Genomic DNA, 69,416 nt, shown 5'->3' on the forward strand with positions numbered 1-69,416 from the left:
ATGTGTCCAGTGATTGTAGGCAGTGTTGCATCCCTGTCTAATACCAATAATGTCTGGCAGTGTTATGTGTGCTCTCAGCTTTGGGTCTGATCTCGGCAGGTATTCACGCAGCCTGTGGACATGCCGGCTGTGTGCTTTATTTTGGCTTGTTCTCTGCTGTGGTAAACTTCTTGAAACCTCAGATAAAAAGTACAGAAGTCAGTGATATTCAATATCAGCTCTGATGAATTGATGGTTCTTGTTCTGGATGAGAGGGACACTAAAAATATATCGAATTTGCCAGAAAGAGCTCTGGTGTCGTGTAAAGCTATTGGTTTACATTTTTATTATTTAAAATGTTTTTCTGTGTGTTGTGGAATTTTTTCATACTTTCATGGGTCATTTCCGTGAATTTGGAAGCATGTAAATTAACCCATTGTCTAACGAGCACTGATCCCTCCTCTGTGCTGCACCTGTACCCACTGACCTCTTGGTTAGACAGACAGTTAGAGTAGCCAGAACACATACTTTGATGGTTTATATTTCTTACCAAAGCCTGCACTGCAATTATGCAGAACCTGACACGCTTCCATGGCTCCAGACCCTCGTGTCGTACCATGGCTGCATGTACTGAGGGCGCATCAGCAGTGCCTGTACTGCTGGTCTCACAGCTTGAATGGAGAGATATGCGGCTGCATAGAGAGCCTGAGCTGCACTGAAGCACCTGAATCCACCTTTTCTCACGCTGCCGTTCACCAGCAGGACGAGAACACTGGCTGGATGGGGGCCAGGGTGCTTTGGGTGGAGCTGAGGTCCGTCCAGCACAGTCCTAGGCACAGATGATGCTCTGTGTGGCCTGGGGCCAGGGCTGCATAACAGTGATTTATGAAGTGGTCTGGAAAACCTGGAAATAAGCGTTTATTTACCTTCGTTACTTTTGCTATGGTAAAGTGAAAATTTTTATTATTTATTAGATGTATTTATTTCTGTACAAGAATTGAGGGGAGCACACAAGCCTGATTCCTCTGTAGTAGTAAGTCTGTTATTCCTTTAGACTTGAGTGAGTTAGTCAGATGAAAATACTGTCCTGTCAGGCAGAAGAGGCTTGTATTGTGTTTCACAGAATAGCGGGATGGAGTAAAATGAGTGACAAGTTATTAGATAAAATGGAGAGAACTGACATTCCATGTTTTTTTAATGTGTTATAGAACTGTTACATTAGTAGATGTTTGAGGGAAAATGTCTTTTTTTATTCAAACAAAACATTGCCGACTGACAGAGGAAAAACTGCAATTTCAACCAGTAACGTTACATTCCATCACCAACTGAGGCTAGACCCAGTGATTACGCCAGTCAGTTCCTGTACACTGATTGTATTCACACAGACACTCAGCTTCCCCTTAGTACAACAGATCTGTTGAGCTGTATCATTTTTGTGGCCTTATATTAATGGTGGTTGTGTTCTTCTTTCATCGTTTTGCAAATCAAACTGTGGGGTATGGAGTGTAATCAAATTCCTTATGCGCCATTTTGCCGGGTCATTTGATTGTCGCAAAATATATTGCTGCTTTTAATTAACATACATGTTTCCCTGTTTACATGTTTGTGTTTGTTCCTTAGCGAGAGACTAGTCTGCACGGTCTTCATATACAACTTGTGGGCTCCTGTATTTTAAGAGTGTGCTTGATTTTCTGGTTGTAGATTCGATGTTTTGGGTCCAATTTTGATGGATAGAAATTGTTTGTGGAAAAACTGATTATGTAAAAAAAAACACTGCTGATGATGAAATCCTCAGTAACATACTGAAGAAAAATAGTTAATAAAATGTGAATCCTTGGGGTCAGCTTGATCCTGTGACAGTTTAAAAAGTACTGTGCTGGAAAATAAACCTGTTTTCTGTTTGACCTGTCATTCCGGCTCCATGTGGCTTCTGTGGGGGCAGGGAGGTGTTGGTTTGTGGGCAGCTGAAGACCAGATGGGGAGGATCTCTGTCCGTGTGACGTCTAGATGCTGTGAAGTTCACTTCATTCCTCTGATTCTGCCAGAACCTGTTCTCCTCTCTTGAAACACGAGCTTCCCGTTTTGGTGAGAGAATCAGGGAAAGGACAGCCCTCACTGTGCCAGTTACAGTCTAATGGTGGAGACTCCCTGCTTCCCCTGGAGGTAGTGATGCCCCGGGTTGCCAGCCTTTACTGCCAGCCTACCAGCTTCCCACATGGCACACTCCAGTGATGGATAGACAGACCACCGTCACAGCAATTGTAATTTCCCGGAAATCAAGCTGGTGACAATGTGCTGTTTTGTAGACTTTGTGTCTCAAAATGTAATGTACTGTGCACCTGCGTTGACCATTTGCTGAACCAAAACTGCCATAGTGGCGTAACTAACGCGACCCTATGTTAAAGATACAGGGTTAGCAACGGTAACATGCGCAATCTGAGCTCAAGCTGCAGTACCCCGTCCTCCACTGGTGAACATGGCTGAATCACAGGCAAGCAATCACCGAAGCCGGAGTTGTCATGGCCACCATCCACAGTGAATGACAGGATGGGACTCGATGCTATGATGGTTCTGAGTCACATCCACGAATGACCTCACTGTTACTCAGCAGGGGAAAGTAGCAGATTAAGGAGGGGCAGGGTGTCTTTATGGTGCCTGTATGACACATCATCTCTGCACATTCTCTCACACTTAGTTCTGCTGTTCTCACGTTCCTCATAATGCCGCGTTTCCCAGGTCACTCTGGCACACATCATTCGTTATTAACTGGTCTTGTTGTCAAAATGTACAATTGAGCCAGTCGTGCATCCACAGATTCCCCCATGTGTGTCAAAGGGAATCTATAGTATGTTAGGGTGGGAGAGAGCAGCACTAGCAAGCTGGGAGGGGCGTCATCTTCAGGACGCCCTTACTTAGCGCATAATAACAGCGCAAGAGGGGGCTGTGCTGTATGAACTATTTGTCGGGATTGTTGGATGTAAGAAGGTGATATTTAAGCCACACCTTATTAATTACCGTCTATAGAGATGTCATCTCCACAATATGAACGCCTACAGTCACTGGGAGAGCCCATAGAACAATTATGAAGATTAATACAAAGAAAAAAAAAATCTCTGCATTAGTAAAGAAAAACGAATAAAATTCAGCATAACTATAGCAAGAATACTTTGTGTTTTCAATATGATATGGAAACTTGTGGATTCAAAGGGTATATTTTCTATTGGTCAGGTAGCTGTTTCAGCCCCGTCTGAAAAGATCATGTGGCAAAGAAAAGGGACACAGACTAAAGCGGAGAAGGCGAGCATTAGCCTCTGTTTTTAATCAGATTTTAATATGCGGGATTAAAGTCTTTTTGTCCCAATATACTAAAATGCAAAGTAACTGTTCTTACTTTGTATCTGTTTCTTAAAGATGCAAATTATTATCTACATGCAAATAATGGAAAAATTGGTTTTCATGTTCATGAGTTCATGAATGAATACATTTGCATTTTTCTTCTTAAACACTGATACAACTTAAGATTGATGGGTGTAGAGCCAGTTGTAAAATTATTTAACATGATTTTGGTCGCAGATCCATTGAGGATCCCATGATGCCTTATCCTGTTTTCCCCAAACCGTTAAGCAACAGTCGTCACCCTCTAAAACTTCATCAACCAAGCGGATACAGGCAGTATTTCAATTAAATGTATTTAAAATACATATTTAATTATTTAAGTATTTTGCAATTTGTATTTTGCTGAAGAGACAGCAATCAGGTGTAAGTTGTAATAAAATACTTTGAGAGATTGTATTTTATGTATTTAAAATGTCATTACGGACTTATAAATATAGTCTGCCACTGACCAAATCACTGCCAGGATATCAGTGAAAGGGGTGAAATATTTAAGTCAGTTCTCCAGCGTGGGGGATATCTCTGATCCCGCTGTCCTTCTGGGTTTTACCATTGATAAATTCTGTTTGGTGGCTTCCAATACGAATTTAAAAAGAAATCCAATATGACATTTATTGATTCCATATGTTTCCATTTAGCATTCTATTCTATACAATAATATGTCCCTGGGTTGGAAGGACCGGTTCACTCGGTGTAGTATGCTGAACTGTTTCATCCTGTATGTTTTTATCATTGTCTTTTGAGGGGATGGGAGGGTCTTATTGAAAATCACATGAAAGAGCTCATGTTTATTTGAATGAGTGTGGTCTATTTTCATCATTGTTCGGTAGGTAACGGCCTCTTTTGGCCTCACATCTGTTCTTCGTCACCTAGATGTGTCAGACTAAGGCACTAGGCAAGAGAGACAAGGTGGGATCACCTCCCAACAAACGAGACCCTGCCTGCATTAGACTGTAATGGGTTTCAGATTGAGGAAGGTCTCTGAGTGGTGGATGGTGGTGCAGTGTTTAGCACTGTTGCCTCACACCTTTGGGACCAGGGTTTGAGTCTCTGCTGTGTGTTTGCATGTCCTCTCTGTGCGGTAATGAGGTTCCGGTCCTGCTCTGGTCCCCCCCCCCCCCAAGCAATGGTCAACGAATTCAGCATTGAATGGTGTGTGAGACACCCTGCAATTGGTTGGGGCCCCATCCTGGGTTCGCTCTTGACGTCCTGCGACCCCCTAACCCTTAATAGGACCATCTGTTTCAGTAAATGGGCAGATAGAAGGGCTCTGTAATTAATGCCCTCTACTGTCTGAAGTGAGAGTTACATGATAATATTTTTAAATGAATTATGTTACATTTATTTTGCTTCTACACCACATAATATACTATGTACTCCACATTCTCGCCACGAGGGTGTATTAAAAAATTGTCACAATGGTTCCTGCATGTTGGATTTTACTTTTATTCATTAAAGGAAATAGGAAGAAGTATACGGGATGTCAAAAAGAGTTGAATAACCCAACAGTCTTGTGTTTCTAAGGTGCGAAAAAATATTCCGTTATATTGAATATTCTATGCATTGACGGTCGATAAATTTGATTACCAAAGTGATTTCCCCGCATTAGTTTATTCAGCCGGAGTTTTTCAGTTCACATTTTCTGCAGTAGGTGGTGCTGTTGCTCAGGCACAGCGATCAAAGCCCAACCAAGAAACCTGTTGATAGAGACCTGAGCGGGGTACTGAAGCTGAAATGCTGTCAGGACCGGCTCTAGATATAGGCAGTTGTTGTCCGCCCCCGCCCCCCGCATTACCTGTATCGAGCAGGAAATTAAATGACCATCAGTTTTTATTTTTTGATGGGGGGGGCTCCCAAGTTAAGCTTGCCCTTGGTCCCTGAAATGGTAGTGCTGGCCCTTTTTATAATAATATAAACTCAATTATTGTACCTAATTGCAATTGCAATTATTGCTTTTTACTAGAATATAGCCTTTAACTATAGGTCTAGTTCATAACGTTTTAAGACTCTTAACTTTCCTACGCGCAGGCTACGCAAAAGCAGGGTTCAGTAAATATTTCCTTTGTGAAACAGCCTCAGTTTTATGCTTTTCCACCGATTCGATCAAAGCACAAACTGGAGTTCGCCTCTCCAATCAGTGCCTCTAGTTGGCTTGAGTTACAGGAACAGCCAGTTTCTTAAAACCGGTTCTGCGAACAATCGCACGATCCGTGGTAGTACATTGTCAAGATGCAGAGTGAGAAGCGGATGACTCTTTGTCTTTCTCCTGCCAAACCTGTATTTCTGCTTACCTAAAAACGACACTATAGTGCCGTTTTGTGTGACTGTATCTAACATCTGGTTGTTCAAATACATAGATATATTTATAGTGCTTTGAGCTCATTTGTGTAAACACTACGACGTCGAGTGTCCGTCAGTGATTTTTATATACCTCGAAAAAATGTATGTTAAACTCTGTGGCGGTTCCTGTACGAGCCTTTGGCAAAGAGCAGTATTATGGTAAATGACGAACACGCCTGTTTTTAACCGCGATCCCATTTTTCGCTCCGGCAAAGCGGAAGGGCGCGTTTCCGCGGCGCGCTGCTTCAATCTCAGCTTCTGCGTTTAGTGCCGTATTCAGTTATTCAGTCGATGTGCTTAAGGCTGTCGGCCAGCATAATTTGCCAAGTGTTACATTTGAATGGGTAAATAAGTGTTTTCCTGGAACCAGCAAACAACGAAAAGGCAGCTGGCATGTATCCACGACCTTTTTGGCTAATTCGCAATTTATACGAAAGTGTACGCCCTAACATTTCCATCAACTGAGCATATTTCCAGAAAAAAAACCTAGGGACTATGTAAACATTAAACACAGACAAATTTTACTTTAAAGTGAAAGTGAAGATATGTTCTTACGATACAAATTTAAATTAGGCCTCCAAACATAAGATTCAGTCTGATTAGCTCTGTAATGTGAATTTAAAAGATGTTCAGGAAAGAAATGAAAGTAATCAGTTTCTTTAAGCAATGAACACCGAATTCAGCATTAAAGTACGTTCATTTCAGTGCTAAACTGCCTTTCTCGTAAATTTAATATTGTGGTTTCCGACTTGAAGTCCATGTTCAAAAATTAAAGGTTTAAAGTATTTAATACATGCAACAGCTAATCAAAGAAGGATGGAACTGACAGCATCAGTCAATTAAACAGCCCTTAGGATTGTGTTTGTATGTGTATTTATGTGTGTATGTCTGTGAATGCGTACGAGAAACATAATACTTTGTGTATGTAACCCAGTAATTTCCAAATGACTCTGTTACGGTATCTGCCAACAACATAAGCGTTTCCCGTCGGCTGTCCGGTGCCCGTAGGTTCAGATTGTCTCTGCACTTCAGTTCGGTGCAGCATGTTTCGTGCATCTCTTGTGACCCGAAGCAGACAAAGTCTAAAGCAGTATGACGATATTCACCGGGAGTCTCGCCGCCAGATGCAGATGCAAAACTGGGGACGAGAGAAGCGGACTGAAAACTGGCTGATGCGCCTACACTGTGCAGAGCCTGTAGTGGCGCTCTGTGGGCCTCCTTGTAGTTTCCGAATTCTGCATATCTGAATTCTTTTTCTATATTGACTGCGGAAACAGAATACAGAATGAATGTTAAAACACTACTGTTATTAAAATCTGCTTTATTGGTCGTCACATTTTTCAATGACGCACAGGACGGAACGGCGAGTCCTTCTTGACTGATGAGCCCTTGTGCGCCGTTCAGCCGTCAGTTCACTACTTGTACAATGTCCCCATTGTGACAGCTGGGTCCTGCTGCATCAAAGAAAGGGTGATTAACCAGTTGACAGCGCCGAGGCACAATACAGCTCTTTACAGGGAACAGTGAAGACCCTCAGCCTCTTGCCCATCAACGACCACTGATTTTCACTGGTGAAAACACAGTGCTTGGAGTATATAAAATTAAAATAAGTCGGAACGTAATCCAAACATAATAACAACAGCTCACCCTACATTACTTTATAATAGATCACGTAGCTGTTGGTCGCGTTGGTGCTTGTTTTGATGACTGATTGCAATTTCAAATTACCATAACCAAATAATTACCATGTCATAATTTAGACATAAATCTGGTTTTTACCCGAAAACGGACAGCACATGTACTGCATCACACCGGGGCCGTGTATAGCCCTTCTAATTACTGCTCTATTACCAGTTCTATTTCGTCCATTAATAGAAGCTATAGGCTCGTTTTGACATCGTTTATTATAAATATGACAGCGCGAGAGAAAGACCGCATTCCAGGGAGCTTAAGTATTTACGAGCTCGTCCAGAGGCCGCTTTGATTGGTGAGAAGTGCCGACTGGGGACCAATCAGCGGGGCTCGTCTGCCTTTCATCGTAGGAGTGGGGAAAGGGCGTCAGGAGACGCGGTGGTGCGGATTCACAGGTCCGTCCGCGTTTTTAAACACAGCTCACCAGTCTTATATATATACTTGTTTTTTTCATGGTGTAATTTCCTTCATGCTTTTACTTGCCAGTGTCATAAATACAGGATATGGGTGCTCTGCGGTGAGCGACACTGGGAAATACTTTAATATGTTGATACATTTTTATCTAAACCAGTTTGGAAAAGGATTGATTAAGAAGGAAAGCTCATTGTCAAAAATCACAAGTGTGAGTACCGGGAGGTTTACAGAGGACAGACAAATGCCATAAGGACCGGAAAGCCTGCGCGGACACTTCATTTTTTCCCAGTGAGTTTAAACGACATGCAGGAAATATCTGGTTGAAAAAGACTGATATAAAAGCAAAGCAGGATCTCCGTAGGGGCCCAGGTCATGGTCCCCTGATCGCGTTGGCGCGTCGGCTGCATCGCACTCAGGATGGTTACGCGTTGGCAGGTGTTCGCTGTGTGGATCGGGCTGCTGTGCTTCCTGTGGGCAGCCACCTCCCAAGCCGAGAAAGGTACGTTACATCAGCGGGCAAATAAATCACTCAGATGTTTTAAAAGCGCGCTTCATACGGGATTGTCCTATACGATTTGGTTTGCGCTTCTTTGTAAGTTTGCTGTATTTTCTATGTGTCTGATATTCATGGGGATTTATATTTCAGTATCACGATAAGAAACTGCACCACTTCCACCCTTTGCCCTCTCACTGTAATAGCAACCCACCCATAGGTGTGGAAACCATGCGTAATGAAACGGGGGATAATGCCAAACTGTAGCTGGTAATGATAGATTGTTCACAGAAGGACCTGGACTTTTTGCGTATCATTTTGATAAAAAGTTAGTTAAACTTCATTCATTACATCCTATGCAATGAAACTCAGAAAAGTGGCCCGTCCGGTTTGTCTTTACTTACAACGCATTAGTTTTGCACAAGAGTAAGACTGACTTTAAGCACGACCAAGACTCAGTCTAAACGGAATTAAAATTGTAACACATTATAGGGAGACCGGCTAAATAATTCGCTTTTTAAAGTGGATCTGTATTGTCAATGCTTGTTTTTCCCCAGCCGCCTTCAGTCAGAGCTTTCTGTGACTTACTTCTGAATCACATTTCTAATGGTGTTATGACTAGTTTACCTCCCTATGTAACTGGAAAGTTCTCTTTTGGAAAGGTGTGCCTGAGCTTATCTCGCAGGGCTCACTAGAGAGGAACCTGGTCCACATCAGGGAATAGTCATTATGTGTGGGACGGAAACCAATCACAGCCAACAACGTGCTCGCTGAACTTTGTCATGACTGCTGTCAACAGAGCCATTAACAAATACCAAGGTACACAGCAGTTAAATAAATAAAAAGCACATCTACTTGGCTGATCAGCGACTGGACTCAAAGGTCACTGGCTCCAGGAAACAGGAAAAGTTGAGCAAACAGCTGACTTAAAACCACCAGTGAAAGAAGGTACCATCAGCTATGAGGGACAGGAAGGCGTGATGTGTCTGACCTTAAATTAAATCAAACTTTGACCCACCCATTAATCAAACACCCCAAACCGGGGGTCTGTTTACTTAGAAGAAGTTAACTTGCCCTAAATCACACCATTGACTTTTTCTGGTCTTTCTAACATATATGTGAATTGATAGAAGGACTGCAGTGTAAAGACCTCAATTCCAATTAATTTCGCACAATAAAAATAGGATCAAAGTTCTCAAAGAACAATGAATATTCTACTGATGGGTTAAAACCTATATTTTGTACAAAGACGTCTTGTCCTGGGATTCTGTGCATCCTTGTCCTAACAGGAAATGAAAGGGCAAGTGGGCCGACCCTCCAGTCGTGGACAAATCAGATTCTTTTTCAGGTGTCCCAGTTATTGTCATTGGTTTGTTGGGCTTGACATCCCAGATGAACAATCCAACAATCCAATTTCCTCTGAAATCATTTTTAAAAGTACCACCGAATTCTTATAGTGGTTAGCATTTAGAAATTCAACACTTGGCTTAAAATAGTCTGAAGGATACATTTAATATAATCAGTGTATATTATAATAATACCACATATAATTACTTCATGCGAAAAAATTGATAAATGTAAGTGTATGACTCAAAATAGGCTTCCAAGTGATTTCTTGTAAAACATTCTTAGTATATGATGTTAATCTCTATTCCTATCTGTGAGTCAAGCACTGAAAATCTACAAGACACTGTGGATATGGAAAGTATGTAGTTTTTTTTTTTTTACCTGGATCTCTGGTGCATCTCAGAAATACAACAACCAGTTAGTCTTGCTGCTTGCGTTACTCAGATTACTTGAAGGAAAAACAACTAGGAGCCAAATGTCAAACCAGGTAAAATAACATTTAATCACAAGACACACCATCTCTGCTTCTTATTTTTTTTAATTGCTGGATGGTTCGTTAAATGTACACCTGTTTTCTGGCGTTGCTGAAGAGTGACTTATTGTTTACGCACATGTGTGCTTGGCGTTCAGCATAATGAACTCGACTGTGAGAATGTTCTTACAGGTATGTAGTAATCTCTTGGTGGCCCGAGCCAAGTTTCTGTTTACTCGACTTGCTGTTTCAATTGCTTCTTCGGCGGGATTTTTCGTCTCCTCCCCTTTTCCTTTCTTTTCTTTTCCTTTTGTTCGCTATGAAACACCTTGAACCACCTGTATCAGAGTGAATGAGCTTTTGGTGTGGCACTGGTACGCCCCTGTACTGGCTCTGTGCCCTCAGTTAGCCCCCCAGTGTGCAGTGCTGTCTTTACGTTTGTGGCATAACTGTAGTTGGCGCCGAAAAGAAGTTGGAATGGAGAGAAAGACAGAGAGAGAAAGAGAAAGACAGGGAGGGAGGGAAATCAAAGAGAGACAGACAGAATGACAAAGAGTGAGACAGATAGAGAGGAAGGCAGAATGAAAGAGGGTGAAAGACAGTGCTGGACGAAGAACGAGAAATGGACAGAGCGAGGATGAGAGGAGAGATGCGGAGAGAAAGACAGAAGTGAGGAATGGAGACTCAGAGAGAGTAAGACAGAGACAGTACAGACAAAACGAAGCAGACAGAGGGGGATAGAGAACAGAGAGGAGGACAAGGAGAGTGAGACAGAGAGAGAGAACAAGACCGGAAACGGAAGACAGAGAGAGAAGTAATAAGGAAGACAAACAGAGAGGGAGAGATAGACAGAGGCAGAGGGAGACAGACAGGGAGGGAGAGATAGACAGAGGCAGAGGGAGACAGACAGGGAGGGAGAGATAGACAGAGGCAGAGGGAGACAGACAGGGAGGGAGAGATAGACAGAGGGAGACAGACAGGGAGGACGGAACGAGGGAAACAGATGGGAAGATGAGGTAACCAGAAGGAGGGGTGGCTGGTGGTTGTTTTCTGCTCTTTCAGAATGGAGTCATTGTGTGAAGCCCAGTCTGAGCCTGACTTCCTTTCCTTACTCTGATTCCTCATAGTCCTCCTCCCATCTGTCCCCCTACGATGTCACCCTACTCACCATCTGCAGACTGTGAACACGTCCTTATTGGCTTCGGTTTCAGTATTTTGAAGTGTCTTGGAATGTATTAGGACCTGTGTCTGCATTTGAGTGTATTACTGTATATAGGTGTGTGGAGGATTTCCCAGCAAAGGTTGACTAGCGATTGTATCACAACACACCCATGTAAACCGCCTTAGGGGCAAGGTGCAGGAAGAGGCGCTATATGAAAACAAATTGAACTGAATTGAATTGAAGGCTTCCACAAACAGATCACTTAAACCAAACATGTAAAGGCGAATGGTTGTTGTCTTTCCATTGTTGAGACAATGATGTCTGAAGAGTGCTTGAGGAGACAAAATGGAGCGGGTATGTAGGGTCAGTGGGTGTTTCAGGACATTGGCGTCCCAACAGTGGTCCGCTTGTTTACACACTCACGTGAGTGTGTATTAAAAACATCTCGGGCCGTAAGACCGCAGCGGTGTACGCCATGGTTGGAATGTGCCAGCGCGTTGGCATGGGCTTGGCGCCATTCTGCAGGACAGAGCGAAGCGTCGTGATCAGTCTGTTGGTGTGCGTGTGAGTGTGAGTGCTGTGTGGGTCCTCCCCCTCACCCTTCTCCGTCAGATAGCTTGGCCTCATCACACTTGCTCCATTGTCTTTGAAGCCACACAGTAAGGACACAATGAACCACAGACATTTTTGAGCCCCCCCTCCCGAGTGCCCCCCCCCCACTGCAGCCAATGCTTGTACATGCATTAGACAGACATGCCACAATGGCATTTTTGTGTTTCGGCCGAAAGATCCGTGCTTCCTATCCAGAGCCACTTACCCCCTGGGCCCTAGGAAGACTCCTTCCTAAATTAACCTCTTTTCACACAGCTGCAGACAGACCAAGCTTTTGTCAAGGAGAATTCTTTAATTCCTTTCTTCCTCCCAAAGTGGCAGCATGTTAACATGGTCTTCGAGAATGGTGGCGTAGAGCCTTGATCGTGTCTCCAGGGCTTGGTGTAATCCGGAAGGCGTCCATGCCAACAGTGTAGGAACGTGACATCCTTCAGCTTGATTTCTGCTCGTTAAACTCAGTCAGCTGAGATGAGGGATCTTGTGCAGGGAACCAGTCCGTCAAAGGGCAAACACACACATTACGGGAAATTTTGACACCTTTCATTGCTTCCATTGTCTTGAATTTCCCCCAAGACCAAGACCAAGTGAGCTAAGACAACAGGAAACAGCATCACGGTTGGGTCTGCCTGGAGCAGAGCACATGTGAAATTCAACATTAGATAGCCCCACCGTTGGCGTCGGCTTACAGTCACGGCGCTGAGTGCCCAGCAGAATCGGCCCCCGTCCCGCATGAAAACACTCTTCCCTCAGCCACCTTCCCTCAGCCACCTTGTTAGTCACCAAGCCCTGCTGGAGGAACTGAACAGAAATGTCCTGTATGCCTGTGAGACTCCAAGGGAACCAGCTGCCTTGAAAAGTAGTTTGTAATGTTCTGAAAATGCTCAGTATATGATGTAGTACATGTTACATTATACAGCTTGAATGAATACATACACTAGTTAATGAGTAAAGTGTATGTTGTGACCATCTGCATTGCAAAAGGCATCATTGTCGAGCTACAATAACATCTTACCCCAAAAATTGCACAATTTGCTGTTTTTGTCCCCCCCCCCCCCCTTTGTTAGTCACATGCAGTGAGCATTTCTGTTGAAAGTAAGAATGTAAATATAGTGCGTTCTGCGTTTGGCCACGGGACGGGAGTGAATCGGAGGCTCATTATTCCGGGTGACACCCATCATACCTGACCAGCGGGTCCCGAACAACAACACATTCCACAGCTCTTTGTGTCAGTGCGTCGCGCGGCGCTGCTCCGATTGTTACGTGCTTGTGGGCGTGAGCCCAAGACCAGTTAGTTACGGCAGGTTAGGGTTAGGCTTAGGCTTAGGGTTAGGGTTAGGGTTAAGGACGCTAATTCCTGCTTCAGCTGTGCACAGTTTCACGTTGCAAGTATTTGTTCAGCATTTGGCAAGTTGCGGGACTTTAACTGTAGATTAGGGTTTTTGTTATAAAGTGCTTTTATTTTTGTATAGCAATATCAGCTTATTCAGGTTATGAAATCGTGCCCCCGATATGAGAGCAAAAATATACCACGACCCCACTGGAATCAGAGTTTATTTTTTAATGATTTATTCCCTTTTCGTGAGTTTTACTAAATTTTTCTCAGAAATGGACTGTGGAGATCACTGGATGGATTTGTCAGATTTTTGTCCCTATGACAGTTGGCCCAAAGCAGCAGACTAAGCACCGAATCAGTGCCTCTGTTTACGCAGGAACCCCGGCCTGCGGCTCAGAGCTTCCAGCCTTCAGACCTCTGTCCTTTATTCCAAAGACCTCTAATAAAAAAGTGCATCACGGCTTGTAAAACTCCTTCATAACCTTTTCCCCGTGGCTAAGCCAGTGTGCGTGTGTATGTGTGTCTGTTGTATTTTTCCAGAAGCAATAAGGAAGTTATCCAACTGCCAGAAAAGGAGGGCGAATACACCCGTCAGTTTTAATAACCGTGTGATAACTGAATTTATTAAAAGGAGCACTGCCTGCCTCTCCTTGAGGAGTTATTTTTCGCCTCACCAGATTCTGAGCGCTCCACACCCAGCTGATCTGGTGCCTTTACTCACCTTTTTGGAACAGCTTAGTTGCCTGCCTTTACAATGCTGTTATTCCGTATATTACCCATAACCCTCCACTCGGTGCATATGCTACCAGAACAAAGCAGCATTGTGGATGTTCAGAGACAGTATTGCAATGGTGGTGTTCCATGTGTTACCCCTAATCTGCCACTGAGGGTAGACACTGGTGTGGGGGTGGGCAACACACTGCATATTTTTGCTTAAAATCACGATCAACAATATAGATCATGTTTTTTCATTCATTTGTTGTCACTCGAATCAGCGTTCTGAATAAGTGTTTCAAATCACTGGTTTTCAATCATTTTCATTGGGGCTGTTTTTGGGTAGCATTTGCTGGAGCGAACATATGCGTGTTGAGTCTCACGTGCGTCCATAAGGCATGCTTGCTTCTGTTTGGTTACTTAAGAACACATGGAAGATGTACAAGCATGACATGCTCAGCCACAACATGTATGCAGAGCCAGATTGCGTGTGTGTTGGCAACTGTTTTACAAACGGCATCTTTCTAAAGTTTCCAAATTATAGCAGATTGGAGCAGAGGGGGGCAGACGTGTGGCTCAGTGGGCTAAGCCTCTGTGTCTGTGATCAGAAGGTCACTGGCTTGAGCCCAGCCTCAACAAATCCCCCAGCTCCCTGGGTGCTGCTATGACCCTTCATGGCCAGCCTGCTCTCATCTACAGAGAGCAAGACCAGGGAGGTGTAAAGAGAATTTCCCCATGGGGATGAACGAAGTATTAATAATAATTTCACAAATCCAAACCATTTCCACACAAAGCAGAACCTCTTTTGCCAAGACCTTTCTTGATGAAACATAAACCCTTAGAGCATGGGGAAGGAAATGAGGGACGATCCACAGGAGGCTCGCAACAAACACAAAAGTTTGTTAAACTCAAGAACACAAAGGGGAACCAGAAAATGAAGGGTGACCACAAGCAGTGTGAAACAAAACAGGAAAAAAAAGAACCAACTAATGGTGACCACAAAGCAAGACAATCAGGGACCAGCATAAAACTGGGAACCAACCACACCTACAAACACAAAGTAACAACTACAATGACTAACTGAGGGACAGAACAAAGGCAGGCACTTAAATACATAGATAAGAAGGACTAACAAGGGGCAGGTGTGGGCTATGAAGAACTAGGGACAACGAGGAGCAGGGAGAATAACCGGAAGACATACACATAATGAACAAGGAGAACGGAAAATAACAAACGTTAATCCACAGAAAATAACCAGCTGAGGCTGGCCATCAATTCATTAATGACAAACAAACATGACATCAGCTTTTGACTTCATTCATTACTTGTTCCTTTAGTAGTTCACACAGGTTTACAGAATTAACAGATATAGTAACATATAATAACTGCCTGAGATAAAACATGCAACACGATTCATTAATGATGAATTAACAGATCAGTATATAACTAAGACTTAGTTTGCGGTTAATTAATAAGAAATAGCACAATACTGTATTATTTGTGCCCCGTGAAGTGCAGTGTTACGCCTTTTTTGGAAGCAGTTCTTCCCTGTGAGCCGCACTCTGTTTACTTGACAACGTAGCCAGCACGTCCGTGGACTGTGTGTTCGTTTTGAAACACTTATCACAGATACAGTCGCTATCGTCACGATAAAGTACCGCTATATCGCCCACCACTACACTGGCAGAACAAACCAGTAAGCAGGACGGCATTGTTAGGACAACGCAGCAGTGGCAGGTCCAGATTATTTTTTTGCGGAGGGGCATGGGTGGGGGGCAACAGTTAAATGGGGGGGGGGGGGGGGGGGGTGCCTTCTGAAGGGGGAAAATAAAGGCTTTTATCAACTTCTCTTTTTCTCCATTTTCCTTTTCCACACAAAATGAAAAACTTCATAATTTATATAACTGCACAATAATTATGGCTATGATGTATGTATATTCATGCAGTTCTGTGTATAAAATTATACACATACGTCTGTTTGAGAAAACCATGTTCTGTGTTCTGTGATCAACATCACCCATAGCCAATGAAAATCAGGGCCTCTGGAGGGGGACCCAGTATCATTGGCTCTGCTACCTCATTGGATGCTTTGATGCCCAGCTAGTCGGACATGTGCATGTACACCACATGTTTTGGGGGCTGTGGTCTGAAGGCTCCTGTTCCGTTTAAATTTCTTTTTACTCTGTAAAGCACCTTGAATTGTCTGCATGTGCGCAATGTGCTGTGTAAATGAACTTCCCACCTCACCTTTCCTCAGTATGCACTGGTACCCAGAATTCCCTGAGCATGACAGGGAGCTCCGAAGTGCAGTACGGAATCATGAAGATCATGTACAGTAACTGCGAGATCGTTATGGGCAACCTAGAGATCACACACATGGAGCACAATCGCGACTTCTCCTTCCTTCAGGTGAGTGGGGGTTACATGACACACCTTTGAATGTGGGGGGAGGTGGACACAGGTGACATCACCACATCACATTGACCTCAGTGTCCTGGTGAAAGGCAGATGGCCACAAACAGTTTACTTAATGTTATGATCTTCTGACTCATTTCTTCCATCTTCAAATTTTGCCTGTTATACAAAATGTACTCCCCCATCCCCAAGACTTGCACATATCTGCTGATTTGATACTTATGTCCAGATGGGAAGGGCCTCTGACCCCCCTAATGTACGGTGCTGCTGAGTGTGTGATTGCTGGTGACCACAGCAGCGAATCATCGGCACGCAGGTGCCCCATTTCCTTGAGCCCGCCTATATCCAGCGCTATAAAAACTCAACCAATCAGATGTCTTGGACCCACCTCCTCTACAGTCTGATTGGTTATTTCTCTGACCCAATCATTTTTCATTCCGCTGTCAGAATATTCTTGTGTAAATAAAACTTCCACTAACATAAAGACACCCCTGTTATATCGGCCCGCCATTACTGACCACGGTCATCTGCGGTTTCACTGATACTAAAAATAAAGTGCCCAATGCCTCCCTTCCTTTGTTGCTGCCTCTCTGCAAGAAGATGGGGGTTCATCCGCATTCTTGTTGGCAGTGGTTGAGCACTGTAACATGCTGTCTCCTCAGTCCATCCGGGAAGTGACCGGCTACATCCTCATCGCCATCAACCAGTTCTCGTACCTGCCACTGGAGCAGCTGCGGGTGATCAGGGGCACGACGCTGTACGAGGATCGCTGGGCCCTGGCTGTGCTGGTCAATTACCAGAAGGATGGGCAGCAGGGCCTGCAGGAGCTGGGATTCACGCGTCTCACTGGTGAGGGATGGGCCGGGGGGCCTCCTGTCAACTGCACTGCGTGCACTGCATGAAATGCTTACCTTTTATGGGTGTCTTTGATGTAAAAAGCTGCTCTTTAGGATTAGCCCCAAATACGCAGTGTCTCTGCTTTTACGTACAGCAGAGATATTCAAATTATGGGGTGAGCCCCCTAGTGGGGAATGAAGGAAGTCTGTGGGGGGGGGGGGGTGGCACAGGTGAGGGAGGAAAAAAATCTGAGAACCTATTTTAAAATTACAACCCTTAGAAATTTGTGCACATTATATGATGACAACAATTATCCATCCATCCATCCATCCATCCATCCATCCATTTTCCAACCCGCTTATCCTTCCGGGTCGCGGGGGGGTCCGGAGCCTAGAGGCGGGAAACAACCCAGGACGGGGGGCCAGCATGACAACAATTAAATATGATTAAAATAAATAAAGAGACACCAGGTCAGTGTGTGTATGTGTGTGTGTGTGTGTGTGTGTGTGTGTGTGTGCATGTGTGTGTGTTTGTATGTGTGTGTGTGTGTGTGTGTGTGTTTGGTGAGGACAAATATATCAGGCCTATGTCTGATATACCACTGACATGCAGCCTGTGCATGAATTCCCATTCCGGGTGTCTTTCATTGACCTTAACACTCTCCTCACCAGTTTCTCTGCATCTGTGTCTGTCTGTGCGTCTGTGTCCGCATGGCCTCCTCCCTCCCATCCCCTGTGTACAACAGAGATCCTGGAGGGAGGTGTTCAAATCTTAAGCAACAAGTTCCTGAACTATGCTCCCAAGGTGCACTGGGCAGACATCGTGAAGGACAGTTCGGCCGAGATCAGCATCGAGGACAACAATTCCAGCGGTGAGTGAGAGGGAAGAACAGGGAGGGGAGGGCAGGGATGGGGGTGGGGGGGTCCCTTGATAGGTACAGCAGGCTACAGAGCAAGACTGAGCATTTCAGAAGGACCCCTTATCCGCGGCACTGCTTGCAAAAAGATTAGAGGGAGCCGTGCGAAGCGGCCTGTTTCACAGACACCGTCAATCAGTCGTACGCTTTCGTGTGCAGGATTGTGGAGAAAATAGACTGGTGATGGGTTGTGCAAGTTCAAGTGTGGGATATATTTACTTGGACTGAAAGCTTATTATTCAAGAAACTAATTGGTAACTATTTCAGGGAAGTAGAAGAAAACTGGCAAAGAGCCAGAAACATCGATGGGATTTTTTGTTTGTTCTGTCTTTGTTCTCTTAGGAAAAGGGGAGAACCTAACCCCCCCCCCCCCCCCACCTGAAAAAATATATGTATTTAAGGGCCCCTGTCAAATGCTGGGCCCCTGAGTCTGCCAGGGTATAAATGCCCCTCTGACACCCTTGCGTAGATTAGATTAGATTAGATTAGATTAGATTAGATTAGATTAGATTAGATTAGATTAGATTCAACTTTATTCTCATTACACATGTATAAGTACAGGGCAACGAAATACAGTTTGGCATCTGATCAGAAGTGCAGAGAGTAACAAGTGCAGTAAGTGCAGTATGTACAATTTGTACAGTTAGGAGAGTATGTACAGTTAGGGGAATTTGTACAGTTAGGGGAGTTTGTACAGTTAGGGGAGTTTGTATAGTTAGGAGAGTATGTACAGAGGTGGGAATAGTTATGTACAGATTATGTACGAATAAGTTAAGTGAGCAGATAAGGGCAGTGTAAACGATGGGATAAATTAGCATTAGTAATATACAGATATACAGATATTCTATATTACTATGCAGAAGGACAAATATACAGGTGTACTATGGACAAGTATTCAGATACAGATGTGCCACGTATATCCAGATGTACAGATGTGTAGTAAGCAGATCTCCAAAGTGTAGAGGGTTAGTTGTGAGTGTGGATGGGGAGGTTCAGCGGGGGTCCAGCAGGGTGACAGCTGTGGGGAAGAAGCTGCTCCTAAACCTGCTGGTTTTGGTCTGAAGGTTCCTGTAGGGATATGGTTTTGGAAAAGAATATATAAAGTGTGATTTCTTATATACTTTATTCAATGCTGGAGCAAAGATTGGACCCCCCCCCTCCCCGTCTTGGTCTATAAGCGAAGTTCTTGCCGTAATGCATTCGCTGTGTGCTGACGACACAACCCCCTGTTTTTCAGAGCTGTGTCACCCAGCCTGTAATGGCTACTGCTGGGGTCCTGGTGAACACAAGTGCCAGATCTGTGAGTTTGCCGTCTTCTCTACTCCCTCCTTCTCCACGCCTCCACTTCCAGAGGAGATTAATGCCAGTCTCTCGTCCTCACACTCACGCCGTCTCCTTATTGCCCCCTGCAGTGACTAAGACGATCTGCGCTCCCCAGTGCAATGGCCGCTGTTTTGGGACGAAGCCCAACGAGTGCTGCCACATGGAGTGTGCGGGCGGGTGCACGGGGCCGCATGACACCGACTGCTTCGTGAGTCAGTCGCCAGGCTCACGCACACATCACACATACCCACTGCACATGCACATGCTCACTGCATGCTCTCTGCATGCTCTCTGTACGCTCTCTGTATGCCCTCTGTACGCTCTCTGCATGCTCTCTGTACGCTCTCTGTATGCCCTCTGTATGCCCTCTGTACGCTCTCTGTATGCTCTCTGTACGCTCTCTGTATGCCCTCTGTATGCCCTCTGTACGCTCTCTGCATGCTCTCTGTACGCTCTCTGTACGCTCTCTGCATGCTCTCTGTACGCGCTCTGCATGCTCTCTGTACGCTCTCTGTATGCTCTCTGCATGCTCTCTGTACGCTCTCTGTACGCGCTCTGCATGCCCTCTGTATGCTCTCTGCATGCTCTCCGTACGCTCTCTACATGCTCTCTGTACGCTCTCTGCATGCTCTCTGCATGCTCTCTGTACGCTCTCTACATGCTCTCTGTACGCTCTCTGCATGCCCTCTGTACGCTCTCTGCATGCCCTCTGTATGCTCTCTGCATGCTCTCCGTACGCTCTCTACATGCTCTCTGTACGCTCTCTGCATGCTCTCTGCATGCTCTCTGTACGCTCTCTACATGCTCTCTGTACGCTCTCTGCATGCCCTCTGTACGCTCTCTGCATGCCCTCTGTATGCTCTCTGCATGCTCTCCGTACGCTCTCTACATGCTCTCTGTACGCTCTCTGCATGCTCTCTGCATGCTCTCTGTACGCTCTCTACATGCTCTCTGTACGCTCTCTGCATGCCCTCTGTACGCTCTCTGCATGCCCTCTGTATGCTCTCTGCATGCTCTCCGTACGCTCTCTACATGCTCTCTGTACGCTCTCTGCATGCTCTCTACATGCTCTCTGTACGCTCTCTGCATGCCCTCTGTACGCTCTCTGCATGCTCTCTGTACGCTCTCTACATGCTCTCTGTACGCTCTCTGCATGCCCTCTGTACGCTCTCTGCATGCCCTCTGTATGCTCTCTGCATGCTCTCCGTACGCTCTCTACATGCTCTCTGTACGCTCTCTGCATGCTCTCTACATGCTCTCTGTACGCTCTCTGCATGCCCTCTGTACGCTCTCTGCATGCTCTCTGTACGCGCTCTGCATGCTCTCTGTACGCTCTCTGTATGCCCTCTGTACGCTCTCTGCATGCTCTCTGTACGCGCTCTGCATGCTCTCTGTACGCTCTCTGTATGCCCTCTGTACGCTCTCTGCATGCTCTCTGTACGCTCTCTGTATGCTCTCTGTACGCGCTCTGCATGCCCTCTGTACGCTCTCTGTATGCCCTCTGTACGCTCTCTGTATGCTCTCTGTACGCGCTCTGTATGCCCTCTGTATGCTCTCTGCATGCTCTCTGTACGCGCTCTGCATGCCCTCTGTATGCTCTCTGCATGCTCTCCGTACGCTCTCTACATGCTCTCTGTACGCTCTCTGCATGCTCTCTGCATGCTCTCTGTACGCTCTCTACATGCTCTCTGTACGCTCTCTGCATGCCCTCTGTACGCTCTCTGCATGCTCTCTGTACGCGCTCTGCATGCTCTCTGTACGCTCTCTGTATGCCCTCTGTACGCTCTCTGCATGCTCTCTGTACGCGCTCTGCATGCTCTCTGTACGCTCTCTGTATGCCCTCTGTACGCTCTCTGCATGCTCTCTGTACGCTCTCTGTATGCCCTCTGTACGCTCTCTGCATGCTCTCTGTACGCTCTCTGTATGCCCTCTGTACGCTCTCTGCATGCTCTCTGTACGCTCTCTGTATGCCCTCTGTACGCTCTCTGCATGCTCTCTGTACGCTCTCTGTATGCCCTCTGTACGCTCTCTGCATGCTCTCTGTACGCTCTCTGTATGCCCTCTGTACGCTCTCTGCATGCTCTCTGTACGCGCTCTGCATGCTCTCTGTACGCTCTCTGTATGCCCTCTGTACGCTCTCTGCATGCTCTCTGTACGCGCTCTGCATGCTCTCTGTACGCTCTCTGTATGCCCTCTGTACGCTCTCTGCATGCTCTCTGTACGCTCTCTGTATGCCCTCTGTACGCTCTCTGCATGCTCTCTGTACGCTCTCTGTATGCCCTCTGTACGCTCTCTGCATGCTCTCTGTACGCTCTCTGTATGCCCTCTGTACGCTCTCTGCATGCTCTCTGTACGCTCTCTGTATGCCCTCTGTACGCTCTCTGCATGCTCTCTGTACGCGCTCTGCATGCTCTCTGTACGCTCTCTGTATGCCCTCTGTACGCTCTCTGCATGCTCTCTGTACGCGCTCTGCATGCTCTCTGTACGCTCTCTGTATGCCCTCTGTACGCTCTCTGCATGCTCTCTGTACGCGCTCTGCATGCTCTCTGTACGCTCTCTGTATGCCCTCTGTACGCTCTCTGCATGCTCTCTGTACGCTCTCTGTATGCCCTCTGTACGCTCTCTGCATGCTCTCTGTACGCTCTCTGTATGCTCTCTGTACGCGCTCTGCATGCCCTCTGTACGCTCTCTGTATGCCCTCTGTACGCTCTCTGTATGCTCTCTGTACGCGCTCTGTATGCCCTCTGTATGCTCTCTGCATGCTCTCTGTACGCGCTCTGCATGCCCTCTGTATGCTCTCTGCATGCTCTCCGTACGCTCTCTACATGCTCTCTGTACGCTCTCTGCATGCTCTCTGCATGCTCTCTGTACGCTCTCTACATGCTCTCTGTACGCTCTCTGCATGCCCTCTGTACGCTCTCTGCATGCTCTCTGTACGCGCTCTGCATGCTCTCTGTACGCTCTCTGTATGCCCTCTGTATGCTCTCTGCATGCTCTCTGTACGCGCTCTGCATGCTCTCTGTACGCTCTCTGTATGCCCTCTGTACGCTCTCTGCATGCTCTCTGTACGCTCTCTGTATGCCCTCTGTACGCTCTCTGCATGCTCTCTGTACGCTCTCTATATGCCCTCTGTACGCTCTCTGCATGCTCTCTGTACGCTCTCTGTATGCCCTCTGTACGCTCTCTGCATGCTCTCTGTACGCTCTCTGTATGCCCTCTGTACTCTCTCTGCATGCTCTCTGTACGCTCTCTGTATGCCCTCTGTACGCTCTCTGCATGCTCTCTGTACGCGCTCTGCATGCTCTCTGTACGCTCTCTGTATGCCCTCTGTACGCTCTCTGCATGCTCTCTGTACGCGCTCTGCATGCTCTCTGTACGCTCTCTGTATGCCCTCTGTACGCTCTCTGCATGCTCTCTGTACGCTCTCTGTATGCCCTCTGTACGCTCTCTGCATGCTCTCTGTACGCTCTCTGTATGCCCTCTGTACGCTCTCTGCATGCTCTCTGTACGCTCTCTGTATGCCCTCTGTACGCTCTCTGCATGCTCTCTGTACGCTCTCTGTATGCCCTCTGTACGCTCTCTGCATGCTCTCTGTACGCGCTCTGCATGCTCTCTGTACGCTCTCTGTATGCCCTCTGTACGCTCTCTGCATGCTCTCTGTACGCGCTCTGCATGCTCTCTGTACGCTCTCTGTATGCCCTCTGTACGCTCTCTGCATGCTCTCTGTACGCGCTCTGCATGCTCTCTGTACGCTCTCTGTATGCCCTCTGTACGCTCTCTGCATGCTCTCTGTACGCTCTCTGTATGCCCTCTGTACGCTCTCTGCATGCTCTCTGTACGCTCTCTGTATGCCCTCTGTACGCTCTCTGCATGCTCTCTGTACACTCTCTGTATGCCCTCTGTACGCTCTCTGCATGCTCTCTGTACGCTCTCTGTATGCCCTCTGTACGCTCTCTGCATGCTCTCTGTACGCGCTCTGCATGCTCTCTGTACGCTCTCTGTATGCCCTCTGTACGCTCTCTGCATGCTCTCTGTACGCGCTCTGCATGCTCTCTGTACGCGCTCTGCATGCTCTCTGTACGCTCTCTGCATGCTCTCTGTACGCTTTCTGCATGCTCTCTGTACGCGCTCTGCATGCTCTCTGTACCCTCTCTGCATGCTCTCTGTACGCTCTCTGCATGCTCTCTGTACCCTCTCTGCATGCTCTCTGTACGCTCTCTGTATGCCCTCTGTACCCTCTCTGCATGCTCTCTGTACGCTCTCTGCATGCTCTCTGTACGCTCTCTGCATGCTCTCTGTACGCTCTCTGTATGCTCTCTGTACGCTCCCTGCATGCTCTCTGTACGCTCTCTGCATGCTCTCTGTACGCTCTCTGTGCGCTCACTGCATGCTCTCTGTACGCTCTCTGTGCGCTCACTGCATGCTCTCTGCATGCTCTCTGTACGCTCTCTGCATGCTCTCTGTACCCTCTCTGCATGCTCTCTGTACGCGCTCTGCATGCTCTCTGTACGCTCTCTGCATGCTCTCTGTACGCGCTCTGCATGCTCTCTGTACGCTCTCTGCATGCTCTCTGTACGCGCTCTGCATGCTCTCTGTACGCTCTCTGCATGCTCTCTGTACGCGCTCTGCATGCTCTCTGTACGCTCTCTGCATGCTCTCTGTACGCTCTCTGTGCGCTCACTGCATGCTCTCTGTACGCTCTCTGTGCGCTCACTGCATGCTCTCTGCATGTTCTCTGTACGCTCTCTGCATGCTCTCTGTACGCGCTCTGCATGCTCTCTGTACGCTCTCTGCATGCTCTCTGTACGCTCTCTGCATGCTCTCTGCATGCTCTCTGTACGCTCTCTGCTTGCTCTCTGTACGCGCTCTGCATGCTCTCTGTACGCTCTCTGCATGCTCTCTGTACGCTCACTGCATGCTCTCTGTACGCTCTCTACATGTTCTCTGTACGCTCTCTACATGCTCTCTGTACGCGCTCTGCATGCTCTCTGTACGCGCTCTGCACAGTCTCTGCACACTCTTTGTGTGCTCTCTGTACACTCTCGGTATCAGTGCACTCTCTGTGTTCTCTGTACTCTTTCTGTACTCTATACTCTCTCTGCACGGTCTCTCTATGTACTCTACATACTCTCTGTACTCTGTCTGCACACTCTATATACATTCTCTGTATATTTTCTGTACTCGGTCTACACACTCTCCACACTCTGTACTCTCTCTGTATGCACTCTCTGAATGCTCTTTGCACACTCTTCATGCAGTCTTTGTACTCTCTCTGTGCACTCTCCATATACAATCTGTACACTCTCTGAACACTCTTCACACACTCTTTGTACTCTCTCTGTGCACTCTCCTCTCTGTACGCTCTCTGCACACATCTTTGTTTGCTCTCTGCACTCTATATGCAGTGTCTATGCTCTCTGCGCACTCTCTGCGCACTCTCTGTGCACTCTCTGTGCACTCTCGGCACATTCTCTGCACGCTCTTGCTACTCTTCAATTAGGAACACTTGAATAAAACAATTTTTTCCACTCATGCCTGCATTTTACTGTACATGACGAGCTGCTCACATGACAGCAAATAAGAGCAAAACGAAAGAAGTTTTTATGAATGAATCTATCCATTCATTTATTTTCATTTATATGAAAAGACACTGGTAGTAATTAAACACATTTTAAGCATCTGAAATGCAGTCTTTTGTAGGATAGGTGTGGCATGTTTGGAGTGTCTGGTATTTTACGTGTGGCATGTTCCTATCGTCCCCCCCCCCCCTCTCGCCCCTGCAGGCGTGCGGCCGCTTCAGTGATGCAGGCTCCTGCGTCCCACAATGCCCCCAGACCCTCATTTACAACAAGCACACGTTCCAGCTGGAGCCCAACCCCAATGCCAAGTACCAGTACGGCTCCATCTGCGTGTCCCAGTGTCCTGGTGAGTGCCCTGCTTTAATGATGCGCATGTACGCCTATGTATGGATGTCAACCCTGAGCTTGTCACATGTTTGATTTCTGAATTGCTGGTTGGTTGTTCACCAAATCTAATGACTAAAGGGAAACACATCCAAACAGATGCCCCACCCAACTTGTGCACCTTGCATTGCCCCTTCTCGCCTTCCTCTCCCAGCAAACTTTGTGGTGGACGGCAGCTCCTGTGTGAGCGGCTGCCCTTCGGACAAGAAAGAGGTGGAGAAGAATGGGTTGAAACAATGTGAGCCCTGTGAAGGCCTGTGTCCCAAAGGTACCGCCATGGCAATCTCATTCTTCTATAGGCTGATTAAACTCTTATTGTTGTAAATCATCATTGTTCTTCTTGTTCTTGTTGTAATATTTCTGAATGCCAGTTCACTGACACAAAAGTACCTTTTTAACTAAAGGTAATGATTATAATCAAAGCTGAATTGGATGTTGATATGACATCATCATTTGGGAACGCTCTTTGAATTAACCTTGAATCCAGTGGTGTTCTTCGAGAATAGCAGCCTCCATCAGGTCTTACCCGGGCAGTTTATAAGCATTAGCTGGGAAACAAAACAGTAAGACATAGAGAAAATCAATTACTTTAAGCAAAATAATATCAGGGATTAGAGTAATAATGGCACTGTGCAGTTAGGTGAGCATTTTGATGACTTATTTGACCCCCCACCCCTGCCAGCCTGTGTGGGCACTGGTTCCAGTAACAGGCAGACCGTGGACGCCACGAATATCGACAGCTTCATCAACTGCACCAAGATCCAGGGCAGCCTGCACTTCCTCACCACAGGGATCTTGGGGTGAGTTCCCTCCCTCCACAGTGGGCATCAGGACAAACACCGCCCCCCTCCCACTCCCACGCTTACTTTTTAAAATGATGTCTTCCAACAGTGACCCATATCACAACATTTCGGCCCTAAACCCTGAAAAGCTGAACGTGTTCCGCACCGTCCAGGAAATCACGGGTATGTGCATGTGTGTATGCGGGCTGGGGCACGCGCATGTGTGTATGCGGGCTGGGTCGCGCGCGCACGTGTGTATGCGGGCCGGCGGGGTGCAGGCGCACGTGTGTATGCGGGCTGGGGCACGCGCATGTGTGTATGCGGGCCGGGTCGCGTGCGCGCACATGTGTATGCGGGCCGGCGGGGTGCAGGCGCACGTGTGTATGCGGGCCGGGTCGCGTGCGCGCACATGTGTATGCGGGCCGGCGGGGTGCAGGCGCACATGTGTATGCGGGCCGGGTCGCGTGCGCGCACATGTGTATGCGGGCCGGCGGGGTGCAGGCGCACGTGTGTATGCAGGCTGGGGCCGCACATGTGTGTCTGTGCGCAGGTGTGTATGCGGGCTGGGGCCGCGCATGTGTGTCTGTGCGCACGTGTGTATGCGGGCTGGGGTGCACGCGCATGTGTGTCTGTGCGCATGTGTGTATGCAGGCCGGGGTGCACGCGCATGTGTGTCTGTGCGCAGGTGTGTATGCAGGCCGGGGTGCACGCGCATGTGTGTCTGTGCGCAGGTGTGTATGCAGGCCGGGGTGCACGCGCATGTGTGTCTGTGCGCAGGTGTGTATGCGGGCCGGGGTGCACGCGCATGTGTGTCTGTGCGCAGGTGTGTATGCAGGCCGGGGTGCACGCGCATGTGTGTCTGTGCGCAGGTGTGTATGCGGGCCGGGGTGCACGCGCATGTGTGTCTGTGCGCATGTGTGTATGCGGGCCGGGGTGCACGCGCATGTGTGTCTGTGCGCAGGTGTGTATGCAGGCCGGGGTGCACGCGCATGTGTGTCTGTGCGCAGGTGTGTATGCGGGCCGGGGTGCACGCGCATGTGTGTCTGTGCGCAGGTGTGTATGCAGGCCGGGGGACGCGCATGTGTGTATGCGGGCCGGGTCGCGTGCGCGCACATGTGTATGCGGGCCGGCGGGGTGCAGGCGCACGTGTGTATGCGGGCCGGGTCGCGTGCGCGCACATGTGTATGCGGGCCGGCGGGGTGCAGGCGCACATGTGTATGCGGGCCGGGTCGCGTGCGCGCACATGTGTATGCGGGCCGGCGGGGTGCAGGCGCACGTCTGTATGCAGTCTGGGGCCGCACATGTGTGTCTGTGCGCAGGTGTGTATGCGGGCTGGGGCCGCGCATGTGTGTCTGTGCGCACGTGTGTATGCGGGCTGGGGTGCACGCGCATGTGTGTCTGTGCGCATGTGTGTATGCAGGCCGGGGTGCACGCGCATGTGTGTCTGTGCGCAGGTGTGTATGCAGGCCGGGGTGCACGCGCATGTGTGTCTGTGCGCAGGTGTGTATGCAGGCCGGGGTGCACGCGCATGTGTGTCTTTGCGCAGGTGTGTATGCGGGCCGGGGTGCACGCGCATGTGTGTCTGTGCGCAGGTGTGTATGCAGGCCGAGGTGCACGCGCATGTGTGTCTGTGCGCAGGTGTGTATGCGGGCCGGGGTGCACGCGCATGTGTGTCTGTGCGCATGTGTGTATGCGGGCCGGGGTGCACGCGCATGTGTGTCTGTGCGCAGGTGTGTATGCAGGCCGGGGTGCACGCGCATGTGTGTCTGTGCGCAGGTGTGTATGCGGGCCGGGGTGCACGCGCATGTGTGTCTGTGCGCAGGTGTGTATGCAGGCCGGGGGACGCGCATGTGTGTCTATGGAAATCCTTCCTGATCTTGTCTCGTCTCCCCACAGAAATCCTGAGCATCCAGTCGTGGCCCCCAGTGCTCACTGACCTGTCAGTGTTCTCCAGCCTCACCACCATCCAGGGCAGGGCACTCTACAAGTAAGGCTGAGACCCCCAGACCGCTGCCCCTCCCCATCTTCCCCTCTCCCTGCCTTTCTCTCCTCATGTCCTCTGTTTGTGACCCTCACCCTAACCCTGAAGTATCCCTACCTGATCGCTGGCTTGTCCAATGATGTCGTAAACCTGGCTCTCGCACAAGCATCACACTTACATTTGTATCTCTTTATTTTGTCCCCCCCCCCCCCAGAGGTGTCAGATCTAAGAGGTATGCCGTACTTAGTCTGTACAATCTGTACTTAGTCTGACTAACAGTACCCTGGGCATCTACACTGAAAGGCATAGACTGCTCTCTTCAGGGACGGCTAACACGGTGGAGGGGGTGTTAGCTTTAGTACACGGCTGTGAAAGTGTTGCCTCACAACATAGGTGCTCTATTGAGGGTCACTTGAGTTGTGTTAATGCTGCTATCTGTTCTGGTTGCTTCTGAGCTTTTTGGTTTATAGTCTTAAAGATTCTTTCATTCTCATTAACCCTCAACTCCTGCCACCCCCCCCCCACTCCTTCTGCCAACTGCATTCCTTCCCCCTGCCACTCCCAATCCCACCCACTCTCCTCCATGACCCATCACCTTTTTATTTCAACCAATTCCCCATTTTGCCCAAATCGTATATCCTCCCCCCACCCCTCAAACCCCACTCCTTTCCCCAATCGCCACACCCCCCACATTTATGACACCCCCCTCCCCGTGCTCCCTGCTTCTGCTGGCCCGGTTCCTCAGGGGCTACTCCCTCCTGGTGATGAAGCTGCCTTTCATCACCTCCCTGGGCCTGAGGTCCCTGCGTGAGATCAGCGCCGGCAGCATCTACATCAGCGGCAACGACAAATTATGCTACCACCACACAGTGAACTGGACCCAGCTGTTCACGAGCGGCCATGCGAACCAGCGGCAGATCGTGCGGGACAACAAGAACAACCAGTCGGAACAAAACTGCGGTAAGTGAGGAAGCAGCCTTCTGGCGTCTGGGCTGGACTGTGTGGGCAGATGCGCAGCGTTCGGTGTGATATGGATGAGGTGTAACACGCAGTGTGGGTCCCTCCCTCAGCCTGAGCTACTGACTGGTGTCTGTGCTGTGTGTCTGTGCCCTGCAGTGGGGGAACACTGTGCCCAGGGTGCACAGATGAGCTTTAGATCACATACATTCCTGAAAGCCGCAACTCTGCATGCATTGTGCTGACACGCGCCTCTTATGGTCTGTTACAGGGGGACGTGTGTGTGACCCCCTGTGCTCCGCAGCGGGGTGCTGGGGCCCGGGGCCCAGCCAGTGTCTCTCTTGCAGGAACTACAGCCGCGGGGGCACCTGTGTTGCTGATTGCAATTTCTACACAGGGTCAGTCCTCTCGGCACAAGCTGTATCAGCGCCATACTGCCTGTATTGTCTCCTCCCATTCCAGTGAGGCCCCGCCCACTAATCACGGTTTCTCTGACCTCATCTTTCCCCCAGAGCGCCGCGGGAGTTTGCCAGCTCCAGTCGCGAGTGTCTCCCCTGCCACTCAGAGTGCCAGGTTCAGCACGGGAAGGCCAGCTGCATTGGACCGGTACCTTTTCTTAATCTGTCTCCTCCTGCTCACACCACCAGGGTAGAAACCTGCTTCCCATGCATCTCTCTTGTTTGAAGTGCTAAAGTTTGGACAGAAACAGAGCTGACGCCTGGCAGTGAAGGCATGTCTTTGTAAAACCTCTTGGCTCTGAACCATCGGTGTGGGACATGTAGATTCTTCACTCGTGGGAGTTTTACTTACACAAAAGTGTTTCAAAGGCAGAGCAAAGACTGATTGGTTCAGAGCGATAATCAATCGGATTGTAGAGGGGGAGGGTCTACACAGCTAGAGGAGGCTGGACCAAGTAATCAGATGAAACTGGGAGTCATTTTTTATCGTTATGATTATCCCTGAAAAATAAAATCCCCAGAGAATTTAAGGGAATCGTAAGTTGACATGTTTCAGGGACATTTTTGTGCTGCGAAATAACAGCTCGGACAAACCTAATTAATTATGAACGGAGCTGCATCTAAAGTTGGCCAGTGAAAAGGACCGGCCTGAAAAAAACTGATACAGTGTACAGTGGTGCAGGTAAATATGGAAAGAGTCACTGTAAAGTCCCTGATCGCAGTGGCACGGAGCAGGTTCATCCTGCTGATCCTCTCCAGAGATCCGGATGTGAAATGTAACACGTCAGCGAGTGCGTGTTACCAATGACAACAGTTCCATAGGCACGCACACACACACACGCACCTGCATGCACACACACACACGCACCTGCATGCATGCACACTCGGTCCATCCACCTCATCCACTCTGTCCTCCTTTCCTGTCCAGGGAGCTGACAGCTGTGTGTCCTGCACCAGCCTCAAAGATGGTCCCCACTGCGTGTCCTCTTGTCCCGACGGGGTGATGGGGGAAAAGGGGCTCATCTTTAAATACCCCAATGCCAAGAAGGTTTGCGAGCCCTGCCACTCCAACTGCACACAGGGGTGAGTGGACAGCCTCGGGGCATCAGACGAATGAGTCCATTCGCCCTGGGGAGCAGCGTGACTCATTGGGAAATTCTCACATGTGTTTATCCACATGCTCCCTAATCTCTGCCTGGCGGGACACTGTACTCATACCTTTTCCCAGTTTGTTGTTGTACTAAGTGGCTGCTCAACATGACGCTTGTTCCTTTATGGGTTTCCCCCCCCCCCCCCAGAGCATCACTCATTAAATGCAAATGTTGATTTCAATGCTACAGTGATATTTTTCTGTATTTCCCCTTTACAGTCTGTGGGTTGTGGAGAAGCTTGCAGCTGTGCAGTAGTTTTTGACTGTCTGTAATGGCATTTCAGGTGCACAGGTCCGGGTCTGGATGACTGCATAGGAATAAGGAACAACTCCAGGTCAGTGTCTCCCTCTGCTGGCCAGCCACCATAAGCATTACCTTATCACAGGGCCATTCAAATCACAGTCCTCCAGGTCTGAGTACTGCTGATTTTCCAGCCTTCCTTCAACTGTGAGCCAGGCGTAATTATCTGGCCAATCAGTAATTATGAAGCTAACTGCCTGGAAGGACTGAAACCAGCGATGCACATTCAGCCGTGATTTGGAATCGAGGTCCATATTTAAAGAGCCCTGCCCTATCAGGAACGTGGGCTATGCTGTCTTCCTACAGTACTGTGACTGTCATTTACCTGTTTGTGATGCTCCGTGCTTTACAATGGTCCCACTTACAATATATCGACTTTACGATGGTACAAGAGCGATGCACATTCAGTAGTTATCCATCCATCCATTTTCAAAACCACTTATCCTACTGGGTCGCGGGAGGTCCGGAGCCTATCCCGGAAGCAATGGGCACGAGGCAGGGAGCAACCCAGGATAGGGGGCCAGCCCATCGCAGGGCACACTCACACACCAGTCACTCACACATGCACACCTATGGGCAATTTTAGTCCAATTAGCCTCAGCATGTCTTTGGACTGTGGGGGGAAACCGGAGTACGCGGAGAAAACCCCACGACGACATGGAGAGAACATGCAAACTCCACACACATGTGACCCAGGCAGAGACTCGAACCCGGGTCCCAGAGGTGTGAGGCAACTGTGCTAACCACTGCACCACCATGCCGCCCCCAGTGCTAACCACTGCACCACCAATTCAACAAAATTTAAATCTACCAATTGCCCAAGTGTGTCCCATCATATTCGACTTACTATTCATGGATCTCAGTACCAAGAATGCAAAGACCGTATCTGTGGTCTTGGCAAGACTGGTCTCGCTAACTTGCCTTTCAAGAAAAAACTTGAGGCACAGTGCATCATGGGATTGGTTTCATTCGGCGAGGACGCAACCCATGTAGCCTTGATATTTAGGGCAGAGCAAGACCAACATTCATGGATTTTTTCCAACCTCATGTACTTGTGTGCTTAGTATTGGAAGTTATCTTTGGGAAGGGAAGATGACATAAACCGGGTAAATGAGAACAGTACGGTTAAGTATGCATTTTGAGATTCAGCTAATATGTCAACTTACGATGTATTAGTCAGAACATAAACCATCACATGTAAACATCTCTGTCCCAGCGTCACTTCACAGTTTGGGTACCAGTTCATGAGGGAACTGACCTTAGTCTTTCGTACCTTCTGATAAAGTGGTAAAAAATTAATTTCAGTAATTTTTCCTGCTGTACAACTTACGGCAGACTTTTGTTGCCATTACTGGCCACCTTGCTGATGCCCTAAGATGTGTCCGCACCCCACAGCCCGTCCACCACCGCCATCGTTGTCGGCGTGCTTCTGGGTGTGTTGGCGTGCTTCGCCGTCGTCGTGCTTGGCATGCTGTACCACCGCGACAGGGCCATCCGCCGCAAGCGTGCTATGAGGAGGTACCTGGAGAGTGGGGAGGTGAGTGCCCCCTATTGGTGCGGGGAGTATTTGCGTGAGGAAGAGGAGAGGCTTTGGCAAAGCAGTGCTTGATCAGACGTGCATTAGGGGCAGGGTGTCGGAGAAGTGTTCCGATTGTGCGTGTCTCTGACAGACGTTTGAGCCCCTGGAGCCGGGGGAGAAGGGGACCAAGGTTCACGCTCGCATCCTGAAGTTCTCAGAACTGCGCAAGATCAAACTTCTAGGATCTGGCATCTTTGGAACGGTGCACAAGGTTGGTACACCAGCCCCTCCCTGTGTGTGTGTGTGTGTGTGTGTGTGTGCGTGTGTATGTGTGTGTGTGTGTGTGTCTGTTGAATTTTCCTGGCCAAACAAATCACTTCCAGGTTCCAGGAGGCTCATGTTTTATGTGTCATGAGGTGTGTGAAGAGCTGGCCAGGCTGTCCGGCGCTTCACAGCTACTGAATCACTGAGCATAAAACACTTGGTTTCATCAGACCTGAGTTAAGTGACACAATCCTGCAGAAATTAAAAACAAGATGTTAAAGGCTAGGAAGGTCTCTTACTGGTCCTGACTGATCCAGACGGCTGGGTCAGGCCTCAAACCTCAGGCCTCCTCTTGAGGTTCTCATTTCTGACTCTGCTTTGTAGGGAGTCTGGATTCCTGAAGGTGACACCATCAAGATTCCAGTGGCCATTAAAACCATCCAGGACAGAACTGGCCGGCAGACCTTCACTGAGATCACTGACGTGAGATCTGTGCACATACACACACACAGAGACACACACACACACTCACAGATACTGGCTCAATGTTGGCTTGGTCTCATTCTCATCATACCTAGAACGTGGATCTAACTGATGGTTCCTCAACAGACAGACATGTCATGTTGGGACATCTGAAGCCCCCTCTCACCCGTAGTTCCACAGTTCCCAGTTTCACTGGTGGAATTTCACATGCCCCTGCAGATCCATAATGACATAATGCTGCAGTTTTTCCACCAAATTTAAAATGACATTCTTACAAAGCGGTTGCAAAGGACTAATAGATTCTCACTGTGGGTTTTTGAGGGAATTATAAGAACAGACATTCCCAAATTGCCAGTGTGGAAAAATCCAGCTGACCACCCAGAAGAAGGTGATTGAAATCTTTTGTAAGACTATTGACTGAATGTTTCCCGAAATGTAAAAATTCACAGATGCAGTTCAAACAACGGCTCATTATGACTGAAAGGGCTTGCTGGTCACCTGGCCTAGTAGCTTGAGGGGGGAGATGATAGGAGTAACATCAGCTTCCTATGGGACAGCAGCAGGTTCCCATTGGGTCCTAACAGAAGGCAGATCGCATTCACGTCACTGCATATCGCAGCACGTTATGTATTAATTCGGTGGATTTCATTTTCATAGCCCAACACATGGAGTCAGTGATGTCACAGAGTTTTACATTGCTGAAGTTTACACTGATGGAATTTACACTGGTGGAGTTTGCAGTGATGAATTTACACTGATGGGGTGTTGCAGTGATGGAATTTACATTGATGGAATTTTCACTGATTTAGTTTGCAGTGATGGAATTGACACTGATTTAGTTTGCAGTGATGGAATTGACACTGCTGGAGTTTGCAGTGATGCAGTTTACACTGATGGGGTGTTGCAGTGATGGAATTTACATTGATGGAATTTTCACTGATTTAGTTTGCAGTGATGGAATTGACACTGATTTAGTTTGCAGTGATGGAATTGACACTGCTGGAGTTTGCAGTGATGCAGTTTACACTGATGGAGTTTGCAGCGATAGAATTTACACTCCACTATGTCTGCATGGCTCCATGGCAGGTTTTTTAATGTACTGTTACTTCTCCTTTATTCCGTCCGCAGCACATGCTGGCGATGGGCAGCCTGGACAACCCGTACATAGTGCGTCTGCTGGGGGTGTGCCCCGGCTCCTGCCTGCTGCTGGTCACCTCACTGAGCTCCCAGGGGTCCTTGCTGGAATATATCAGGCAGCGGAAGGACAGCCTCAACCCTCAACGGCTGCTCAACTGGTGTGTGCAGATCGCCAAGGTGAGTGTCGCCACGTGCCAGGGCCCCAGGGCGTGGGGGTGCATACTCACAGGCACACACATGCACACACACGCACACGCAGGTCGCAGAACGGCAAAAGGGCGCGGGCTGGTTAAAGTCAGGGAGGAATGAGGAACTCTGGAAAATCACTTAAAGCTATGGAAGAACACCTGACATGCAGGGAAATTAACACAGCTGGAGGAATGTGGGTATAAGTGTTTATGTACAGTTCTAGAAAAAATTAACAGCAGCTTTTTTTTGTTTCACTCATTTCTCAATTTATGGCTGAGCATCTGTGAATAATAATTTTTTTTGTAAACTTCAGCCTGTTTCTTCCCTGTTTCTCATTAATGAAGGGCTTCTTCCTTGTTTTATGGGACTTCAGTCCTGCTTCTAGGAGCCTGATATGAACTGTCCTAACAGTGCACCTCACACCCGCACTTAATGTTTTGCCTTCCTTTTGAAGCTCACTTCCGCGATTCATGAGAAATTGTCAGATATGTTAATGGTGACCTTGAGCACTGGAAAGTCCCTTCTGCCCTCTGCCTGGCTTCTCTGGCCAATCCCAGTGTCTCCTGCTTCACCTTATTCCTCTGTACTGCTGTCTTAGAAATTTTGAACCTGGAAGCGACCTGCTGCTCAGCGTAGCCTCCTGCCAGCAGAACCATGATTATGCTGTTGTATGCCAGCTGTACATGTAATGTTTTGGTATATACAGTGGTACCTCAGAACTTAAACTTAATCCGTTCAGAACTTGGGTTCAAATCCTAAAAAGTCGAGTTTAGATCGAATTTTCCCCATGAGAAATAATGGAAAACCAATTAATTAAACACAAAACGAACAGGATAAAACAAGAATAGCATTTTTTCTTAATGGCTTCCAAAACGATAAGTAATGTACCCCAATACTACCCCTGTCCTGCCCCGATCGTCTGCTCCTCCCGTGTGCCACGCCCCCTCGTTAACCTCGTGTGGAAACCCCATGTCATCAGCTATTTCTGGTTGTTGTCATTAATCCTCTGTATTTAATCCACGTTTCGTTTCCCCAATCCGGTCATTGTAATGTCATTGTGTTGTTCTGCCTGTCCTCAATTAAACCCTGTGTTTCCCAATCGCTTGAGTCCTGTTCCTGCTTCCATCGCTCAGCAGATCATGACAGCCCCAAGCCATGCCCCAACACTGCGCCAGCTTCGCCATGCCCCAACACTGCGCCAGCTTCGCCATATCCCAACACTGCGCCAGCTTCGCCATGTCCCAACACTGCGCCAGCTTCGCCATGCCCCAACACTGCGCCAGCTTCGCCATGTTCCAACACTGCGCCAGCTTTGCCATGCCCCAACACTGCGCCAGCTTCGCCATGTTCCAACACTGCGCCAGCTTCGCTATGCCCCAACACTGCGCCAGCTTCGCCATGTCCCAACACTGCGCCAGCTTCGCCATGCGCCAACACTGTGCCAGCTTCGCCATGTTCCAACACTGCGCCAGCTTTGCCATGTCCCAACACTACACCAGCTTCGCCATGCCCCAACACTGCGCCAGCTTCACCATATCCCAACACTGCGCCAGCTTCGCCCTGCCCCAACACTGCGCCAGCTTCGCCATATCCCAGCACTGCGCCAGCTTCGCCATGTCCCAACACTGCGCCAGCTTTGCCATGCCCCAACACTGCGCCAGCTTCGCCATGTCCCAACACTGCGCCAGCTTCGCCATGCCCCAACACTGCGCCAGCTTCGCCATGCCCCAACACTGCGCCAGCTTCGCCATGCCCCAACACTGCGCCAGCTTCGCCATGTCCCAACACTGCGCCAGATTCGCCATGTCCCAACACTACGCCAGCTTCGCCATGTCCCAACACTGCGCCAGCTTCGCCATGCCCCAATAACACTAGACTATGCCATGCGACCATTATTTATTTTTATTATTACTCTGTATTCGTTAATTTGTTTGTAAATCTAAAACTTTTCGGTTGTATCATTTGTACAACTATTGCTTAAGCTTTTGGTGAGCAATGACTACCAAAATGATATAAAGTACAGTGTATTACCTGATATGATATTTTCAATAAAAAAGCACAATCACCAGCAGACAATGCTATGACAGCGAATGCTGAAGCGTCACCCTTTGTTTCCGCTGAGACGTGCCGCGTGACTCATTTCCTCGCACGTACGAGTTATCTTATCGCCGTTCACGGTTCGACTTCTGAGATTCAGATCGAGTTCTAGGTCATTTTTTTCTAACTGGTTGGTTCGACTTTTAAGAAATTTGAGTTCTAATGAGTTCAAGAACTGAAGTACCACCGTATATACCTGTGCGTGGTGTATCTGTATATGTATGTATATACCTGTGCGTGGTGTATCTGTATATGTATGTATATACCTGTGCGTGGTGTATATGTATATGTATGTATATACCTGTGCGTGGTGTATCTGCATATGTATGTATATACCTGTGCGTGGTGTATCTGTATATGTATGTATATACCTGTGCGTGGTGTATCTGTATATGTATGTATATACCTGTGCGTGGTGTATCTGCATATGTATGTATATACCTGTGCGTGGTGTATCTGTATATGTATGTATATACCTGTGCGTGGTGTATCTGCATATGTATGTATATACCTGTGCGTGGTGTATCTGCATATGTATGTATATACCTGTGCGTGGTGTATCTGCATATGTATGTATATACCTGTGCGTGGTGTATCTGCATATGTATGTATATACCTGTGCGTGGTGTATCTGCATATGTATGTATATACCTGTGCGTGGTGTATCTGCATATGTATGTATATACCTGTGCGTGGTGTATCTGTATATGTATGTATATACCTGTACACTGTTTATGTGTGTATGTACCTGTACACTGTGTGTATGCCAGTGCAGCCTTACCCGCCCAGTAACGCATGTCACCTTGCATATGTGTGCCCCCCCCCACAGGGCATGTATTACCTGGAGGAGCACTGCATGGTGCACAGGAACCTGGCTGCCCGCAACGTGCTTCTCAAGAGCGACTTCATCGTGCAGATCTCTGACTATGGCATCGCTGACCTGCTGTACCCTGATGACAAGAAGTACCTGTACAACGAGGCCAAGGTGAGTCTCTGTGGACAGGCTGATGGCGTGTGACGCAGGACATTGCATCAGAGCTTTTTGCTGTAATCGCAGACTTCCCTGTCTTCTCTTCCAGACCCCCATCAAATGGATGGCTCTGGAGAGCATCTTTTTCCGAAGGTATTCGCACCAGAGCGACGTCTGGAGCTACGGTGAGTTGGTGTGTGTGCTGACATGCCCCCGTGCCACTCCCTGCGTGCTTGCTGTGGGAGGGACTGACAATTGTGAGTAATTACTGAGTAATTACCTAACGGCATGACGAAAGCCCAAACTCCCCCAGAGCACCGCAGATCTCTGTAGATATGATTACAACTGCAGCACAAATCCAGCACTAAGGTGTGAACTCAGAGGGATTCTGCTTGGCAGCTTATGCTTAGCCATCGTTCGCACGCAGGGGTGACCGTGTGGGAGATGATGTCGTTTGGGGCGGAGCCATATGCGGCGATGCGCCCCCAGGATGTGCCAGACCTGCTGGAGAAGGGCGAGCGGCTCTCTCAGCCTGCCATCTGCACCATCGACGTCTACATGGTCATGGTCAAATGTGAGTGTCCCGTGCCACCCGGCCTGGTCTCGCACTCGTGCCCTCTCCTGTGGCGTCCCCCCCCCCTCACACGGCCACGTCTCCCCCAGGCTGGATGATCGACGAGAGCGTACGGCCCACATTTAAGGAGCTGGCCAGTGAGTTCACGCGCATGGCGAGGGACCCACAGCGTTACCTCGTCATCAAGGTAAGGATGGACTGACCGAGCCAGACTGTAGAGCCACACTCAATGGCTTTGTTTTCTGTTAATGGTTCAAGTATTATTGTACATTATTGCCAAATGGGTTAGAGCGGTTGTTAGGACTATTGCCTCACACCTCTGAGTTGGGGGTTTGAGACCCCACCCTGGCTCCGTGTCTGTGGAGTTTGCATGTTCTCCTGTTGTTGTGGGGTTTGCTCTGGGTTCTCCAGTCCCCCCCCCCCCCCCCCACAGACCAAAAACATGCTGAGATGAAGTGGAGTTGCCAAACTGCTTGTAGGTGTGAACGGTGTGTGTGTCTTGCAGTGGGTCGGCACCCCATCCTGGGTTATTCCCTGCCTTGTGCCTGTAGCTTCTTGAGTAGGCTCCAGACCCCCCCTTGACCCTGCATAGGACAAGCAGGTATAGAAAATGGATGAATTGCTGCCAAATCATCTTTGGATAATATGTTGGGGTACCTGGTATATCGATCACTGCACTAGGATTCTACTGGTAGGGATGTAGGGTCACGGGGAATGGAAACAGAAAGTAAATCTGGTGGCAGGTTGGTTTTCGAACGTATTCACCCCAGAACTGGCAGAGACCATCCTATACACCTCACCTCATATGATTAATCAATGCTTCATTGACTTTTTAAACTAATGAAATTAATGAATTAAGTGAGCTGGTGGTGAAATTTAACAAATACTTGGAATGGCTGTGGTGTCCCTGAGGAGACGTTTGTGAGCTGAAACTCTTTGAGAAATTGAGCAAGATATCAGTTTTTTGGAGAACAGAAGAAACTCTTGTCAGTTTTTACTGAGTTACTGTAAATTTGCATATCTTCTAATGTTAAATTGTATTTTTTGTTCTGAGCAAATATACACTTACTACCCAGATAAATAGTTTTAAACATTTCCTTTGACCTGGGCCTGGCCAGCGTGCATGTGGGTCATTTCACGAAATCAGAAAGTGGACAGTTTTGTTTTTTTATGTTGGATCGTATGGTAATGAATACATGGAATATTCAACAAAGCAGACATCTTGGAGCACAGCACCACAAAGGCTGGCTGCCGTGTTGCGTCTGTGCTGCTGTAGACAGACTGGCAGCAGAAAGGCCAAGTGCGGCATCGCCAGCGTGTCTGGACCACGAGCGCATTGGCCTGAGCTGTTGGTCACTGACCACTTTTGTTGACCATGGATTAAACCATACGGGAGCTGATGACGTGTGACGCCATTTCTCTGATGCCCTGACACACCCAAGCTGTGCGTGTTCTTTTGGTGAAGGTTGGACCTGGTGAAGGTCACTTGTAGACGCTTAAAGCTCGACGGGCAGGGCTGGATCTGGGCAAAGGCAAACTCCTGTAGGCAGCTGCCTAGCGGCCAGATCGGCCAAAGGGAGCAGCCTGCGGCTGAGACCTACAGCAAGGCGAGGATGGACTTCCTGCTTGGTCCTTTTGTAGCCGAGCCCAAGTCCACCACGTCGACAAACGGAAGAAGAAGCGTGAGCCAAAGCAAACTCGCTGAGCTGGCGTATAATTTATTGCACAGATGGGGGTAATAATAATAAACAACTATGATAGTGGTTTATGTATTTACAGTACAGTACTTTTGATCACCATTTTGGAGTGTACTCTTTTCACTTAATATAAAGGAAAAGGTGTATTGTAAAACAATATGCTGTGTCACTCATAGTGTGTAAGTACACTAACCTAACACCTAACCTCTAACCCTACCCAACCTTAACCATAAGTAACCGAACAATTTACAAGAATTGTGGCATTTTTTGCGCTGCAAAATGCTTCTTGATTGACAAGCTGGTGAGGCGACGTACAGTAGGCCGGCTTGGATATCCAGTCCCGCCTTGATGCCAGTCGCAGTGAGACATACGTGGTCAAAGGAAGCCCAGATGGGCAGAAGGGGGCCAGGTCACCGGAAGGGGGCCCAGCAAAATCTCAGTAGTATATAGCTGTCTACTTCTGGGTATGGGGCCCCCTGGACCCCTGAATAGGTAGATCCAACCTTGCCAACAGGAAGGGGCGGAGCCCTAGGTTACCATTTCCTGCTCTGTGCCAATGCAGGCAGACGGGGGGACAGCTGATCTGACCATGGAGGAGCCGCACTACCACAAGAGCTGCACGCTGGAGGACCTGGACGTGGCACTGGAGAACCCCAACGACCGGCTGAATGATGAAGCCCCCCCCTTCCCATTCCCACCGCCGTCCCGGTGTCGCTCCCAGCTGCGTGTCGACACCAACAGGGTGAGGCTTCCTGACCCAAGAAAATCACGTACCAGCAGAGAGTCCGACTGCCTAGACCAGTGTTTCCAATCCCGGTCCTCGAGGACCCACAGATGGTCCGCAGTTTTGCTCCTTCCCTCATTTTTGCTCCCTCCCAGAGCAAGCGTGGACTCCCTGTGAGTCTCCAGGGACTAGATTGGGAAGAAATGCCTTAGATCACAAAGACAATGAGTGTCTGCATCCCTAAGTGACATTTACCCTTGATCTTTCTGTCCTCAGTGCAAACCTTCTGCTCTCTGTTTCTCTTTCAGTCGGGACAGACGGGCTACTTGCCCATGACACCTGGTGCTGGTGAAAGTGCCAGACAGGTCAGTGTGAATGTGATGCTGTGTTCACCTCTGTGTCCACATTTCTGCAGTAACAATAATAATAATGGGAATAATACTAACTGGTACTAGTGTAGCGGTTCAAAAAATACTTTGCAGTATGAACTGCACAGTCTAACCGCACAGTCCTCATCGAAGAGTTTGGTTTGCTAGGAAACCCAGCCATGCTGTTTATAAACAGCTGGGGCCTGTATCATGAAGCAAGATTTGTTGCTTAGCGAGATAACTTGTCAAATTGAAGGTACGCCAGTTAAAATGCACTGTCTATGTTCTGTTCCATTTAGCCCAGACCATCTTAAATCTGACAAGTTATCTATCCAGCTAAGCAGGTAATCCTGCTTCGTGATACAGGCCTCCAGCGGATATTCCACAAAACAGAATTTCCCAGTTAGCTGGATAGCTTAAGCCAAGCTTGAAGGCTGTCCAATAGGAAGAGAGTAAAGTGACATTCCTGTTGGACAATCCTTACATTTGCTTTGTGGAATACCCCCTGGTCCCAGTCCTGTTTGTTAATGACCAGGCTCTCGCTTATGGGGTGCGCTCTCCCTCCTCTCTCCCCCGTGCAGCTTTGGCCGTCCCGTTCGAGGTTGAACTCTGCGCGGACCGTGTCGGAGTGTTCGGAGGGGCGTGGCACCCTTCTGGAGGCAGAGCTGAGCGACGATTTCTCCATGGTGGTCAGCCGCTGCCGCACGGACAGCGCCTACATATCTGGGGCCCCGGAGACTCCCTCCCCCCAAACAGAAGGGGAGGAGGACCATAACGGATATGTGTTGCCAGGGGGAGCAGACAGCCTGGAGCGAGGTACCCTTAAGGCCCCATCTTCCATGCCTCAATGGTTTTGCTGTGTGGTTTTTGTGCTGTTTCTAACCTGTAACGAGCCACGCATGTTCGTGTTTAGGAATTTTAAGATTAATTAAAATTAAGGTAAACTTCATTGCCACCAGGGTGGAAATTCTCGTGCACATAGAGCACAAATGAAGATACATATAGTGCAGAACAGATAGTCAGGGCTCATTACACCAAGGAACTCTGAACGAGAATCTTTCAGTTCCAAAGCGGATCACTGAAACCGCATAATTCGGCTGCAAAATGGATTCAGTGCTGAAGAATATTTTACTGATCCATGTTTATTTTCTTGTTCTTTTCCTCAGAGGGTCTCCTGTTGCTCCCAGCTTCCCAAACCAATCAGGTCCCCCGACGGGGCTCCCGCTGTGCCTCCGCCTTGCTTGGGATGGCTGGAGATGGGGAGCACTCTGAGGAGTACGAATACATGAACAATCAGGCCTGTCTGCTTCCCGGGTCCATCAGCCATTCCGCTGATGATCTCGATGCCGGATTACTGATGCATGGCAAAGGCAGGAGACAGCTCTCCGCTTTTCTCTCCCCGACCTGCAATGTGAGCATCTCCCCAGCAGAGGGAGACGACGAGCAAGTTTGTAGAGAGCCTCTCTTCTCAGACAGAAGCGTTGCCAGGCGACACAGGACGCTGTCCATTGAGGGGGTAGCCTGTACAGCAGAGTTCCTGCCAATGAAAAGGAACAGGGGGGCCAGTGTCCCTGAAGCCGACCTTGGCAAAAGGGGGAAATGGCATCGCAGGCAGGAGCCAGAAGCTGTGGAATATGAATACATGGACATCTGTGATGTGGGGGCGGGCAGAAGTGAGGGCACGGCCCCATCCTCGAAGAGGAACAGCAGTACAACAGGGACAGAGGCAGGAGACAGGACACCGGTGGAGAATGGTGTAGAAGGACAGGATATTGCACAAGACGAGGATGAAGAGTACCAGTATATGAACCAACAGCCCAGACTGAGCAGAACCTTAAAAAGCAGGGGGAGTAGGGATCTGGATGGGTGTGAGTATGAAGAAATGGGTTCTGTAAGGATGGCGGGGGACCAGGTGGAATACCAGAACATCCACAAGGAGGACAAGGGCTCTCTCAGGCCTAGGGACAGCCAGAGCTCGGAGCTGGGGGGGTTTGTGAAGGTGCGTGCTGGAGTGGGCGAACCCGGGGCAGACCGGTCCTTTAACAATCCCAACTACTGGCACAGCAGAATGTTCCTGAAGCCGGACGCCGTGCGGACCTAGTGCCAAAGAAACAGCCGAAAGGCAGCGGAGGCGGAGCTAAACCAGCAGCTCCTGTATTGTTCAGACACATCAAGTCAACCTGCGAGGCATTAAATGAAGGACACCAAAGATATTTGTGCTTTATTCGTGCTTCTGAAGCTGATGAAGGACGCAGGGGAACACACAAATCAGACGTGCTGTTACTGGTATCAGTCCCGGGAGAAGGTCAGCGTCTGTGTTCTCATTTTCATCTGCTTCAGCAGGTTTTAATCACTAACTGGGACCGATGCAGGTGCTTTTTGATGAAGTGCTTCACAGCATGAAAAGCTCAGGGAGAGCTCATGGCCAGTCGAAGAGCATAGTATGTTTTCCCCAATGAACAAATTGTAAAATTACGTTTTACACTTTTTGTAATTGCTTAATTATGTTGTATTTGAGGTTTTTATCATGATCAATAAATAAATTACTTTTCTATGGAATCAAAGCTGCTACACGTTTGGATTTTTCAGTTCTGTGAGTTCTGTGCTGCCTGTACAACCGGGAAAGTTCATGGACATCTGCTGCTGTGACAGTATGTGTCAGTGTTTTACACCAGGGCTGTGAACTGATTAAAAAACTCACAAAAATCGCACAGTTTTCTTTAATTAATCATGATTAATCACACCTAAAATTGAAAGTCACATAAAATTTTTAGAAAAAAATCATTACTGTAACATATTTCTCTAATATGTAACATATTAACAATTTTCTCTATTGCAATTAGTTTGAAGACAGACAAATTCCATCCATCCATATTCCAAACCGCTTATCCTTCTTGGTGGCTGGGGGTCCGGAGCCTATCCCGGAAGCAATGGACACGAGGCAGGGAACAACCCAGGATGGGGGGCCAGCCCCCACAGGACACACTCACACACCATTCACACACATGCACACCTACGGGCAATTTAGCAACTCCAATTAGCCTCAGCATGTTTTTGGACTGTGGGGGGGAAACCGGAGGAAACCCCACGACGACACGGGGAGAACATGCAAACTCCGCACACATGTGACCCAGGCGGAGACTCGAACCCGGGTCCCAGAGGTGTGAGGCAACAGTGCTAACCGCTGCACCACCATTTGTCAAGTACTTTTTGAGTTATAGTGCTAATGTGATCAAACACCTGAAATGACCGCTTTTCTTAACATGTGGTGTGATTCAGTACAAGGCAGGGAAAACCCAGTATGGGGCACCAACCTAGCACTGCTGGTGGGCACACTCATTCACCATTTACACACGCGGGCAATTTGGCAATGCCAATTAACTTCACTATGTTTTTAGTCTGTGGGGACACACTGGAATACCCAGAGAAAACCCCACAATGACACAGGGAGAACATGCAAACTCCACATACATGGAGCTATAGTGGAGACTTGAACCCATGTCCAAGAGGCGTGAAGTAATCGTGTTAACCACAGCACCACAGTGCCATCCCAATTATGATTATAATAATAATCATAATAAAACAAATGGAATAATAATAATAATAATATTTCTCATCCGATTCTCGGTTCCACGACTTCTCGGTTCCGAGAACTTATGATAACATGAATACCGTTGCAAGCTTAAAAACTACAATCGTTCCCAAAATGCCATGCTCCTTTTGGCGGTTGACTATCGGGACGCACCGTGCGTAGGCACGCTGTGGGCGTGACCAACTCTGGGCGGAGGAGGCTGGGCCGAAACAGCGGAGTTGAGCCTGCCTCTCCCGATTGATCCCGCGGCCGAAGCGTTGATAGAAAGTTGCTCGAGAGAACGATTCGGAAACATGTCCGACGACGAGCAGCAAGAGCAGACCATCGCCGAGGACTTGGTTGTTACCAAGTATAAAATGGGCGGCGACATCGCCAACCGTAAGTTAATGCCAGCTGAGTTTGACCGGGAGGACGGTGGTGGCGTTTCTCCCGGTGCGAGGTGACCCGTAGGCGAGCTGCCGGACCCTGCCGCGGCCATGTGCCACGACGGGGGGGACGCGCGGAGCCACCTAGCTGTGACGGCGCAAGGCGTGCGGGGCGCACTCTGACGGCCGAGCTCCTGTTAGACAGGTGGCGCTACCCGTCAGATCCGCCAGATAGGCGCGTTATTGCCGGCGGGCTGGTGGAGGAGGCCGCCCGCCTGGCGCTTGTTCACCTGCACAGGCCGTCGCCGATCCGTTAGCTCCAGTGGCGCACAATAAGTTCGGTCGACGTATGACTGCTGCTTTATTGAAGCCGGGTTTAGTGCGGCCGGTTTTCGCCTTGCTAGTCGGCGGCCGGGCAGATGTGAACCCTGCCGAATTCGGCCGCAGAAATGGCGCTGAGAAAGCTGCCCACGGCGACCGGCGGGACGGGAGCGTAACCTAGACGACATACTGCGCCGTCCATGCCGCACATGATCCACTACCGGGCTTTCAGGCACATGGCGGTGAATGAGGCGCATCGGACTCCTGTAAGCTGCGCTAACCGGCAGCCTCGCGCTGCGGAGAGACACGTGGTTCGGCAGGGCTGCACGCGGGCCCCACTGAGCGCGTTTGTTTCTCTGGCGCTTCAGTACTTTAAACGGGTAAATAATACAGTTACCAGCAATGACACCAGGTCGCAGTTTGATGGGTGGGGGTGGCGGGTTGTTAACTTTAATCTTACCGGGTAACGCTGGTGCTCACTTCATACCACTGAGAAACCTCCCAACTGTTCACTCTTCCTCATATCAAGTTATCATTTAATGATCGCGTGCCTTTTCAAGAGCATTTTTTTCCTGTAACTTATCCGTATAATTCTGGAGATTTTGATCACATGACAGTTTATTGTTGGTGTCTCGTGTACAGAGACGTGGGCCATAGTGGTGTTCTTGGGACCAGGTTTCCAGAATGCATTCCTCTGCCGTATCTTTAGGCAAAGTTTGTTACTTGAACTAGGTTATAAAGAAGTATAGATGACTCTGGAAAATGTTTTGAGACATTAAATGCACACCAGGTATGTTTTAATGTATATTAGTAAATAGTGGAGTTTGATTTATACTCCGCATGATGCATAACATTAAATTTGAGTAGAAACATTTTTACCGGTCGTTCTGACTTGTGCCTTTGCTGTCCCTGTCTAGAGGTCTTGCGTGCTGTGGTGGAGGCAGCCAAGGCTGGGGTGTCCGTGCTCAGTTTGTGCGAGAAGGGAGACTCCCTCATCATGGCAGAGACTGGGAAGGTCTTTAAGAAGGAGAAAGATATGAAGAAAGGTGAGCAGCACACATGGGGACCTAGGTAATCATGGGATGGTTACATGCTTGGGGTCCCTATGGCAACAGGTGTGCTTCTTTGGGGTGGAGCGCGGAGCGCTGCTGTCTCTGCCTGTGTCTGCTCCGAATGCTTTGTGACAATAACTTGGGCCTCCTTCTGGTGTGTCCCCCCCCTCCCTCTCTGCAGGCATCGCCTTCCCCACCAGCGTGTCTGTCAATAACTCTGTATGCCACTTCTCCCCTTTGAAGAGTGACCCCGACTACGTGCTGAAGGATGGAGACTTGGTCAAAATGTAAGCAGTCGCTTTACGCTCCCTCTTGGTCGTCACCTGAGCTGTGGACTCTGTGTTGATTCCAGCCGTCATGCATGGCCTAGCCTTAGTGTGCTCCTTTCACACATTCTTGCGCTTATCCGCATGTGCCCTGCTGTTGCACAGTCTGGGTCATCACAGTATACCAGGGGTCTCCAGCTCCGCTCCTGGAGAGCTAATCTGCAGTAGGTTTTCTATGCTACTTGGCTTCTGAGGAGCCACACCGGTTCCTGCCATTTGCCTGATAACAGGTGAGACTAATCAGAAGCCTGGTAGGACTGAAAACCCGTGAGACAGTATGTCTGCAGGACGGGAGTTGGGGACCCCTGCAGTGCACCTCCACAGTGCAGATTTTAACACTTGTGCTGTTGATGGTGAGAAGGATGGTTATTATGGTATGTGGCATTTTAATTCTCTTCCAATCTGTACACTTCAGTCAGGTTATTTAATACTATTTACTATCCATCTTTAATTCACCCAAGTGTCTGTAGCCATTGAATTGCGCTTGTCTGACATGGCATAAAAACATGCTTTTCTCTCCCACTTTGTCTCCTCAGCGACCTCGGGGTCCACGTTGATGGATTTATCTCTAATGTGGCTCACAGTTTCGTTGTTGGGGTGACCAAGGTAGGCCACAGGGATTTGCGTGAGGGAGGGGCCTTCTCTGAGTGGCCTGTCCCCACTGCTCCTGTTGCATTGTGGTCTATACTTCGATCTCCTAAATCATACCTCAATGCCTTTTCTGTAGGAGGCCCCAGTGACAGGCCGGAAAGCTGACGTGATCAAGGCGGCCTACCTCTGTGCAGAGGCTGCACTGCGCCTGGTCAAACCTGGAAACCAGGTAGATTCAGGGCGGGATGCTGGGTAACTGTGAGCCACCCGTGACTGAGATCTCTGTCCTGATTGTATGTTGTCCAGATTCTCTTTCTATGTTTGTTTTTTTTTTTTTGGTGTATGTTGATTGATTTTTTTTTTCTTATGTTAATTTTTTTCCTCTCCCAGAACACGCAGGTGACTGAGGCCTGGAACAAGATTGCCCAGTCCTTCAAGTGCACCCCCATCGAAGGTGTGTGTTGCAGAGTGCTGCCTTATCGCAGACTGGCTACTGCAGCTACTTGATAAACACTGCCCGCTTTTCCCCTTTTCCAGGAATGCTGTCCCATCAGCTCAAGCAGCATGTTATCGACGGCGAGAAAACCATTATTCAGAATCCCACAGACCAACAAAGGTGATGCTGGGGGGTTTGGCTTGAGACGGCTGCCGTGTGAATAGTACTATAGGCCTGTTGCTACAGTCTCGTGTTGAGTTACTCTAATTGGCTGATGTCGCCGTCCGTCTTCAGAAAGGACCACGAGAAGGCGGAGTTTGAGGTCCATGAAGTATATGCTATCGATGTCCTGATCAGCACCGGCGAGGGGAAGGTGAGACGCGGTGCACATCTCTCCATTCGCCATGGCATGCAGACAGGGATGCTGAACCCTTTTTCCTCTGGCTGACTTCCTCAGGCGCGGGATGGCGGGCAGCGAACCACCATCTACAAGCGCGACCCCACCAAGCAGTATGGGCTGAAGATGAAGACATCTCGCGTGTTCTTCAGCGAGGTGGAGCGCCGGTTTGACGCCATGCCCTTCACTCTCCGGTGCGCTCACTCATCATTACCCGTTCAGGTCCAACTCGCACTCCCCTGCCCCAAAAATAGGTCTTGATTTGCCTTTGCTCTTGCGCCTCCCACTCCCAGGGCGTTTGAGGATGAGGGCAAGGCCAGGCTGGGTGTGGTGGAGTGTGCCAAGCATGAACTTCTGCAGCCCTTTAACGTGCTCCATGAGAAGGAAGGTGAGGTGCACTGCTGTGCGTACAAGGGGGCGGCACCTTGCTGTCAGAGGGAATCTCACATCAAACAATCACTGTTTCTCAAGCTGAAATATGAGTCTAGTGTAGGGTGTCTTACAGGCAATTATTAACCAGGCGTTTCCATCCAGGGTCACCTCACAACCGGTGCATTGTCTCAGGCTGGATTATCAGTTTTATGGGGCTTAAATACAGCTTGATAATTTCAGTGCGGGAAGGTGTTTGTAGTATCATTCGTAGTGGTTCCTCTGGGGGGCTTCTTTTTGTTGGACCACCCCAGATGGCATTTGTTGACTGAAGACACAGCCTTTGGTGTTGAGGAAAGGGTCCGAAATGTTCTGCTCCTGGAGGAATGCGTAGCGTGATAATCATGCGGCAGTAAAACGTGGTCGCGATGTAGATGCCTGTACCATGTTGATGTTAGTTCCATTAAAAACGTGACGGGCGTCCTGGGCTGTTGGGGTACCGTGGGTCTGGGGTGTTGGAGAGGTTAGTGATGTTAGGTGGCTTTGAACCTGACATAAAATCAGGACTGTTACTAGACGGAATTAAAATGGCTGGGATCACTGGGAGCTTGAATAACAGAGTAGCCCTAAATTCAGGAAGCTTGTGTTGCCCAGACCCAGCACAACCCTCATTAGAAGCAGGGGAGGCCAGCAGCTTTCAGTTCTGGGCAGCTGTGCTTTCATAAGTATCCGTACTAATTTTGATTTTAATACGCTTCAACATCTGCTTAAGAACTGGGACAAGCTGACTCTGCCGTAGGACCTCCTGCAGGTTGTGTGACTGTCTTGCCCTGCATCTAGGAGAGTACGTGGCCCAGTTCAAGTTCACGGTGCTTCTGATGGCCAACGGGCCCTTGAGGATCACCAGTGGGCCCTTCGAACCCGAGCTCTACAAGTCTGAGCACGAGGTCCAGGACCCAGACCTGAAGGTGAGGACATGGGGCGCCACGCGGGGAGCCCGTTTGGAGCGGCCATCCGCCCTCACAGCGCTGTCGTCACTTACTAAAGGGAGCTTTACATTCCTGCATAGAATCTATGCCATCAATAGCGCACCTCAGCCTGACGCCTGTACCTTACATTTTGGGGAGGTGTGTGTTAGGCTAGAGCGCAGGCTACATGGCTAAGCTGCTGCTTGCTGCATAGTTTCCATGCAGAATTGTATAATATGCCCAAAGGGGGCAGAATTAAGGCTTCGGTGATGTTGGTGGCTGGGGATCCCTTACACTGTCAGTAACACCCACTTTTAACTGATGCCAACCGATAAAGGAAAATGGGTTAAGCCGGTCTAATTCAGTCCCACCTACCACACACTTGGAGCTGCATGTCTTCCTTCAGTATCTCCTGCACCACTAAAGGCAGTTTTTCTTCATGAACAATGTTCCTTCCTTCATAGATATTAAGGTTAAAAGTGCTGCAGATGCTGTCTGTACCTCCCATTTTAGTTGAATTATGACTGTCTCTGAATTAATACGTGTCTCCGTTACCACATTTTAGAACAGGTTCACCATTTACAAAACCACCTCCTACCTTTCAGGCCTTGCTGCAGAGCTCGGCCAGTCGCAAGACGCAGAAGAAGAAGAAAAAGAAGGTATTGCTTTGTGAGCTCCCACACTCAGAACCGAGCCTTCGGCACCAGAACGTAGTGCTTTCTGCTGCCCTGCTCTTCTCGCCCTTTTCATGGCTTGATCTCCATCTTTTTATCCCTCCCAGGCTTCCAAGAACGCAGAGAATGCTACCGGACAACCGGCTGAGGAGAACGAGGCTGCGTAATCCGCTGTGCCTCGCTCGCCCCCCTCACACACACACACACACACACACACACACTTTCCAAAGAACTGAGAAATCCTATCTGCCCCATCGCAAAGTTCTTTAACCCTATTGCATTATATTTGTTAGCCACCGCTACATAATTAAGCTTGAGACAGTTTGAGTTTTCCTAGAATGTTCTTAAGCCTCTGACATCAGTCATTTTTCCTAATCAAATTTTATCAATAAAACGGATTTAAATTACATTGCTATTTTTTTTTTAAATTTTTTTTTGGTTCGTAAAAACCTTCCACGCCGCTGCTTTGCCTCCTTGATAAAGCAATGCTTTTGGGGTGAATAACAGTGTAATTGAACAACAAAACCTACATTATGTTTGTTTTTTTTTTTTTTTTAGAAAAAAAAACTTTTACAAGTTCAACCCTATGCCATAAGTGCTTGAATTTAACTTAATGACTGAAACAATTTATAATCCAGAAAAAATGACTAGTAATGTAAGACGTATGGAGAGCAGATGTCTCTAGCTTATAAAATTATGTTGTATAAGGTGGCCCCTGACATTTCAGGCATTGTGGATGCTGAAATTAATTGCCCTCACCCAAGACACCACAGCAGCACGGACCCTCTGAAGGTGAACTACACAACGGGACTGTGACTCACTGCCATCAAATCCCAGACTAGACATTTCTTTCTGTTGATTGGGACCCCCCCCCCCCCCCCTTTACTGAAACATGTTGAGCAGTATCTGTCCCTTATTTTCTTAAGGGAAAACCTCACTTGCCGTCATTGTCTCTTACAAATGTAACTATCATAAAGCCCCAGATTTGTGAAATCCTATTGTGTTCTCTTTTCTTTGGATAGAAATACAGCATTTGTTAATGACGTGTTCGTTTGCAAAATGGATTTTGTTTTATGCCTTTTGGTAAATTTATGTGGTTTATTTGTGCTGTGTCCAGTGTCATACCACAAACGCATGTATTTTCGCTCAAAATCCTATAACCGGTAAATATCAGCCCTGCAGATACATAATTTGGACAGGCACACTGTTGCTTCAGACCTGTTTTCCACATCTGTTATGTATTAGTTCATAGGAATGCCACGGACTGACAACCCCAGAATGTGATTCACATATAATTTACTAAAACCTACCAGTGGACAGATAATTGGCGTCACGTATGTTCATGCACATTTTCCAGTAAAGGTGGGGATTTATTACCTGTCCTATAATGTCCAAGAAGTATGTGGGAGTAAATGAAGTAGAAATAAAAGCAACTGAGATTTAAGATCGCTTTGAATGAAATTCATGGTGTCTGGAAACGTGCGCAATTTCTTGGGTGTTTTCTCTTACCTCCGGTTTTCCCGTGTTCTGTACGGTAGAGCTTATTTAATGTCCTCAAAAAAATTAATTAACATTTTATTTTTATTAGGGGAAGTGGGCTATTTTGAAGCTGTTGTGTCTTGGAAGATTTTAAAAAAGTAACAACAACCCTGTCTTTGTGTTTTGTTAGTTTTATAGGTTCTTTTCGGTCTTGACTGACAATTGGAAAAGTAATAAACTTTTTAATAACAAAAGTATCCTGCGTACACGTGTGGTTTATTTACTGGCATAAAGGTGTTATTAATGGTTTGGACACTGGAAGCGAGTTATGCAAGGGGTGGTTAGTGGTTACAAGATGAAATATGGTATGTTAATTTTTCGTGGATTCAAGGCTGTCTGCATGGTAAAAAAAATGAGGGATGGATGTCAAGGAATTATTACAACCAAATTTAAAGTAAGTAAAAAAGAAATGGTGAATACCTTGCTAATGTGAAGAGGTCTGAGACGATTATGGAAACCGGGTAGACGGAAGAGTGGCGTTCTTTCAGTTTTTGTCGGTGGATTGTTTCTTGATCTTTGCAAACGTATGCAACCACACAATGGCGATAGTTGTATTCTGACAGTTTAAAATAAGCATCACATCATATTTAAGTAAATGCTAAACGCATAATATACCATCTCTATTCCCATCGATTTTTCCTGTTCAGGTGCTGGAGCCGACTCCAGGCAGAATAGAACACAACGGAGGGTTACATACTGGATAAGATATCAGGTCAAATACTCACACACTTAAACACACAGTCTTTATATATTACGTACATATTTAAAGACGCCACTTCACCTAATGCTTTGGACTGCTGGAAGAAACTCGTGGACTACTGGGAGAACATACGACTCCTCAAACAAACCTAAGAATAGAATCAAACATTCAGTCCAGGAGGTGAAAGACAAGTCTATCTCCCACAAAGCCACTCTGTTGCGTAAATAATTGGGCAAAAGATTATTTCAAGTATTCTCCACGTGTTCAATGTTGCGAACTACATTTCCCAGAATGCCCCATATCTGGCCATGTGACTTAAATCGCGCGTTAAAAGCTGTCGCCTGCAATAATTACGTCCTCTTGGAGTTGGTGCCATCTTAGGAAGGTGAGGAATTTATCCCGTTTCTAAATGTATCCGAAACAATCCTGTTAAATTAAACGCCATCCATTGTATTTTTCAACTAAATTGCTTTTTTCCTTTACAGACCCATCTCCACGACATGCGAGCGAAGGTAAAATACGAGTTTTATTGTGTATGGTTGTCCTTAAAAGATTTCTCGGTTTAGCCTCAGGGGCTTTTGCTTACGATGTCATACTTCTCACTTTTAAATATTGCTATATTTGAACTCCATAGAAAACGCGTAAGGTATATTTTGCGTGAATAGTCTTTCGAATGTATCTTGCGCTGTTTACCGGGGTCCCGATGTGTCGCCGTTGTGTACATTGGTAGAGTAATGGAAGCGCCTCACCTGAGGCCGATCTTTACTGTAGGCCTTGCATTCGCCATTGCGAATAATCTATATGCGGCGTCGTGCATGTTCCGATTCCTTATCCGCGGACTAGTAGTCTGGGTCCGTTTGCACGCGACGGCGGACTCGGAGCACAGCACTGTCCGCGCGGCCTGCCGCGCCATGCCGGTCTCCGCGTGCACCGTAGGCTCGCACGTGTATCAGATGGCCTTAAGTGTTACAAGCATAAAGGTGTATATTGCTTTAATGCCAGACTGAACTAAACACTTTTGTTAAAATGTGCACCAGTGGCATCTAATTTAACGCTTTCTGTTTCAGTGGAGAAAGAAGCGCATGCGCAGGTAAGCAACCGATTCTCTATGCTTTCTGCTTTTTCCTCAAGTTTACAGTGGTGGATAAACTACCCAAGTTTTTTTTATTACAATAAATCAAAGGGTTTATCATTATCAAGAACTATTATTGGCTCCGGACTTCTGTGAGCCTGCATAGGTAGATACTTACACCTGTAATCTTCAAAATGTAGTAGATTGCAATTTGTGTTGCCACTATTAACTAAAGTCATTTGTGAAGCTGCCCCTCTGAGTGGATGTGCACTTAACCTTCTTTTTCCTTGCAGGCTGAAGCGCAAAAGGAGAAAGATGAGGCAGAGGTCCAAGTAAACTGGCCCCTCCGTTGCAGCTGTGGCCTTCCTATCCCCATATCCTCGGTCTTCGTGGAGCCCAGCAGTGCCTGAACGCTGCCGACCAGCCGTGTGCCCGTGGAATTCCAGGGCCCTTGATGCCACAGTGCTGCATACCTGCACAGAATGAGGACCTCGGCGACCCACTGAAGGACCTGAGCGATGTCACTCACCTTTTGCCACCCTGGACTCTGGCCAGATATTCATCAGTTGCTTTGTATGGAGAAATCCCAATAAAATGTTTTGGTTTGTGAACCATTTTGCATGTTTCTTTTTGCGTTTTTCTTCCACATCACAATGTGGGAGTGGCATATCTGCACTGTCAAATGGTGTACCAGTTTGTACCCTTGCTTGTCACTGGGTCTGTGCCCTCAAGGGTCTGCCAATTGTACACTGCGTATGAGTAATTGTACCTTTCAAATTACAGAAATGGGCCGAGGAATATCTGCAAGGTACAAACATTAATCAATGGTACAAGATGTTTTGTATATTCTACCTGTGTCATTGTCGGGTTTCCTGTGGGTGCTCTGGTTCCCCCTCCCACTGTTTTAACAAGCAGAGGTTAATTGGAGTTACCAAATTGTGAGTGCTCTGAGTTTGGGTTAATGTACTGGCTTGTTCCTTCTGGGATTTGCTCCAGAGACCCCTGACCCTGCACAGGACAGGTGGGTATTGCACCGCAGTAGTCAAAAGTCTGAGTGCTGCTCATTTTCCAGCCTTTACCTATGAGCCGGCGTGAAGCCCCTGTAGCCCAATCATATCTGCAGTGATCCAGCCCACTGTGGACACAAGCTTTTCACTCTTCTGCCGTCTGGCAAGCATTAGAGCCCTGACTGCCTTCTACCCCAAAGCTATCGCACTGTTAAACACCCTGGGCCACTCCCCCCTCTCAACATCACTAAACAGACTCATCCACACTCTACATCAGGTACTACACATGCCCTTCACCCATGTTAACAGTGTGACAATTCCACTTTCCCACTTATCTCAGTACCTCCTTTACCGTCCCTGTAATCCATTATACCTGGCAATATTACTGCTTGTGATAATTTCCTGCAGTATCGACAGGCTTTTCTCAGCTGCAGTAATTTATCTCTGGTAATTCATGTGTAATATTCCTCCTATACTTTTACACCGTGTATGTGTTTATTTTTCATCTATATTCATTTTTTTCCCTGAAACTTTCTTTAGCTTGTACGGCCTTTATTGAGGCTTCTATAGAAGGATCCAAACGTCATCAAATTGTACTCGTACAGCTGCAAATATTCAGCTTCTACGCCATTTTGCAATATGCAGTACCGGAGTGCAACGCCTGGGGGCAGCAGATTTATCTTTAGCTGTTACGGCGAACGACGCGGCCTAGTTGAGGTGTTTTTCTACGTCTTGCATAAAGAGCGTCGTTGGGCTTGGAGGACGTCCAGTATAGTCTGTTTATTGGGAATGATGGTTATATTTGTTTCATAAATCTAACAATAATATAATAATAATGAAATAACCATGCGCCCGCAAAAGTAACTCTTGCCTCCCCTCTGGACGACTGGCGAGAGCCCCACGGTAAGGCGGATTGTTGGATGTTTAAACCGCGGCCGGGTGAGGAGTAACCAGCGTTCACCGCCCGAGGTGCGGGCCCAGGTGTCGTCCCGGCGTCGGCGCTGACCGTTTATCGTCCAGAAATAGCCCCCGGTCCCTATGCGTTGTTAATGCTGTTCTTTTCGTGCGGTTCATGTCTGTGTGGTGTTTTCACTACGGCGTCTCTCGTTGGTTATGAGTAAAATGGTCGAATTTCATGCGTGTCTGAAACATCTCACTCAAAGCACTGGGTTTGCACTGTTTAGTCCCTTTGTGTATAGGGGGGGGACGTGTGTGTGTGCGCGGCAGTTTCTTGGTGGCCCTCTGATGTATCTTTATCCTCTCGGCAGGTGCTCGAGCAGAGGTGACGGTGGACCGTATAGCCCCGGATTCGCAAGGGGCAACCTCACATATGCGTGACTGGTTTCAGGAGCAGACAGGCGAACCGTAACCCACACTCACCCATGTGTGCTGTGTGCCCCCCACACCTGGCCAAGCGCCATGCCTGACCGGGACAGTGCCTACCTGTCAGGCGGTGGTGGAGGAGGCAGCGGGGCTGGAGTTGGGCTTGGTGTGGGGGAGGAAGGGGCAGGGGCAGGACTGGTTGGGGGGGCGGGAGAAGGCAGAGGTGCAAGCGGGGGAGGCACTGGGGGTTGTGGAGGGGGAGGTGCTGGGGTTGGGGGTATGGGAGGAGGCGGGGCACTAGGGAATGGGACTAGCTGTGGGGCCGGGAGCAATGGCGGCCTGGGCTCGGGGGTGGGCTTGGACGGCGTCTGCCGGGACTTCCTGCGGAATGTGTGCAAGCGGGGGAAGCGCTGCCGCTTCCGGCACCCGGACTTCAGCGAGGTGCCCGACCTCGGCGTGCAGAAGAACGAGTTCATCTTCTGCCACGACCACCAGAACAAGGAGTGTGTGCGCTCCAACTGCCGCTTTGTGCACGGCTCCAAGGAGGACGAGGACTACTACAAGAAGACGGGCGAGCTGCCCCTGCGTCTGCGCGGGAAGGTGGCGGCCGGCCTGGGCCTCTCCCCCACGGACCTGCCGCTGAGCCGCGGGGAGGTGCCCATTTGCCGGGACTTTCTCAAGGGCGAGTGCCAGCGAGGGAATAAATGTAAATTCCGGCACGTCAAGAAGGACTATGAGTATGATGCATCCCGGGGAGGGGTTGGGGGTGTCATGGGCACGGGAGTCAGCGGGATGGTGAGTGTGGGTGGTGTTGGGGGGGGTGGGGTAGGTGTGGGCGGTGGCATGTCGGGGTTGGTGGGTGGGGGTGGTAATATGATGGGCATGGGGTGCCCGAGTTTGGGCGGCTGCAGGGATCAAGGTGTGTCCGGCGGGGGGGGCAGTGGCGGCAGCAGTCTGGGCGGCTGCATGTCCATGGGACCAGTGGGGCCGCGACGTTTTGACAGGGGCCCGTGCTCCGTGTACGACCCCCTGTTCGAGAGCGGCCTGTTTGAAGCCGGCGTCTTCGAGGCCCCTGTGGACCACACGGCCCTGCAGCTCAAGAGGCGCAGGCTGGAGGGGCTGCGTCTGGCGGACGGTGGCAGCGCGGCCCACTACGAGCTAGGAGTCCAGGCTGCCCTCGCCCCCCGCCCCCTGGAGTACAGGTTTCTGGAGGAGGAGAATGCGCTGCTGAGGAAGAGAGTGGAGGAGCTGAAAAAACAGGTGACTCGATGGGGGGCTGTGTGTGTGTGTGTGTGTGTGTGTGTGTGCGCACACGCACACGCACAGACATGACACTGAGTGAGCTTCTCGGGTTCAGCCATAGAGACACAAAGCTCCAGGGATGGGATTTATGCTACCATTCGAAAGTTTGGGTCACTTGGAAATTTCCCGTGGAACGGCCTTCATTTCTCAGAACGAGAATAGATGGATCAGTTTCAAAAGAAAGTTCTACATTTCTGGCCGTTTGGCGTCTTTAATCAAACCCACAACTGCTGATGCTCCAGATACTCAGCTAATGTAGAGGAGGGCAGTTTTATTGCCGTTTTAATCGGCACAGCAGTTTTCAGCTGTGCCAACGTAGTTCCAAAAGGGATTTCCAGTGATCAAATTTGCCTTTTGAAGTGACAAACGCAGCGTGCCACTGACACACTGGAATGATGGTTGCTGATAAAGGGCCTCTGTATGCCAATGTAAATATTATGTCGTATGTAATAGTCATTTACAGCATTAACAATGTCTAGACTTTATTTCTCATCAACCAGATATAATTTTAATTGGCAAAAAAAAATGCTTTTATTTTGGAAACAAGGGGATTTCTAAGGGACCCCAACCTCTTGAATGGTTGCTGTATTTTCTGACAGGCAGCTTATTTTTATCACTATTTCTTCTGCGTTTAATATGAGAAGTTTCTTATGAATATGTTTGGGTCTTCAGGTCTCAAACCTCATTGCCACCAACGAAGTTCTGTTGGAGCAAAACGCCCAGTTCCGCAGCCAGACCAAGGTGCTGACACTGTCCTCCACCCCCACGCCCTCCGAGCAGAGCCTGGCGCCCCCGGTGGGCTCCGTCAGCTCCTACAACCACGGCATCGCACAGACCCACACTACGCTGAGCAGCGCAGGCCTGCAGCCGCGCCCCGTCACCCAGCAGGACCTGGTGGCCCCGGCGGGGGCCCCCACCGCGCCTCCGTCCAATGCCGCCCCGCCTACCGCGCCCCACCTCAACCCCGAAATCACCCCGCTCTCCGCAGCCTTGGCCCAGACTATAGCCCAGGGCATGGCCCCGCCGGTGTCCATGGCCCCCGTAGCCGTGTCTGTGGCCCCTGTGGCGGTGTCCATGGCCCAGCCCCTGCCTGGCATCACCATGAGTCATGCCACCACCCCCATGGTCTCGTACCCCATCGCCAGCCAGAGCATGAGAATCACCACCATCCCTCACTGATGGACCACTGCGACGAGCCCCCGGGGGGGGGGGGGGACAGTTGCTAGGTGAAGCCCCTCCCAGGGTGGTATAGCTGATGTGTCCAGACTTATGCCAGAGCAGCCTGACTGCTTCCCCATTCTAAGGGATTCTGGACCAGTGGCACCAGAACGGCGACTGAAGCAGATTTAAACAAAAAGGAGGCCGGAAGTGGCGCTTCAGCGAGCGATGGATCCTTTTAATGTGTATTTTTTTTTGTTTCGTTTTATTGTTGATTTGCTCTAAAACAGGGAGTTTTGCACAGACGCGAAATAACCACATGGACATTCTCGCTTGCTGATATTGATATTGTTTGGTAGCAGGTTCAGTTTTACCCAATGATGTATAAAAAGATCACAGACTTTTGTCATGTGGCAATAAGTTGATGAAAAGTCTCTATTGTGAGGCTGCTGTATTTCTTGAAAACACGAGTTTTTCATACTTAAACCTGCTGTTTCTTGCACTCCTTCATGCTCAGCACCCCCCCCCCACACAGTGCCCCCCCACAGCGCCCCTTACACAGTAGCCTGACACTAATCCAGTCACAGAGGAATCCTCTGTGCACACAGACATATTCTGCCTGTTACAACTATTTTAAAAGCTCAAATACTTCTGATACGGTGTTAAGTGACAGGTATCTTTTAGCCTTTCAGAGGAGGTGAACCTCTTGCTTACTGGATGTACATTTACGACGGGGGTCATTGTCATGGTTAATTCTGATAGACATTTTGATGAAAGGGCAAATTTTACCATGGACATGGCATTTAAAAAAATGTAAAAACGTAGCTTACGCCAGTTCTTTTTTTCTCAATCAACAAATGTTTGTCTGTGCATAGCTTGACGATCTCCCTGATTTAAAAGCTTGATGTGATAAAATTTGTTTTAAAATATCTAACTTCTGAAGAACCTTTAAAATCTATATATTCTGGTTCACGTGGTGATGCTGAGCCTGCAGTAATATTTATAGCTTGGTGTTTTAAAATTGAGGTAATGAGTTGCAACAGAAACCCAAAGGGAATCGGATTTCTTAGCAGCGAATATTTGAATGCTGCCTTTTTTGGTGGCTGACGATCCACTCACCGAGGCCCCTGACTTCAACTTGCCACCGATTTATATTGCACCCAACCCCACAGCTCCCCCTGGAGGGCAGCGACCAAAAGAGTGAGGGCCTGGATACACGCAGCCGAAATGAGTTTCCTCCGCACGGTGTCTGGACTTACCTTTAGAGAAGGAGTGAGGAGCTCAGACATTCAGGAGGGGCTCAAAGTAAAGCCACTGCTCCTCCACATCTAAAGAAGCTGGTTGAGGTGGTCTGTCTAGGATGCCTCCTGCACAGCTCCCTGGGGAGGTGTTTGGGGTATGTCCAACCAGGAGGGGGCCCTGGGGCAGACCCAGGACATACTGGAGAGATTATATCTCTTGGCTGGCTTGGGAACGTCTTGGTGTTCTCCTGGAGGAGCTGCAGGAGCTGGCTGGTGAGAGGGAGGTCTGGGCATCTCTGCTCAGACTGCAACCACTGACCCCGGAAAAGCAGCAGAAAACGGATGGATGAATATTTAAATGAAAGCATACATTTTTTAAGGCATTTCTGATGAATTTTATCGCTAGATATCAGTGGTCTATAATTGAACAATTGAAAGATTGCAGGTTCGAATCCCCGACCAGCAAGGCACCACTGAAGTACCCTGAGCAAGGCGCCGGCCCCAAGCACTGCTCCCTGGGTACTGGATTAGCTGCCCCCTGCTGTCATGACGTCACATATGGGTTCAATGCAGAGGACACATTTCCTTGTGCACTGTGTGTTATGGTGTGTCAACAAGGAGAACTAATCCCCCCCCCCAACCTGACTTTGAGAATGTCACTATAAATTACTACCCGACAAAACAGCCTAAACTAGTGTATTATTTTACTGGATGTTTTCAGGACAGTGCTCGGTGTTCAGTCTCCTTTTAATAAAACTCGATTTCCTTCTGCTTATTAAATGCAGTGTCATAAGCTTGGTGCACCGCCCTTCCGACGGACTGAGGCACGTATCCACACACCAGCAATTCAGAGAGTTTTTCACTTAACCACTGATAATGGGCGTTCTGGCCCGTCTCCAGGCGCTGGGCTCATTGAATGAGCGTCTCTCAGCTCTTAAATGGCTCTTTGAGTGACACATGGCTTACATTTGCAAAATGAATTCATTCTCAGCATCGTCCTCCTTAAAGCTGTCATTAGGAAAACATTTACTATACTGTCAGGAATTTAAATGTGTTCATTTGAAAACACAAGGAAGACTGTTGGATCTGTGTTCTTTACTATAAAAAGTGTACAGTATAACAATTTGAACAATTACAATAAAGGCTATGGTTTTACATTAAATTTCAAATATTAATAAATATTCATATTTAAGGCAGATTTGATATGATAAAAACGAATGGTCTCACTCTTTCGAGTTGGCTTTTTCTGTTTGTGAAAATTTGTCCAGTCTTGGATTCCAAACTCTCAGATGGGACTGAGGTTGCAGCTACACGCAATCTTGCTTTCGTAACCTCAGTAATCCGGGGGGGGGAGGGGGGAGATTACGGCCTTGCCCTTCCACCAGCTAAGAGGGTCAGCAATCCTCTCCCAGAGGACTGAATTAAATCATGGGCAGCATGGTGGTGCAGTGGTTAGCACTGTTGCCTCACACCTCTGGGACCCGGGTTCGACTCTCTGCCTGGGTTACTTGTGTGTGGAGTTTGCATGTTCTCCCCATGGGGTTTCCCCTGGGTACTCCAGTTTCCCCCCACAGTCCAAAAACATGCTTAGGCTAATTGGAGTTACTAATTTGCCCATAGGTGTGCATGTGTGAGTGAATGGATAAGCAGTTTGGAAAATGGATGGAATAAATCACTGAAATATTTCACTATACTGTCATCATCATACCACCAGCATACATTTCTGATTTCCACAGTCACTTGCTTAATGGGTTCCAGAACAGTGCATGCTTCCTGCACTACATCCCATTCTTCTACTACCAGTAGGGGTCAGTGACTGGAAGGTTGCTGGTGTGATTGCATCCATTGATTCCCAAAAGTCACACGGTCTTGTTTGGGTCTGGGAGAAGGCAAACCCCTCTGCTGTTGTGTAGACAAGCTTTCCTGCAGCTATAGTGCTCCTATGGAAGAATCTCACACTGACCTTCACTTTCTCAACAGTTTATTTTTCACAATCAAGTTGATTGCGTGAGCTAGACATGAATGATGAGTCCACTTCGATGTCCGGATGGCTTTGATTACATTTGCTGCAGTATCACTAAGTCAACGAGTCACTTCATCATCAACCTTTTGAATTGTTCATTGAAGTGGCAAGTTACTGATATAAATTGGATGGTGGTTTTGGATGTTCAGCAGTCTATCGTTAGGCAAACCAGACACATCTCCACCCCTTTCTCACAGTGAAGACCTTGCTTCACCATACATTCCTGGAATTGATGTTGCCGAGAAGGTTTTCCGTATTCGTTTCACAGGCATTGAATTGAGAGAATGGCAATACTTCCTAAATCCCTTGTCCTCTACTATTGAGAATGACTGCAGGTTCGTTGGCAGTAATTTTTTCCAGTATCTCATTAATCATCTTCTGCCTTGTGGGGGGTCAAAGCTTTGAGATAAACTGCCTCATAGAAGCCTGGAAAGTTGTGAAATCGGTGATGAGCCTGATAACATGGAGGCGGCAGCTAATTCCCCCCCCCACAGCGTGCAAATATCAACAGTACTGTTGAATGCGTCATTGTTAATTGTCTATGGAGATTACGAGTTGACTCTCCTCAATGTAAAATTTTAGACTTAGAATTCTGTACTCGGCTTTTGCATTGCCGAAGTTGTTAAAATGTGTCCAAATGCTGCCATGTTTGGGACCCGTCATGTTGTCCTTCTGCACTCATGTCGATATAACCACAGTGGCTTAGACCCACTAGCCGGCTCTTACCATCCGTTTAAAGAGCAGACTTGCTCACGTGACTATTAACTACATGTTTGTGGTAAGACTGTGGTAGCAAACATGCATTAACCTGAAGAGCATGGTTGGGCTCTCTCACTTTTCACGATCTGGGAGAATAGCCTAAAGTCACCTTTGCTGAAGAGAACACGTAAACAATAGTGACACAGTCACATGTGGCCAGCGGCAGAAATTGATCTCTCAACCATGGAGGTGAGAGGTGACGGTGCTGCTATTGAATCAACAATGGAAGTTAGACTAACCAGTAAGTAGGCTACCGAGAAATGACTTTCTACACTCACTTTTTATGAAGCTATATCCGGCCTTCGTAAATTTATAGAGGAGAATGCAGATATTTAAGTGAAACGATTCCACCTAAGTCAAATGTTTGATTATGTGAACCTCCGTACAGTTCTCCAAGAGTGTTTTTACATTAACTATTCCGTATTATAATAACTGAGTAATCTGTATCTGAATCGTAAATCAGGGAAAACACCCTCTTTACTGCACATAAAAAGACAGTTTAGAGAAATTAGTTAATCGGAACTACTTGCTCTTCAAACGTGAGAGTAAATTAACTTGGATTCTGAACGTAGTACATACATTTTATTAGACTTGGGAATCCTCCCCAGACATCACGGAGTTTTCCTCTCTGATTATTTTTCTAACTGCTTTCATGGTAAAGTGAGATTGTCTATCTGCAGCAGTTACTGCGCATCTCTGTTAGGTATTCTTACTGGAAGACGGCTATAGACAATTTTTAGTATTTCGGCTGTTATAAAACTCCTTCAAAGTGGATGGACTGGAGCCCTTTGCTGCTTCTTACGGGCGTGTCATCACAGCCAAAAAGCGCGGATCCGGAAGAAAGGATCCCGCTGTTCAGCTGCGCCAGTGGCCGGTCTACGCAGCAATACGCACTGGGCGTGTTTCCGCTGGGGTCCCGTAACTGGACCGCGATCGGAGGCTGTCAGCCAGAAGTCGGTGCGGGAAGGTGTGCAGATGTTCACAATCCCACTGCCAGCCACACGTCCGTCCTTCCCTGTTTCGCTCCTACTGCGCTCGGCTCCTATGCCACGTTTTAAAGTCGCACGACTTTTGCGCTGCATGCCATTTTAAGCAGGAGCCTAGTGTTTTTGGTACATCCGCTATCTGAGAAGAGTTTCGGCTGAGGTTGCTGGAGGAAAAAAGCCACTGCGATGCCTGGCGAGGAAGCAGGGCCGGCCGAGCGTAAAGGCTCCGAGTCCACGGACGCGGTCCAGCCCGAGAAGAGCGACACGAAAGTCGCAGGAGCGCAGCTCCCCGTTTCCAGCCGGTTCAACTTTAAGTCGGTCCTTTGGACCTTCGGGAGGTGTCTGTCCGCCCTGTTGCCCGTGTACCTGGCTGGGTATTACAGGATAAGCACTGGCCTGCTAGTCTTCGGGCTGACGTTCTACACAGGCTGGAAACATGCTCGGGATGCGAAGGAGGCTCGCCTGCGCTCCGCCATGCAGTCGCTGGAAGACGGAGAGGGATCCCAGGACGGAAGAGCCCTGCGCGGTTCGCAGCGTTTCCCAGGATCGGTACGCGTCCAAAGCCGCATCGCTGCGTTTTTTTATGTCCAGTTATCGCTCTGTTTGTCCAGCCAAGGTGAATCATTGTGCTGCCATTGATGTACTTGCTTTTCAAACGCACTGCTACAAAAATTATTTTTGCAGTCATTTATTTAATGAAAGGAGCCGTTAATGTGTATCGATTTGTGAATTCAGGCTTTTCCCGTGGTTTTTGTTTTACATTTTAAATTAAATTGCAGTCTACAAACTGTAAATAAAATGACCTGAAGAAGTTCTGTAAACCATCCATGGAAAAAAGTGAAAAGCTTTGAGGATCTAGAATATATGCCAACTGGATATGGACCAGAACATCATGTAAAACCCAGAGCTAAAAAAGAGAGAAAAATTAAACTAATGAGCAGAGATATATTGGTAAATATAAAACATTAATACGTGAATTCGTGATCCCTGTTATAGAAACTATTAATTATGCAGTATGAAGGAAACACTTTTGTTATTAGAATGTAGCAAGCTACGGATGACAGACAAAATTTGAAATATTCCCGGTATACTCTAACAAGAGCGGGCTGGGTGAAAAACACCCTACTAATTAAATCTTTGTCTATATTAGGCAATCCTTGATACAGGCCCTCCGGCAGAATTTGGAGGGGCGGGGAGTCAAACAAAGTGGAGGAAAAGAGAGTAAATAAATGGAAAGTGGCTGGATGTTAGGGAGGGTTTTGGAGCTGCTAGAGACGGTCATTATCAGTTAGCACGTGGAGCGTGGCGCTGGGTGCTACTAGTGAGATACCGCTTCTGCTTTTTGGCTGGGGCACTCCCATCACTCCTGTTACCGCGAGGAGTCAGACACAGCACATGCTGCGGGGTGCTCAGATGCCAACGCTGACTCATTGTGAAAGCAGCCATTCTCCCCCTGAAACCAACCTGCTCACGCAGGCTGACCCCCCCATCAGCATTGACACGCATGTGCTCAGGGAGTTTGCAGCTGCCAGTCGGGGCGGCGTTGCTGGGGTCTGTCATGTGCACCTTGTTGTATTACAGGGTGTGTTCCTAAATGTCTCTACCCACAATCCTTACAGAGGACACACTAATGTTAAGTGTCTGAGTGCATCAGCTGACTCACACGCAGTATTTGTATGTACTATTTTCAGGTCATCTCTGATTGGTGTAACTACCTGATGTTAGGGGGATAGGGGAGTTTTAGCTTTTATTATAATTTAAAGTACACTGATTGGCCAGTGCCCATTTGTGGTTGGGGGTGTGTCCAGATCAACCGAATATGACGGTTTAGTCACGTAACACTTTATCTTACTGTTTCTGTTTTCCTTTTCTTGCTAGATTCACATTCCAGATTTGGAGAAAGTCGAGTGGCTGAACAAGGTACTGCATTGTTTTGCTGTCTGACGTCTGTTTGCCGTGATGCCAGACCCTTCATGAAACACTGCCCAGTGCTGCAGTGAAGCTTAATGACCGTCACCCTCATAGATTCGCTTTTCAACAAAACCCAGGCAACAGACGAACATAAAGGAGATCGGTTTGTGCGTCGATTACGCACGAGTCACACAAAACCTTTCTTATCCCTGGTTGGGGTCGATATAGGGGGTGATATTTTCACATCCAATCAGACCTTCAGTTGCCATTAAATGTAAGAAAAATTCACCCCATCCAAGTAAGACCAGTGGCTGTTAATGTTTGTGGAAAAGTACCACTTCTGACGATCTTCAGCCCCCGTCACCCTGGTATCCTGTGATGACCACGGGACAGAGGAATAACTCAGCAGGCTGCAGATTCTGCTCTATGTCTCCTTCTGGACTTAATCTGCCCCAGCTTCTTTCTGTGTGTATTCTAAAGCATTAGCTACAGTAACTGTGTCTTAACTTAAGCGAATCCCGGTCTTAGTAATAACTACAGATCTGTTCTGGCCTGTTGGGAGAATAAGACGTTAAAAAAAGAACAATGATCTTGCATGACTGCCGCTGATGTTATTTCCAAAGAGCCAGTTGCCCGCTGCCTATTTTTGATCTGGGGCCTATGACTCACCCCTCAGGCTCGCCAAACATTAACCAGCTGTGGTTTTCTAAATCAAGGAGTCTTTCAGGAAGTCTTCATCTGTACCATAAGAGCTGCTGCCTGGTTTAGCACAAGATGGCTTCCTGCCCCTAACCTGTAGATCTGCCATTTAGGTGTCGATACAAAATGAGTTTCCGTTCTTCTCTTCAGACAAAAAGGGCCACGTCGTCTCCTTCTGCTGCAGAGCTTGCATCAGTCTGCATGACTGTACAGTTATTTTGTTTGCACTGAGTCCTTTTTGCATGATTAATTTTGCATTAGCCAAGTTGGAGTTGCACAGTGATTGCACAAATGCTGCATTCCTAGTTCTAAGCACTTATAAATTGTTACAGCAGTCAGACCAGCAGGAACTAGGCAGTTATTGCATTTCAGCTAGTCTCCATTTTAGCATTTCAGCTAGTCTCCATTTTAGCATTTCAGCTAGTCTCCATTTTAGCATTTCAGCTAGTCTCCATTTTAGCATTTCAGCTGGCTTCCATATTGACGTAACCGGTACCATAACTTTGGACATTACTAGTAGCTTACAATACTGCTAGCCTATATTTTAACATTACTGCTAGATATCTTATAATCATGCATGGTATAAAATGCTTACTTCTGGTGTCCTGTCCATGGTGTACGCTATATTTAGCTACCCAGGATAGGCACCAGATCGTCTTTATTGGATAAGAGTTGTATCCATAATGCATGGTGAATGTAATAATACTGACTACAGTCTTGTGTTGCTTGATGACTGGGATTTGTGCTGAGAAAGACATCGTTAAGTGATTTTTCTCTTGTGCGAACATCATAGACTGTGCACACACAAACCTAGGCTGCAGTAAACTGTTTTACTGTAGAAAGAGTACTCTCTAAAATAGCGATAAAAAGTATGGTATAGTGAAAACATAAACCAATGACGTAGTTGTTTATTATCTTAAGTAAGTGTAAAAGTGCTACCAGCAGTGCGGTCGGCTTCTTTACACCAACATCACCACAAACATGGGAGTAATGCAAGGCATCGCGATGCTATAACGTTATGACGTCATCACTAGGTGGTAGGAACTTTAAATTCCAATATAACTTTATGGATGAGACCACTGTGATTTATGCGGTCTGTCGTCGGTCGAAACCTCATTATGGAATGGAATATAAAGAATCGGCGTTTGAGGAGGTTTTTAGAAATGCTTGACATTTAAATGTCAAGCAAACATTTCTGGTCAGATCCTGAGTGCAGAGCAGGTCTCATGCTGGGTCAGTGATGCATGTCCCCCTAGAGGAGCCCATCAGCCCTCGTCTCAGCCAGACGTCGGTGTGCTCAGCGTCTGTTGTATCAGGAAGCTCCGAAGGTGCCTCTCCATCTCTCGCGGCTTCACCCCCATGCAGGTCCTGCAGCAAGCCTGGCCGTTTGTGGGCCAGTACCTGGAGAAGCTGCTGGTGGAGAGCATCGCACCCTCCATCCGCTCCAGCAGCACTCACCTGCAGACTCTCAGCTTCACCAAGATTGACATGGGATGCAAGGTAACGTCATGCGTCGGCATGATCTAGGAGCCAGAGCCTCCCTGCTGATGGGGGCTCTGTGGGGACGGGTTTCCTGTTTTGGCCTGATTGCTGGTGCATGGTGACATTGGTGTTCTCTGTGTTTATTTGTCTCCATGGCGATGGTGGTCTGCAGCCTATGAAGGTGGTCGGTGTGAAGGTCCACACAGAGAATGACAAGGGGCAAATCCTGCTGGATCTCTATATCAAGTGAGTCTGCTTCTCTCACTAGGTTTGCCTCAGATGCAAATGTTGATCATATTGGGCATGATTTCTATAATAATTCTCTTTTTTTGCATTTAGTTATGTAGGAGATGTTGAGATTGATGTGGAAGTCAAGAGGTATTTCTGCAAAGCCGGAGTGAAGGGGATACAGGTATAGGAGCATGGGGCTGCCTCTGGTCACGGCTTCATCGCGGCTCGATGGGCCCCCAGCTCACGCTCTCTCTCCTTCTCCGCTGCCAGCTTAAGGGCATGATGAGGGTGATCCTGGAGCCCCTGATTGGCGACGTCCCCATAGCTGCTGCGGTGACCATGTTCTTCATCCAAAGGCCCGTAAGTAGCTCACAGTGTCAGTATACATCCACCAACATGATGTTCTCTAATGTGGCCGTGAGTCACCCTGCACTCTGCTGGCTCCTGTCTTACCCAGAAACTGGACATCAACTGGACTGGCCTGACGAACCTACTGGACGTTCCAGGGCTGAAGTGAGTGGAGTATTTTTAGTGCTGGTCCTCAAGAGGACTGCAATTACCATTTATCTCTAATGTGATCTGAATTAGCCGCAGCAGAATCTTTTGGCCTTGCTGAGAATTAATTTTTTCTTCTCAATGCCTAATTAGATTCAGAATTCTTGGTTATCTAGCTAAAAATGCCTTGGCGCTTCTTAAGGAGAATTCAGGTAGCACTGAAAATTCCCGCGCAGCTGCCGAAGGTTCTGTTTGACATGTTGTCACTTAAAATGTACAGCTAATGGCTTTAAAGCAGCATGTCAGTACAAACACTGTTCTAATTTTCAAGCTTCGATCGTTCCCTGTAGTGTCATGTCGGATAAGATGATAATGGATGCCATCGCCTCGTTCCTGGTGCTGCCCAACCGTCTGACAGTGCCCCTGGTGGCCGGCCTGCCCGTCGCTCAGCTGCGATCTCCCCTTCCAAGGGTAACGCCTTCGATATGTGGACTGCCATGCCCATGTTTTCTGCAGAAGCATAACAAGCAGGCAGATTTGATTGAGAAAGTTAACTGTGGTGTGTGGCTCAGCGGCTTGGGATGTTGTGCCGGACACCGTAAGGTTGTCGGTTCACATCCCATGGCAACGCAGTGATGTTACTGAAGGGCTCTTGAACAAGGCCACTGCCCCAGGAACTGGCTGAGACGGCCTTCTCAGTTCTACGTCTCCCTGGATAAATGTGTCTGCACAGTAAATAGAACGCAGTCTTGCCATGCGCGAGGACCTCTGCTAGACCCATTAGACCAGTGTTTCCCAACCCAGTCCTCGAGGGAACCTGGGACTGTCCACATTTTTGCTCCCTCCCAGCTCCCAGCCAATCGGGAACACCGAATACCTGGTACAGGTGCACTGGGAGCTGAGGGGAAGCGAAAACGTGGACTGTCCGGGGTTCCCCGAGGACTGGGTTGGGGAACACTGCATTAGGCTAAAACAAAATATGTTGACATTGTCTGTATTGTTGCTCTTGCCCGCCTGCCTTCAAGCTGCCATCTGGGTTGTGTTTAGGGTGTGGTGCGCATCCACCTCGTGGAAGCTCAGGATCTTGCTGCCAAGGACAGCTACGTGAAGGGCGTGACAGCGGGCATCTCAGACCCCTACGCCGTGCTCCGCGTGGGACCACAGAGCTTCACCTCGCATCATGTGGACAACAACCTCAATCCTCAGTGGGGGGAGATGTATGAGGTAGGATGGGGGGGCGGGCAGAGCATCGTGGACTGGACTGGGAGCTGCTGTGTGCCTTTAATGGGACCAAGATAGAGGGGGGGGGGCCTGGAAGCAGACCTTCAGGCAGTGGCACTG

At 48.3% G+C, this 69,416-nt stretch overlaps 5 protein-coding genes and 1 long non-coding RNA gene across 20 annotated transcripts in view; all 6 read left to right on the forward strand.

The window, feature by feature from the left end:
• arf3b (ADP-ribosylation factor 3b) overlaps positions 1-1,890 on the forward strand; it is a 9,007-nt gene extending 7,117 nt beyond the window's left edge. The window contains exon 5 of the mRNA XM_049000283.1: positions 1-1,890. This exon is cut by the window's left edge and continues 929 nt beyond it. The gene's annotated coding sequence lies outside the window, so the exon portion shown is untranslated.
• Positions 1,891-7,788: 5,898 nt separating this feature from the next.
• On the forward strand, positions 7,789-43,620 carry erbb3a (erb-b2 receptor tyrosine kinase 3a). 2 transcript variants are annotated; one of them, XM_049000272.1, is made up of 29 exons: positions 7,789-8,317; positions 16,209-16,360; positions 17,029-17,215; positions 17,949-18,074; positions 19,357-19,419; positions 19,532-19,650; positions 25,226-25,367; positions 25,560-25,673; positions 26,088-26,205; positions 26,297-26,370; positions 28,084-28,174; positions 28,383-28,400; positions 28,914-29,128; positions 29,397-29,523; positions 29,638-29,731; positions 30,512-30,666; positions 31,018-31,068; positions 32,430-32,571; positions 32,705-32,824; positions 33,202-33,300; positions 34,429-34,614; positions 37,553-37,708; positions 37,803-37,878; positions 38,121-38,267; positions 38,357-38,454; positions 40,527-40,706; positions 40,997-41,053; positions 41,638-41,872; positions 42,223-43,620. In XM_049000272.1, exons 1-29 carry the CDS (start codon positions 8,236-8,238, stop codon positions 43,155-43,157), a joined length of 4,359 nt encoding a protein of 1,452 aa, XP_048856229.1. In that variant the 5' UTR covers positions 7,789-8,235; the 3' UTR covers positions 43,158-43,620. The 2 variants fall into 2 exon arrangements, with proteins under 2 accessions (XP_048856229.1, XP_048856230.1); XM_049000273.1 differs by lacking the exon at positions 28,383-28,400.
• A 1,196-nt stretch (positions 43,621-44,816) lies between these two features.
• Positions 44,817-51,883, forward strand: pa2g4a (proliferation-associated 2G4, a). Its single transcript, XM_049000282.1, has 13 exons — positions 44,817-45,026; positions 46,252-46,380; positions 46,568-46,673; positions 47,249-47,318; positions 47,440-47,532; positions 47,694-47,757; positions 47,841-47,919; positions 48,034-48,112; positions 48,197-48,330; positions 48,430-48,524; positions 49,346-49,473; positions 50,079-50,132; positions 50,255-51,883. Exons 1-13 carry the CDS (start codon positions 44,942-44,944, stop codon positions 50,312-50,314), a joined length of 1,176 nt encoding a protein of 391 aa, XP_048856239.1. The 5' UTR covers positions 44,817-44,941; the 3' UTR covers positions 50,315-51,883.
• A 780-nt stretch (positions 51,884-52,663) lies between these two features.
• LOC125723564 (uncharacterized) lies at positions 52,664-54,069 on the forward strand. Its single transcript, XR_007386927.1, has 4 exons — positions 52,664-52,771; positions 52,872-52,898; positions 53,454-53,476; positions 53,752-54,069. It is a non-coding gene; the product is annotated as an uncharacterized LOC125723564 (long non-coding RNA).
• A 1,069-nt stretch (positions 54,070-55,138) lies between these two features.
• zc3h10 (zinc finger CCCH-type containing 10) lies at positions 55,139-58,734 on the forward strand. Its single transcript, XM_049000281.1, has 3 exons — positions 55,139-55,368; positions 55,734-57,048; positions 57,763-58,734. The coding sequence occupies exons 2-3, from the start codon at positions 55,885-55,887 to the stop codon at positions 58,267-58,269; spliced, it is 1,671 nt and encodes a 556-aa protein (XP_048856238.1). The 5' UTR covers positions 55,139-55,368; positions 55,734-55,884; the 3' UTR covers positions 58,270-58,734.
• Positions 58,735-62,418: 3,684 nt separating this feature from the next.
• The window catches only part of esyt1b (extended synaptotagmin-like protein 1b), a 31,098-nt gene continuing 24,100 nt past the window's right edge, over positions 62,419-69,416 (forward strand). For 4 of the 14 annotated variants that reach the window (XM_049000263.1, XM_049000259.1, XM_049000262.1 and 1 more), the window contains exons 1-9: positions 62,422-63,806; positions 65,136-65,177; positions 67,233-67,367; positions 67,522-67,595; positions 67,689-67,761; positions 67,851-67,940; positions 68,038-68,093; positions 68,426-68,546; positions 69,123-69,299. In XM_049000263.1, coding sequence (XP_048856220.1) covers positions 63,444-63,806; positions 65,136-65,177; positions 67,233-67,367; positions 67,522-67,595; positions 67,689-67,761; positions 67,851-67,940; positions 68,038-68,093; positions 68,426-68,546; positions 69,123-69,299 — 1,131 coding nt within the window. In that variant the 5' untranslated portion in view covers positions 62,422-63,443. Of the gene's footprint in view, positions 63,807-65,135; positions 65,178-67,232; positions 67,368-67,521; positions 67,596-67,688; positions 67,762-67,850; positions 67,941-68,037; positions 68,094-68,425; positions 68,547-69,122; positions 69,300-69,416 lie in introns of all 14 variants that reach the window. The other 10 variants (XM_049000270.1, XM_049000266.1, XM_049000265.1 and 7 more) reach the window with 6 other exon arrangements.

Source organism: Brienomyrus brachyistius, unplaced genomic scaffold, assembly GCF_023856365.1.
Source record: "Brienomyrus brachyistius isolate T26 unplaced genomic scaffold, BBRACH_0.4 scaffold50, whole genome shotgun sequence".
In the NCBI taxonomy this organism is placed as follows: Eukaryota; Metazoa; Chordata; class Actinopteri; order Osteoglossiformes; family Mormyridae; genus Brienomyrus; species Brienomyrus brachyistius.

Excerpts from the sequence above, each read along its gene's own strand:
- erbb3a (XM_049000272.1), top strand. The coding sequence starts at position 8,236 with ATGGTTACGCGTTGGCAGGTGTTCGCTGTGTGGATCGGGCTGCTGTGC. Across the intron at positions 30,667-31,017 it reads CACTCCAACTGCACACAGGG|GTGCACAGGTCCGGGTCTGG; the intron begins GTGAGTGGACAG and ends ATGGCATTTCAG. Across the intron at positions 40,707-40,996 it reads TGCGTGTCGACACCAACAGG|TCGGGACAGACGGGCTACTT; the intron begins GTGAGGCTTCCT and ends TTTCTCTTTCAG.
- zc3h10 (XM_049000281.1), top strand. The coding sequence starts at position 55,885 with ATGCCTGACCGGGACAGTGCCTACCTGTCAGGCGGTGGTGGAGGAGGC. Across the intron at positions 57,049-57,762 it reads TGGAGGAGCTGAAAAAACAG|GTCTCAAACCTCATTGCCAC; the intron begins GTGACTCGATGG and ends TTGGGTCTTCAG.
- pa2g4a (XM_049000282.1), top strand. The coding sequence starts at position 44,942 with ATGTCCGACGACGAGCAGCAAGAGCAGACCATCGCCGAGGACTTGGTT. Across the intron at positions 46,674-47,248 it reads GATGGAGACTTGGTCAAAAT|CGACCTCGGGGTCCACGTTG; the intron begins GTAAGCAGTCGC and ends TTGTCTCCTCAG. Across the intron at positions 48,113-48,196 it reads TCAGCACCGGCGAGGGGAAG|GCGCGGGATGGCGGGCAGCG; the intron begins GTGAGACGCGGT and ends TGACTTCCTCAG.